Genomic DNA, 54652 nt, shown 5'->3' with positions numbered 1-54652 from the left:
TCCTTTGTTTTTTTTTTTTTTTATCTTTTCTTCTTATCTTCTTATCCCTTCTTCTCCTTTTACTTTTTTTTATATATATTTTTATCTCTTTTAGAAAATTCATATATATATTTTTTTTACACACACCTATTTAATTAAATATTTTTACCTAGTATTTATATATATATATATATATATATATATATATATTTGATTAAATATTTTTACCTAGTATTTATATATATATATATATATATGTATTTGATTAAATATTTTTACCTAGTATTTATATATATATATATATATATATATATATATATATTTACACACACCTATTTAATTGGATATAGAATTTTAGTATAGTGTTATTGTTCCAAATCTACCTAATTTAAACAAAATCATCTTAGCAAAATCAACATTTTATATGACTAAATTTGAACAAAATAATAACAATAATTAAACATTTTGGCTGTACAATAAAAACAAGCAGAAACAACCCAAATATGAGAATCTATTAAATTAAATTTGAAACTAATAATGTTTGTACTTAAATAAACAAGGCTTAAATACATTTTTCGTCCTCATTTTCGTAGTGTTTGTTGCAGATGATCCTCATTTTGACAGAATATTTAGAATGATCCTCATTTTTACCGAATGTTTAAAATGGTCCTCATTCTTGCAATTCGTGTTTTATTTAGTCCTTTTCTGTGATGCCGTTTAAATCAGTAACGGAGCAATGTACAGGTGGCACTGTTTGTATTACGTCGTATTGAGGTGTGTTACGTGTACTGTACATATGTGGTAATTTCGAAACCATGCAGAACATCACAACAATCCAAGCACAAACAAACCCCAAAATAGAATTACGAAAACCCTAACCCACGAGCAAACACAACCCAGAAAACCCTAAACCCACTTACCTCGTTGATGATGATTAACTGGAAATTTGAAATGAAGAGCGCAACTGCAATCCAACGATGAAATGACAAGTATTAGTTGCTTCTTCTGCAAATCTGAGCTCAAGAAAGACGAAGATGAAGAAATCACATCCAACGATGAAGAGCGCGACTGCAATCCAACTCAAGCCCTAATTGCAAAATTTCCCCCAAATTGAAAAGTTAACGTTAATTAGTCATCGGTACAGTACACATAACACACCCCAATGCCAACATAATACAAAACAGTGCCACCTGTACAGTACTCCGTTACTAATTTAAACGGCGTTAGAGAAACAGACCAAATAAAACACGAATTGCGAGAATGATGACCATTTTAAACCTTTGGTAAAAATGAGGACCATTTTAAACATTTTATCAAAATGAGGACCATCTGCAACAAAAACTACGAAAAATGAGGACGAAAAAGGTATTTAAGCCAATAAACAATAAACAAATATAAAAAAGTAACGCTTTAAAAATTTAATATCATTTTTTTCTTGATATTTATTGGAATTATTTAATATGTTTTGACTCAATATAATCTTTATTTATTAAAAGAGTCAATGTGATCAGGCCGACTCAAGAGTAAAACGAGTAAAATTCTCGCTTTAGGCCTCCAGCAAAATAAGACCTCAATTTTTTTTTACTACTAATATTCCAAATTTAAATTAATTATAAAATTATGTTTAAGAAAAAATGTCTCAAAATTTTTTTAGTATTAATATACCTCTGTTAAATTAATTATAAAATATTTTATTATTAATATAACTCTATTAAATTAATTATAACTTCATGTTTGAAAATAAAATTTAATTAAATTATTATTGTATGATACTTTTTATTGGTATTAAAAATGATAACTAATGAGTTAAAACTTTTTTTAGTAAATTATGATTTTATTTACGAGAAGGAGAAGGGATATCTTTATTCTTTTATAATCAATCTCTATTCTAGTTTCCTCATTTATCTATTGGTGACTTCTCTTGCCTCTCCTTACTTTCTTCTCTTCTACAAGTCATTTTTTTTTGTTTTAACATATTACATTCCTTGAATCTCCTCATCTTGAATCTCATGTTGTCTGTGTGTACCAATATTTTCATCCTCATATCTGGTTAGTATGTTTTTTATTTCTATTTGTTTTGCTGTTATTTTTATTTTTTTTTGAATTTGTATTAGAATTGGAATTGTGTTTCTTCTGTCCAGTGTTGTTTTTCGGTAATTTTCGATTTACGAATTTCAAGAGTTTTTTTTTCATATATCTTGTCAATTTACTATTAAAGAACAATATTTTTTTTTCTAATTATTTACATTAATGATTAATCTTAAAATAAATTCCGCAGGTTTGTGAAAAAATTGAGACTTAAGAAGGAGAAAGAGGTTTGAAATTTCAAGATACTACTAGTCTACTATCAAGTTGACTCCCTTGACAACCAAAACTAGATTTCATTATTTTAATTCATTTGTTTTATATATTTATCTTTAGTAGTATTTTATATATATTATAATTTTTATTTCATATAAAAATATATAGATATGTCAACTAGAAAAATTGAATCAGGCTTTTCAGAAATCCAAAAAAAAAGAGAAGATTTGAGACATAAATTGCATCACAAAAAGGAGATATATATAAATTTATAAAAATATATAAGAAAAATGAATTAGAAAATACAAGTGGGTACTCTTTGAATGAACAAGATAATAACCATATAAATATAGGTGAAAACAACAATAGAGAAAGAGGAATATTTAGTGATGAAGATAATATTAGCAATTTCACTCTCAGTTATTTCGACCGAGAGGAGTTTCTCATAACTAAAGATAATAAAAAACTTATTTAAGATCAACAATGTCTCAAGAAAAATTAAATGAATTTGTTCTATTATCTATTAAAAAAGAATGTTAAATGAAATTAATTTTGATAATTTAATAAATAATTTTGCATCGAAAAAAGTTCAAAAAATAAATTTTAAATAAAATGCCTCAATTTTTTAAGTTTGCTTGAGGTCTTCCAAACTCTTGAGTCGTCCTTGAATGTGATTCATTTAGTTAAATTTATACTTACACCATTTAGAGAATGACAACATAAAAGTGTAAATTACATTTCATTTGATATTGTTCAGTATGCTAAACTATCCAATGTGATACCCATATTTGACTACCACGTGTCATCTATAATGTCACATTGTTTAGAAAGTGACAACATTAAATGACATGTGTCATTATCCAATGTGATTGGACTATACAATGTGACCCCAACCTTTCATTGAAACCTATCATTTATATTATCACATTGTCACTTTTTAGATGGTGTCAGCACCAATCTAACAACAATAGAGAACACATCAACTCTTTCTACCGTCAAACAACAAGAATTAAGGAACTACAATGAAAAAATTGACAAATATTAAGACCAAATGAATTGCTAAACTGAATTTAAATGAGTAAGTAGGATTAAGTAATAAGAAATATGAGTGGTTAAAGAGTGAAAATTTTAACTTTACGATCGATGAACTCTAATGAAGAGAGCCACATGGAGGTTAATAAGAGAGACTCATAATGAAGAAAAAATGTTTCATGAGAGCAACAATGACAACTAAAAAGGAGAGAGGGACTAAGGGGGTGATGCTAAATGAAGAGATAAACGATTATGATAGGTATAAGACAAAAGGAAATACTTAAAAAATAATAAGAAATACAATATATCCTTATTTTATATTGTATTTGAATAAGACAATTTAAAATAATAACTAACTTATTTGGTGAAATTAAAAAATATTTAAAGTAAATTGAGTTGTTTGGATGTGAAAATTAAAAGAAAAATAAATTTAAGAATTTTAACAAGGTATTCTAAAAACCTAAAACAATTGAATTTTAAATTCAGTTCGAGAGAAAGAAAATTGAAATTTCACGACTAGATTGGATCTATAAGCAAAAATTTAGTCCATTTCATTAAAACAAATTTAAATTTAAATTTAGATTTATTTTAACTAGATCAAATAGATTTGAATTTTTTTTCAAATTAATTAAAACTAAATTGAATCCACTTTGTTAATAAGATTATATTGACTTAGATGAATATAATATACTTAACTATTACATCAATTAAATGTCCTAACAATCTTAATTAAATAAATATTCATCTTAGAACAATTTTGAACCACGGTATAAACACATGTAAAATTTCAACAATTAACTTAAAAAATAAGTAAAGATAAATTATTCACAAGAAAATTTTGATAAACTAAGATTAGATAAAATTACTCTGTTATATGCCAAGATTTTCATAACTGTTTTCAATATTTAAAAATTAATTAAAAGAAAAAAAAAGTTTTTAAGGAATGATAATCTCCATAAAATAAAACTAAACTAATTGATTTTTCTGTAAAAACTTTATATTTTAATAATAAAATATTCAAATTCAATTTATAAAAAGCTATGTTATCTTAATTATTTATAAGCTTGTCAATAATTACTCAAATAAGTAAAAAAGAAAAATAATCAATAACAGAAAGAATAAAATTAAATAAAAATAACAGAAAGTTTAACTTTTTTATATTTATATTATTAATTAACAAAATATATGATAGATATGACTTTCCAAACATTTATAAGAAGAATCATTAAACATACAAAAAACAGTTAAAATTCTGATAAAGCATATGGTATTTACTGTCATGACAGACAGTAATTTGAATAGTGTGTTTATATGTATGTGGAATAAAATTATAAAATTATTAAGGTAACTCTTTCTCTGTATTAAAAAATTGTAACCGTCCAATTCAGTTACCAAATTTTTTTAATATGTAGGAAAAGTATTTTTTGTTAAAAGGAAAGAAAAAGCTTAGCCATTAGCCCCTTCAGTCTCGTCACCGTTCACCACTCAGTGCTCTGTTATTCCTATTTTCTTTCCGTTTCTCTCGGTGTTCCAAACCGAACAGACATGGATCCATTCGGCCCGAACCGTCTCCCGAACCGAAAGCCCTCCGCCACAGAGCGCTACCTTGGCGTTCCATCTCACGCGCCGCCGCCCTCCCCGTTCGTCGCCACCAACGTTGAGCTCCAAGAGGATGACGTAGTTTTCTTCAACGGCGACTACCACACGGATTTAAACCACTACCAGGCCTCCACTCCTTCCTCTTCCACGTCCTCCTCTGTCTCCGCCACACCCAACCACCACCACCTCCATCACCACCACAACCACAGCCACCACTCTCATGGCATACTCGCCGCACTTCCCGAGAACGAAACCTCCCGCAGCCTCCGAAACGTTTCGCAGCACTTCCACAAGGCCTCAATCTCCTCCATATCCTCCGCTTCCTCTTCTTCCTCTTCCTCGCGCGTCATTCCCGCCATCCCGCGGCCTCCACCTCCGGCGCAACCATCCTCCTTCAAGTTTCACCAGTCCGCGCCGGTGAACGTCCCGATCTTGCCGGTGAAGGCACGGCGGAGGCAGTGTGAGTTTGATGATGACGAGGAGGAGGATGAAGATGAGGAGATGGTGCCGCCGCACGAAATCGTGGCAAGGAACTCAGCGCAATCCCCGATTCTTGCTTATTCGGTTATGGAAGGGATAGGGAGAACGCTGAAAGGGAGGGACCTGCGTCAGGTTCGAAATGCTGTTTGGCGCCAAACAGGTTTCCTCGGTTGATTCATTCAATTCAAATTGTTCGATTAGTGTTTAATTTTAACTTATTGATTGAATTCTATTCTACTGAATCTGGATTTGTCCTGAACTAGTGAATCTCTTTATCTATCGCAACTCCTAGGTTCCTCACTTCCTCTTTTCGTTTCGCTTTGTTTGCCTGAGAAAATGTGAATCATGCGCTTACCTACAGAATGAAAAAATAATTAATTAACGATGGTGAAGTATATAGAGAAAATGAATTTTAGTTTGTCTAAGAACGAGAGTGTGTAACCCCGGACCATCTATTCTCTCATGGAACTGTTGAAGCTCTGGTGTCATGCTGTGATCTGACTATTTCAAAAGTTGTAAGTAATTATGTTAAGATTAGGGAATAATTTTATATTCACATCTACTTTCTAGAATGAGTTATATTGACATCTACTTTCTAGAATGAGTTATGTAAAATTGGGCATTTAGATGTTGTGGAATGCTGATGATTTAAGGAGGTTATGCAAATGTAGTAATGGACTATGTAATCTCTGACATACTATGACTTCTTGGATGATTTAATGCATCTATCTTCCTAGGGTTGAGTGTGGTTTATTTCTCTGCTTTAAACATGTGACCATGGAATTGGAAGCTCCAACTGGACCCTAAATCTAATGAATATTGTTGGTACATTCAAGCTGTCATGCTCAGATTTGGTCTAGCTCCCCTTTTCAGGGTTAATGGTAAATGGATAACTTCTCCTTTAACCTGTAGTTCCATTGAATTTCAATGTTTGGTCATCTAGTAAAAAACAGATTGGTCAGGGCATTGATTACCCAACGTTGCTTTGCCCCCACAGTGAACAGTGAGATATATGTATCTGGCAAATTCGGATATGGTGGTTCTGTTTGGTCTTGTTTATTGGGGACCTGATTTATTTCAGTGTTGATGACACTGATTTGTATTATCGGCAATAATTTACAGACTAAAAACAGGTAGGGGTGGAAATATTGTTACTCTGGTTACGTAGGTTAGCAACTATGAAGAAAACTTAATCTGTGCTTATGAATGAAAGAATGGAATGGAAATAGGGATGACAATCAAACCCAAATTTGATGAGTATTAATATAAGTTTCTTGCAATGGATCTGATCCTGTATAGATATTTACCAAGACTTTTTTCGTGTATGGATACAACATTATAGGTGTTATAGTACTTAAACTTGCGAAAACCTGCATAATGTATTTATGATTAGAAGATGAAAGATTTTTATGTATTTTGGAATATTTTATAAGTAGAAATGAATTATCATTGAATATATTTGAATGAAGAGAATGTACTTCAATTTATATTTTCTTTTATTGGCTTATTATTATTATTAATGTATTATTATAGTAACATTTGTTCTTTGCTAGTTGGTTGAACAAATGCATTATGTTATTTTGAAATACCATATTCAAGTTTAACTGTGATATGTAGATGGTTTCGGGTCTGAGTATATGAATACTTAAGGTTACAGATACAATAGCAATGTCGATATGGGAACATTCTCTTAAGTACCAATCTATTCTCGTCCTTAAATAGACGAGAAAAGATGAGGGATGGTTTAGAGCTTTTGGACATACATTTTAACTTCTATATCTGTGTTTCTCTCTCTCCCTCTCTCTCTATTCCTATCTCACTTAAACGTAAAAGGATAACCTAAAGTCAGACAAATGTGATAATAAGAGTCTTGTTTTTGTGGCCATTATATGAAATTCTGTTTGAAGATGTTCTTAATACCTTCTATCTTCTTTAGTATGCTTCAATGTGATTTCAGTGCGATAAAGTGGGAAACAGAAAGATTGGTCATTTGCAATGAGCTTATTATAATATTAGTAGCTTTATAATTATAATATGCTTCTAAAAGTGGACACAAAAATTCTTCTGAAAGAGAACCCGCTGGCGAAGGAAATGGCCTGGGTGAAGAGAGTTTTCAGCATCTGGTTTCTCATAGTCCTCAAAATTATGAAACAGAAAAAAGCGATGGTGTGGGCAAAGTAGGATGACAATTTTGAACAACTGTTGCGCGAATATAGTGTCTGCAAGTGTCTAATTAATTAGAAGCTCAAAATAATATCAAAACAATTTTAACATAGGTTTTAATATAAATTTATCATTATTTTAATATGTCATGAATGTGGATTGGTTGCTGTCATAGATGTGTTCCCCTAAGAGTTGTTCTTTGATCTTGTGAAAAGGAGGTCTAAAAACAAGAGAAAAAGCTGTTTTTTTTTTCTTCGTACGTTTTAATTCCTGACTAGATTATAGAGAAATTTATAATTGAGTGAAACTGTTTTGTTATTTCTTATAGATATTATTAGATTTTGCTATTTTTTATAGATATAGGAAATTGTATGTTTCAAAACCATTTTCTGGAGATTAATTATAAATATGATAAATAATCATTTGAAGACAATAAGTATTGATATGTTTAGTTTTTAGTATAATGAAACAATTACATATAAAAATTATAAAAATTTAATTTTGTTTGGATTCTTTTAATGGTTGGGATAATTAAAACAATGTTTTTTAGCATTTTTTTATCAGTAGCAATGCTTGATATTTAGTAATTGTAATGTGATTAACTGTGAAGGAGAATTTAATTCTTTATTTTTTATTTTATAAATTTAAAATTTTTAGTGGCTAGTTCAATGGTAATTGGTTATTAATATTATTTTCTTATTAATAATGACAAGTGTTAATTATTAGAAAAAGTAAATATATATTTAATTATGGGTTTAATTATTGATTTAGTTTTCTAATTTGTTAGTATTGTTTATTTTGATTTTTTTATTATTTTTTGGTTCAATTTAATCTTTAATTTTTTAAAAAAGTTTAATTTGATCATTTATATTGAGTTGACATTTTTTTATTTTTAAAAAAATTAATTTAAAAAAATAATTATCTCATGTTTAGTTATAACTGTATCATGTATCATTATATTATTGGTTGTTTTCGATTAATCATTTTATTCAAAGTTTTTTATTCAATTTAGTTTCTCTATTTTTAAAAATTATTTAATTTTATCCTTTTTTCAGTTGAGATCAAATTAATAATTAAACTTAATTACAACTTATATATATATTTATGTTAAAATATTTTTTTATAATATCAAATCACTCATAAATACTTATATTATTTTATTTTTTATATTTTTTTCACTTGTAATTTTTTATACTTAAATTTTTTTACTAATGTAAAAAATAAAATAATTTGAATATTGAGATAGAATAACTTGATATATAAATTATAAAAATTAAGTTTAACATGTATATATAAATTGTAAATAGATTTAATTAAAATTTTCGCCTTTTAAGAAACAAAAGTGGAACATTTTGAAAAATATGGATACTAAGTTGAATACAGCACAAAATTGAAAAAGCTATTATGTTGACACATGGTTTGAACATGACTAAAACGTGAATATTTCTTTTTTTAATTAAAAAAATTAAAATTTTTTTGAATAAACATGTTACATGACGGTTTATATTTTTTTAAATATATACAAAAATGACAGTTGATATGAATGGACACAATATTTATATAAACTTAAATTTAACCGAATTTTTTTTAAAAAAATTAGAGAACGAAATTAAATTAAAAAATAATAGAAGAGGATCAAAATATGTAAAAAACAAATTATAAGACCAAATCCCTGATTATAAAACTAACAAATTTAAAGTTATTGTATTGATACTTTAGTTTTTTTACTGTTTTGAAAATAAAATAAATCAATAATTATTATATTAAATTTATTATTTATCCTTATAAATATAGTTTTAGAGTTAGTGGTAGGTTTAAAATTTAGTGTGGTGGTTAAATATAATGTGTGCCGACAAAATCACTTTTATAATTGACTCATGTCATGATCCATTGGTAAAAAGATTTTATTAGTGTCTTTTGGGAGAAGCTCAACATCTACAACTCTTTTGTGTCGTGTTCTCACAGGTGAAATTTAATCATTTATAATTTTATACTTGTCACAAATTAAAAAGGTATGAAGTAAACTAACCATATAGATTAATAAACTAAATTTGTAGAAGAGAATAAAGAAACTGAAATAATTTTTTAAACTAATAAAATTGGTTTATGTATGACATAGAAATCGATTTTTTTAGAGAATAATAGAAGAGAAAATTTTCTGATTATTTTATAAGTTAGTTTTAGTTTATGAAGATAGTTAATTTTGTTTTCCTTCTTGTTTTTCTCTTTTAGAATTATTTTTTAGAAATTGAATCTAACAGAAAGAGTTGCTTTTTTCAAAATTCAAGAAATTAAATTTCGAATTCATGTTAAAATAAATATTTACGTTTAATTAGAATGACTACAGAGAGATCCGTTTAAAATCTTTTTGCAAGTTTTGTTTTAATAGAAGAATCTTGTTCACATTTTAATAATTTTTTTACACTGAACTTTTTTTTTTTAAATTTAAAATATTTTTTTATTCTTATGGTATAGGATCATAAGATTTATTTTCTAAAATTTTGTCATGTCAATATGATCTAAATAAGATATAATCTTTAAACTTAAAATGCGTCATGCATTGGAGATATTTCATGGTACAAGTGCAATTTGAAAGAAATTTGCAGAAAAAAAGAGTATATAATAAGTGCATTTTAGGATTTTTATTCCACTTTACATTTACTTCTTCTTCTTTTTTATTTCTTTCATCCAGATTAGTCATTTATATTATTTCTCCAAGATTCTTTTCATTTAAATTGTAGGTTACACATTAAATATAAAAGTAATAATACATATTTTTATTTAAATAAATACAAAAAATTAAAACTAATATAGATATTAAATTTTAGCTTACTAAAATAAATGGTATAATAAAAAATCGGAAATGAAAATGTTAAATAGAAACTGAAATTATTAGTTAGCCGGTTTTTGATAAAAGGAAAATGGAAAGAAAGTTAATTTGTTTTCTCATGTTTTAGATGAGTATAGAATGAAAAGAAGAAATATACACAAGTAAAATAAATACCCGATTAACGAATGTTGAATAAATTTAAAAGTACTTTGTCATAGAGAGAAACAAAAACTGATGAAAATGCCTTATGGGGAAAAATCCAGAAAAAAGAACCTGGCCATTATTCCGTAATTGAAAAAAATGAAATTTTTTATAAGATATTTGGATGAAATAATTTAAGATAATGACCTATTTATTTCGTGAATTGAAATTTTTTTAAAGTCAAATAATTGTTTGGATAAAAAAATTAAAGAAAATTCAAATTCAAAATTTTAAGAAAATATTTTAAATAAAAATAATTATAAAATTTAAAATTCACACAAAAGAAATTAAAAATTCTATAATTAACTATTCTTTTTGTAACGTCCCATTTAATTTATAAACGCAATTAAAGGAGACACCACACATAAGATAGTATAACAACGCAGTCCTGGGGTTCTCAACATCACCCCTACAAAACTAGGCACACCACGATGCCAACAAGCAGGATAACGGTTCATCTAAAAGTTTACAATCTAATAACCACGAATACCGGGGCCACAACCCTAAAGAAAGCATGAAGGAAAGAAGTATGAGATCCAGCCCAGATGGCTAAGTAGCGGAATCGCCATTCCCTTGTTGACCACGAGAACCTCGCCCATCTGCTCCCATCAACCAAGTTGATGATCATCGCAAGAAAGAACATCCACATACAACACAACCATGCAACAAAACGGGTAAGCTAGAGCCAACAACATATGCATCATACAGTCAAATATATGCTCATCATCTCACATCGATATAACAACCAAACATGTTATGACTCTTCATTCAATACACTACGACTCGACTCGACTCATCCGGATACGTATAACTTAGTCGGATTCAGCGGATGCTTGCACTTGTGGTGGATACCTCTGCTCAACCCCGAGCTGCTCGATCCTGAGCCATGTAATACAAGTGTTATGATGAATCAAATTTCCCTCACCACAAAGTTAGCCCTTAATGGATTTCAGGCCTCCTGCTACTCTCACCACAGGAATCAGTCCGTCCGCTCTAGGTGAGACTAACTGGCTCCTTAGAGTGTCAGGATACAACCTTACCTTGAATCCTTACCTAGTTATACAGATGGGGCACCACCATGGACACCCACTAAGAGGGACCATGGGATTACGTCTCGACCACTGAAGCGCAACCCTGAAAGTCTCACCTAGAGACCCCAAGGAATTATGCACTGACACAGATCGACCTCATTCACATAACCAAAATAATAATTACCACGCATAGATATACATCACTCGTACCAACCTTTGAAGCCAATGCTTTTCGTGATCCAGGCCCAACTCATTCCAACACCTCATAGTTTATCCATGTAAGTAAGATCCAACTCATCATGTTATCATGCCACTTTAATATTATCCGTCTCATTTAATTCACATGCCAATTCTCATACCAACCCATCATCTAAAATTCATGAATCATGCCAAATATACTTCATGCTCCATTATATACATATCACTCATCATACAGTCATACTCAACCAAAACGGATCATTCAGGAACCAATAGACATCCAAACACAGCACTGTCTCGCCCAACACCTCGCTCAGGCTGAGGGGTCTCGCTCAGGCGAGACAGTCTCGCTCAGGCGAGTTTCCCCTCCGCCTAGGCAAGGGCACAAGATCAGGGGCATGAGCAACGCGGGATCTCGCTTAGGCGAGACCCCTCTCGCCTGGGCGAGTTGCCTGCTCGCTCAAAATTTTGAGCGGGTCGCATGGGCGACCTCTCGCGTAAAAGGAGTTTGGGCGAATCCCTGATTGTCTCGCCTAGGCGAGACTGGCTCGCTTGGGCGAGATTAACAGGTCTCGCCACTGTTTCGCCTGCAACAACCATGTTTTTCGAACCAACCAAGCATACAAGGCATCCTCACACATCAAATCGAAGCATTCATTCATAAAATCAGTAACTAACTCAAGAACGACCAAAACAACATCAAAAACTGGAACCCTAACTTCCCGTACCTGGAAATGGGTTCGTACAGGACGTTCGACGCGTAACCAAGGAGCACAGCAGCTCTAGTACGCACTAAGGAGCTGAAAACAGAAGGTACACGGAACCAGGGCAGATTAGTACCAAACCCTAACTGCAAAAATACAAGGGAAAGCAAAAAAAGGAACTCCGATGATCTAGAGGGGTACTTACGTGGAGTAGAAACTGACTCGGAGCTAGCTCGAGAGACTTGGGGAGGAACCCTAGCAGAGCTCTAGTGCGAAAGGAGAAGGTGACGGCTGCTGAGTTTCTGCAATAGTGAGAGTGAGTGTGGAATTAGGGCAGACCTAAGGACTTATACGTTGGGCCGGCCTTAGACCCACTTACAAGGGCAGCCCACCAACTTTAGGGCAGAAATAAAATGGGGGCCTTACACTTTTTATACACACTGGTGTACACATAGATGTGTATTTTTTAAATATTTGTATTGTGTTATAAATTAATAATATATGTAAATTGATTAAGATAATATATAATAGAAAAATAATTATTAAAAATATAGTAAAAGAATAAAAAAGAAAAAGAAAAGAAGGAAAACCTGACAGTTTTATACCAATGTCTCAAACTATCAAACTATCGGTTACTCTTATAAAATCAGTTAAAGTTTATATTTTAAAAAATAATTAATAATTATATTATAAAGATAAAATAATAATAAAAAGTGTGTATATAAAAATGAGGTATTATCTTTATATGTAAGTATATATAAGAGAAATATAATAAAAATAGTAAGAAGTAAGTAATTAACTAAATGTCAGCAATGTTAGTAGTAGAAACTACAAATATAATAATAAAAAAAAAATACATGTGACAATCTTATACAAATATTTTAAAATATAGGTTACTTCTAAAAAATTAGTTAACAATTATATATCTTAAAAAATTAAGTTAATAATTATATTATAAAAGATAAAATGAGAATAAAAATTATGTACACAAAAAAAATAATTTCTTCATATATATAAGTATAGATTATCTAAAAAATTATTTAAACCATTATATAAAGATATTTCTCTCACATATTTTTTTTTCTTTCACTTTTATCCTTTAAATAACAATTTTTTAAAACTAAAATATTTTTTTTACTAATTTTATCTTTTAAGTAACCATTTTTTAAAATTTAATGATTTGATAATTGATATTTTTTTTTTAAATTTAATCATTTTTAAAGCTAGAATAATTGTTTGCAGTAAAATTGTGTAAATTATTTATAATTATTTTTATAATTATAATAAATAATAATTTTATTATGAAAAGAATGAACACATCTACGTAGATTATTTAAATATATAGATTAAACTAATATTTTTTTGTAAATTTTACTTTTAGTACAGTTTTTAAATGAAATTTTATCTTAAAAAGAAATTTAATTATCTTATTTAAATAAAAAATATATAAAACAATGTAATTATTCTATCTAAATAAAATAATTATAAATAATTAAAACACTTGAGGAAGCTTCATTTCATATAGAAAATGAAACTTTTAAGGCTTTTTTTCAACCGATCTCACCCAAAATTTTAGAATAAAAATGTTAACCTAAATTTACTGATACATATAAGAACACAAAACTGTTTATTATATAAGTGTTGGAACTTGGAAAACACAATCAAAATCATGTATCATTATGATATTCACACTATTTTGGTATGTCCTACATTTGGTCTATAAAAAGTGAATTAGATTGGTTTATCCATACAAAAGATGCTAAGTTAATTTTTTTTTTCTCGTCTCGAGAATGTTTAGTTTATTAGTTTATGGGTTAGTTCGTGACCTGCATATAAATTTAATAATTTTATTTGTATTTAATTAAATTAGTAGAAATAATTATTTTTATAAGCTTGTTTATTAAAATAAGTAATATTTATATTTTTATAATTTTAATTTTAAGTAAAAGTTTATTAAAAATAGAAATGATTTTAAACCAGATTGAAGTAAAGAAAGAAACGTAAATGAGAGAGTTCTTATTAGATTTGAATGAGTAAGAGAATAAATGATGAGCAAGTTGCTTAACATAAATATAGATGATGTGTTGTGTTGATGCTCCTGGATTTTAAAAGGTTAAGTCTATGAAAGCTAAATGCGGACTAGCCAATCGGCCATAGGTTATGCGAGACGAGCCTAAACAGGCCAACAGAATAAAATACTCAGCCTACCCCACACTTCTTCTTGCAGCCCCCATGACCTATCGTGCATTGTCATCCCTATATCATTATGGATCATGTGCTAAATACCATGACATCTTTAATATTTTTTTGCCTTAATTACTCATTTTGTCAAATTTTATGTTGAAAAGTTGTAAATAGGTCTCACTTTTGTTTTTGTTTCAATTGAAGTCCTAATTTTTGAAACAAATGACTGGTCATTTCAATTACTACCTTACCAACAAACCAATAACGTTAAAGACATGTCACATGTTAGTTAGTAGATGTTGGAAGTCTCACATTGACTAAAAATAAGGTCAATTCACAATATATAAGTGGGTGAAATCCTCATTTTACAAGCCGGTTTTGTGGGATTGAGTTAGGCTTAGAACCCACTTCTAACACGGTATTAGAGTCAAGTTAGAGCCTATCCTAATGACATTTCTTGGACTCGATTCAATCAACTTTTAAATTTTTTAAAATGGAGTAATGTTGACACTCTCTAGATTAAGACCAAATTTATTATTTAAATAAATGTTATGGTGATATTTATCTTCAAATTGATTTTTTTATTAAATACTTCTAAAATCATTTTTAAATCACCTCTAACAATATTATTAGATTTTATTTAAATAAATTACTTATAAAAAATATGCATGAATAATATAATAGTTCTAAATACTTATCTTTTATGAAAAGTAAAAATAATTTAAAAAATCAATTTTTGTTATTAATTAAAAAGATACAAATATTCAATAATTTAAATAATTAATATGTTAAAAAGTAAATTTTAATAAAAATATTATTATAAGATCTATACAAATTTTATTCTAATTTGAAAAAGATAACGGGATAACATTATTTTATTTAAAAGAAATTAGAATTAAATTGAATAAAAAATATATATATATTAAATTTAATTTGAATATAAAATAATAACACTTAACACGTGATATTAATATTAACACATGACGTTATCATTGTCTCTTAATATATGGGCAAATGTTTTTTGAAAAAAAGTAAAAAAGAAAAACTGCAAACAGACACCACATAACATATTTTTAACATTGATACGATACTAAATATCTAATTAAATAAATTTTTAAAAAATTAAAACTTAACTGAAATAAAAACATAGATAAATTCTACTTACAATTTTTCAACAAAAGTTGGAAAAAAAGGAAATAAAAAGTCATAATTGTATTTAGGATTTGCAGTGAGAAACTTGCATTTTCTTTAAGTATCCACGAGTACCAAGTACTTGTATGAAGTAAATTGAAAGAGAGGTTCCAAATTTTTAGGATGATCATGATATCCACGTCACCCCTCCTTCAACCCATATATTTATATCAAATCTTACTTCATTATTGCCCATTTAACATTTAAAGGTAAGGAAGACTAATGCAGACAGGTAAGATTATGCTTCCTGCATTATTGTTTCCTCTGCATAATTCACTTATTTTTACCCATTAATGCACCGCATTTCGTTTAGATAAGGATATTTTTATCTACTTTTAATCTATTATTTAAATTATTTTTTTTATTTTTTAATAATATGATATTTATAATAATATATAAAGAGATTCTCTCTTTTGTGTTCACATTTCAAAATACTAATTTTATCCTTTAAAATATAATTATTTATTATATTTTTGAAAATTGACCGTTACTTTTAGAAGCTTCTTGAAAAAATCATTTATTTTTGCTCTTTTTTTTTCTCTATTTATCAACAGTTATTTTCCCTTTTTATATATATATTTTACTTTATTTTTAATAAATATAAGGTTAAATTACTCTTTTAGTCCTTCTATTTGTCATGAAATTTCAGTTTGGTCCTCAAGTTTTTCGTTGTCTTAATTTGGTCTTCATTTTCTTAAAAATGACTTAATTTAGTCATCACAGTTAACTTTGACCAGACGGTGTTAGAGTCAACGTCACGTGTCAATTTCTGTTTTCTTTAAATTTTTTTAATATTTTGTAATATTTTTTTTAATTTTGACATGTGTCACTTCATAGTTGTACCACGTGTCAAAAAAAATTAAAAATTTAAAAAAATTAAAAAATTTAAAAAAACCAGAAATTGACATGTGACGTTGACTTTAACGTTGTTTGGTCAAACTAACGGTGACGACCAAATTGAGTTATTTTTAAAAAAATGAAGACCAAATTGAGACAACGAAAATAAAGGGACCAAAAGAGTAATTTAACCTAAATATAATTTTATTTTATATATTAATTTAAAAACATTACATTATCATCACCTATTAATATAATATCACGCATCTTTAAAAAATAGGTACACATAATTGTTGTGTGTTTGTGTGTATGCTAATAATAATATAAGAGTGATTAGAATGATGAGTTAAAAAATAATAATTTATATTAATTCTCCAACACTTAGCTCCATGAGATGACAATACATTGTTTAACACCAACCTGTGTTTTTGTAATGAGTTAAACTTTCCCAGCACTTAGATAGCATTTAAATGTTAGGTGTTCCTAAATAATTATTCTTTCTACCTTATAAATATTCCAAAGGCTTCACCACCTAACCCTATCACAATCTTCTTCTCATAACACTTACCACACTTCACTTCCAAAAACATTTCCTTTTATCGCGGGCACAGCCATGGAGCATCATATGGTCCCTCTTCCGTTCCTTAAGGCTTTCAATTGAATTAGTGTCATCTTCAATAAGTGAAGTTGTAAAGATCACTTAATGGTAAAATTAGAAGAGATAAGTGTGTGCTCCGACTAGTTGCAAATCTGACGATGGAATTGATATTTTTTGTTTGGGTTAAATATGTTGTTGTCCTTTAATTTTCGGTGAAAATTGAAATTAGTTATTCTGTGAAACTTTGATTTAATTTAGTCCTCAAACTTTATAAATGTATGGATTTAGTCCTTTTAACCAAATTTTGTTAAGTTTATTTGACGTTTCAAACGCACTTTACGATCAAATTGTTAACATTAAAACGAAAATGTGTCAAATAGGATAAACAATTCAAATACTATTATGAGATGTACTTGAAAAGTCAGATAAACCTAACAAAATTTGATTAAAATGACTAAATCCAAATGTTTCTAAAGATAAAAAACTAAATTGGTCAAAATGTTTAAAGATTGACTAATTCTAAAATTCACTTAAACTTGAGAGACTAAAATATATTTAAACCTATTTATCTTAGAAAATGCCTATCACAGTTTTATTTTGAAAAGACATATCAAAAGTGAAAAAAGAAAAAATATTTAAATTTACTTAGATCTAAACAATGTGATACTTTATTAAATGTATTAATAACAGTAATGCATTCAACTCTCTGTGCTAGCAACTTCTAACAATTACCATTACCGATAAAAAAATAGAAAAAAAATCTTCATCAATCGGGTTCAACAAGAAAAGAATACCTTCCTTTATTACATACTATAAAAACATTTAATATATTTATTAACATTTGCGTTGGAATCACTGCCACTTCCCTTCTTAGAATGAGAATGGTTACCTGGATTTTGTGTCAACCAAGCCTCGGAACCAACTTAAATCGGGCCCTGCACTGAGAGGTAATTTTCTTTTTTTATTATTTCTTAATTTAGACAATCATCCAAAAAGTATGTAAAGTTTGGTTTTTCCTATTCATTTTCTGAATGTTCTTCCCAAACCGTTATAGGGAATTTCCATTCTGTGGGGTGACACTATCATTGCATATATCTCCATTAAAAACATTGGAAAGGAACTCATATTCATCCAACACAATTTAAAGTCACGTGTACTCATTGTTCAAACTTTACACTATGGATCAAAATGGAAGAAGAATGATACGGAAAGAATGAGAGAGGGGAGTTCCATTTTTATACTGTGAAAATGAATATTTCTTAATTGTTAAGAAGATGTATGTCTACTTCAATCTCATAAAATTTTACACTTCTAAATTATTTACAATGAAAATATGTAGGAGAAAAGTCAATTTTAGTTGGGTTCACCACATAAAACGAATATTGTGGAGTGCTAATATACCATCTCCACACGTAAAAACCTCTCAGACCCAAAATCTGATTTTTTGTGTGGACCTTTTATTATTTTTTTGTTTTTTCGAATAAACTATGATGACAACTCCAAACTCTCTTTGTTTCAAACTTTATTTTGATTTGTTGTCTCACGAGTTTGGTTGCAATAGATAACACGTCCAATAGTCTCATATCAATTAGAAATTTGTGTTTCATTACCTTTTGATCTTTAAAAGACATCTAAGAGAATAAAAGAAGAAAAAAATATTTAAACTATCTTTGACCTCGACTCTCAAACAATACAAAATTATTAAACATAATAAGAATAATTTTATATATTATATTAAAAAAAAGATTTTAAACCTAATTTAATTCTATAAAATTAATTTATAAGATGGACATACATTTAATCTTCGGATACTAAACATAATTTTTATAAAGGTAAAATAATGTTAAAGTCCCATTAAAGTTTTTATTTGTATTGTCTTAATTATTGTTATTTTATTATGATTAAAGAAATGGTATAATGTTTAATTGAAGAGACCCGTATCCAAAAGTAATAAGTTAAGGAGATATTTGCAGTGGAAGCATAAATGCGAAAATAGTAAAATTAATATGGGTGAAGAAAATTGTTGAGTGAAGCTCATCCACAGATGCAAAGTAGCATTAAAGTGAATTTAATGGCATGTCAGAAGTAGGAGTAAAGGTGAACACAAAGGTGATGATGAGTTAAAGCTTAGTGTTTTTATTTTGTTTAAAATATTTGCATTCATTTTCAAAAATCTTTGTCATTGGTTCTTATATATCTACTTTCCACTGCATCACCTAGCTTCTTTATTATTCCCATCTAATTCATCTCACCTATTCTTCACATTCAAACCAAACTTGAAAACTCTTTCTGACTTCCATGTTGAAAATCTTTGACGCTCTTTCCTCTTACTTTCTTTTCTTTCCAGTTCCAATAATTTCTTCTGAACCCAAAATTAAATAAAATATGAGTTAAATAATAGGAGAGTTCATTCATTCAAAATCAAATAAATTTATAGTATATAATAGATATAAATCTTATTTTTAAGTAAATGTTGTAAAGTTAAACTTAAAATTTATTTTTCAAGATGATATTAAAACTATCTAAAACAAATTTAAACGAGATTTTTTATTTATTAATATATATATATATATTATCATTCATCACTTGTTATGAGATAAATATAAATATTTAGTTCTATATTTAAAATATTATATTTTGATTCGTAAAATATATTAAAATTGGGTTATGTATTTTTCGTCTTTAATCTTTGACACAAAATTAAAATTCATTCATGTATAAAATGTTGGTACATTTTGATTCTCAAGATTTCAAAATAAATTATTATAATTCTCACGTTAAACTTTTTTTATATTCAAATGTATTTTATATTAGTATTTGAGTTATTTACATTCTTTAACACATTTTCGTTTTAATGTTTATTAAAAAATGTGGTTGACACATAAAAAAATTAATGTAATTAAGTTAAAAAGACTATATTCATTCATTTTTTAAAGCTTGACGATTAAAAAATATCAAAATTTCGGACATTAACGGATTTCAATTTCACGTCAAAGTTTAAAGATGAAAAACATAGTTAACCTTAAAATTTTAACTTTAATTAGAAAATAAATTATTTTTTATGATATATAAACAAATATAAAAATTATCATTCAAGGTGATTAAACTTATAAATTTCGTCTTAATCCCAATAATCAGCTATTTTGTTTTCTTTATTTTCAAGGTTTATCTTACGGTTGACAAAACACTGTAACCCAGAAATTTCTACACTGCATGAATTTTCAACACAACTAAGCTAAGTGAGTATGTGGTACATGCTAGCTGTTTAAAACTGTCATTGACTTTGTTGCAGACACTTTATTCATTCATGCCACATAGCAAAGTGTTTTTCAACACAACAAGTTTTGTGGAAAAAAATGTCACTATTTTTATTTGTTTAATTTTACCTATTTTCTTTCATGAATGATGATCAACGTATTTGTTGTCCTCAAGAATTAGTCAAAAACATATCAAATAAGATAATTTTGACAACAAATTACATAACCATTATATTCAAAAATTTACTTTAAAACTAAAATAGTGAGAACAAAAGTATTTAACTTAATCATATAAATCTTAAAACTCACCTACATATAAATATTTTGTATATTCATTTCTCTCCTTCAAAGCATAATTTTTAAGCAACTTCATTATAGTTGTTTAAACTATCTTACATCATTTGCTCCAATTCTAATTTCTCTAAGAATATAATTTTTTACCTTGAAAATTGTAATCAAATTGGAATTTTCTTTTAACCAATCAATGGATAGATTATTACGATAATAAATATTTCGACATGTACAACTTAAAATTTTACACATTACTCATCAAAACCCTCTTTAAAAGCATTTTCCAAATTTCATTGTTAATGTGTTGTTTGTTGTTTCATTCATTATTATAAATTAGGTTTTAGGATTTTGGAGGATCAACCATAATCCCTATTCATTTTAAATTAATTGATGAATCAACAAATGCATGGGGATTTTTATACTGTTCTTATTTGTTTCCTTACGTTAATTAGTACTATATGATTACTTGGTGCTAAAATAAACTCATACGTGATTGATTTAAAACTTCCTTAAAAGAATGATTTGTGAGTTGATTCAATAGTGTGGATTCTCTATTAATTTTTTGGTCTGATATTTATTCGTTGTGTCTTCAAAATATATTGATGGACATTAATTTTAAAATTTTAAAATATATTAAATTTATTTTTAAAAAATAAAAATAATATATTTTTAATGTTCAACAGAGAACAACACAAAAAAATACTCAGCAAAAAATTTGAATTTGTTGGATCTGATTGGGTCGTCTTAAAATGAAATTTTGGTATATTAGAACAACTAAAAAAAAAATTAATATTTTTAAAATTTTCAAACTCACGAAATTAATCCACACATTGAACCAAATTAGGTAAATTAACCCGTGTAAACTCACAATTATAAATTGGCCAATACTTTACCTGGTACAAGCTGCAGGGACTAAATTAATGTGAACAACTAGTGTTCCGTGACTCTATACCTACCTTTAACATCCCTAACGGTTAACAATATTTTTATATCAAAATTTGAAAAAAAATGCCTTTTTTATAATTTTTAATATGTTTTGATATGGTTTTTAGTAAAAGAAATCATGTTTTCAATTCTTTAATTAATTTTCTACAAATGATAATAAAAATAATTAATCTTAATTAAAAGCATGACATTTGTGACCTCTCACTAACATTAATAATTACTTTTATTCATAAATAAAAACATGAACATTTAATAGAACAAAACATCTTTTTTTCTTATATATAGGTAACTCTGTTAAGAGATTTAGTTATGGAGTGAGAATTCAATCTTTCTACCTTTAAGACAGTGCTTTTCAGAGTAATCTAACTACACGTGAGTAATGATATCCTTTAAATATATTTTAGTGCCTTAATTTTAATAAAAATTTAAAATTAGCTTTTTTTTTCTTAAAAAGGTATAATATTTTTAATTTATTCGTGTTTAATTTTTTAACGTTCTAACTCAAATATTTAAGTTAAGATATTTTTTAATGCATAAAAAAATATTATTGAATTAAAAGACTATATTTATTTAATTTCATATTTAAATTTAAGAATAAAAATGTATTTAACTTTTTTCTTTTTCATCTTTTTTTTCCTTTCATCTCGTATAATCAATGAACTTGTCAATTTTTTTTTTTCTATAAACAAATATTAAATGTTGATACATCAATTTTTCTAATATTAATAAATAATTTTTATAGGAATATTATATATATGTAGGTTGGTTTCCAATGCACACTATAGCTACTATAGTTGTTGTCATATGTTGATAACCTCTACCAAAGGTATCTTAACTACACTCTGTTGACACCAACTACTAATATCAGCCAAGGACCCCTCACATTTAATGTCCTCACTTCATTGTTTCTTGTATTTATAAGCTCCAAACTTACCACTTTCTCTTCACTTTTCCTTTCCCTTTTTTCCTTATATTTTGTCACCTTCTTCTTCCTTCCATATCATGGCCACTCTTCAAGTTATCACAGTTCTTCTCCTTGTGTTTGCCCTAGCTCAAATTCAACCCTCAACATCTCAAACGCTACAGGGCAAAGTCTCATGCGTTGACTGCACTCTTAACTATCCCTTATCTGGTTTGCCAACTTTCTTCCATTTTCTACTTCCTTTAGTTATATCTAAACCAATGTTCATTATATCCATTACTCTGTTTCTTAGCCAAATAGCACGTGCATGTTTTGTTTATCTTTTTTGTTTTACTGCCATAACCTAAAATCTCATGCATATTACACACACTCTCTAATGATAAGAAGGCTCGTTTCGACTAGAGATAAGACAATTTCATAATATACAATGAAGTGCAAACCTCAACTTACGAATCGATTTTATGGATTTGAGTTAGGCTTAAAGTCCACTTCTAAAAATATGATATCAGAACCAAAACTGTCTGGTTTGACTTTTTGTACGTGTGTTTTAGGCATCTCGTATTCTTTCTTGTTGTTGCAGATGTTAAGGTTTCAGTGAAGTGTGATGGTGTGAGAAAACTGGTTGTGGCGACTACAGAAAATGATGGCTCCTTCAAAGCTAACCTTCCTTCAGACAAAAAGAATTGCTTTGCAAAAGTCCTGGGTGGACCGGTTCAGCTTTATGCCTCAGGGAAGGAGCAGATATCCCAGATTATTAAGGGCAAAGAGTATAACAGGTACACCATCTCCACCCCTCTGAGTTTCAGAACATCGTGCCCCCAAAGAACAAACTGCAAGAGTGGGAAACAGGTTGGTTCATCCAAAACTGTGGATCTTCCTCTTCCTCCGGAGTGGGGTTTGGCACCAAGTAGCTACTATGTTCCTTTCTTCCCTATCATTGGAATACCTTGATCATCATGTCATTTAAGGTCACTTTATTGTAACATATGATTATAGATGTCGTATCATATGTAGTGTGAAAGATATAATGCCACAGATAGTTGTGGTATATATATATATGCAGTGTATGATATAGTTTGTGAGGAAAGTTAATTTCCTGGTTTGAAAGCTCATAAATACTGTATTAATTGCTTTTGTCAACTTATGTTACCTTTTTATATATGTATTTTGCAAATCATGAAACTGTTTTCAGTTTTTCTTTTTCTTTTTTTCATCTTTTTAGTGCTTATAAATATATGTCAAACTATAACATTATTAGTTCTTTGTAATTTTTCTTCACTGCTATCTGTTAAGGAAAGTGATGTTGGTGTCTAAATCTGTTACGGTTTATTGATGGGATTATATATTTTTCTCATGGGAAAATGATAATTTGAAAAATATTTGTTCGATAAACTTTTGACAAACAACCAATTTTGATAAAAAAAAAATCTAAAATTTTATTACTTTAATTTTGTAACTTCTATATAAAAATAAAAATTACTCTATTTAGTAATTTTATCAATCAAATGTTTGTTAAAAAAATATTTTTCGTTTTTTTATATAGGGTTATAGTTATTGAGAGACTATAGTTATATATATATATATATATATATATATATATATATATATATATATGATATTGATTTTACACGTATATATGATGACCTTTTTTTATATCACCGATTAATTTATATATTTTTTTGTTAAGTATGTTTTTAGTACCTAAACTTTGATCCAATCTTGGAATTCATCGCTGTATGAAATTTTAATACATTTTGGTCCCTAAATTTTAAAAATAAATAAATATAGTTCTTTTAACCCCCAATTACTTTAATTCTTTTGTTGACATATTGAAGGCATTTCCAAGTAGATGTTAAAGTGAAAATGTGTCAAATGGTGTAAATAATTCTAATACTACCACGAAATACGTTCGAAACGTCAACAATTTAATATAATTGAGTTTAAAGAATTATATTTATTCATTTTTAAAATATGATAACTAAACTGTATCAAAATTTTAGACAAAAACTAATTCTAACTTCACATCAAAATTTAGGAACTAAAATCATGTTTAATTCTATATTTTTTTATATGAAAATCATAATCATTAACCTGGTGAGAGACTATAATTTTATATATATCAGTCACTCTATTTAATGAATTTATATAATATTTACGATCACTTTTAACTTAAAAACCTTAAAATAATATAGCGTCTTATATATTTAATCTCTTATGTTTAACTTTATCTTCGTTACTTAAATTATTCCGAGGACATTTATGTACGAAATATCCAAGGAAGTGATAATGATAATGAAAGGAGTCAAAAGTTATTATCTTTTCCAAAAAATGAAAATATGAATTTATGACCTGCATTAATTTCTACTTCTTCTGTTCTGGTTTCTGACACAGCCAGCAAGGCCCGACTATAACATAAAAATGGAATTATGTGTGAGATGTGTAAATGGGACCACCAACAATAATTAAATTTCAAAATTGAAGAAACTTTCACTAATGAAATATTATTACGTAAATAAATTGTATATTTTGTTTAAACTCTTAGAAGATTATGTTTATTTATTTATTCAAATTATCAAACTTATTTATGTTAATCTAGTTTAAAATTTTACATTTACATTCACACTCTTACATTTTTAAGCAAACTTTGATGTTGTTATTTCCTCAGTCATATTTCTTACCACCAGAGCATGAAATTGGAATGCTTAATTATCAAATTTTAAAATCTTCAATTCAATTACATATATTTTGAATATGTTTTCTTAATTTTTTTAATTCCAGATGCCGAATATTTGACCTTCAGTTTATATTCATTACGAGGGTACCGTAGGTGCAGATTGCATTTCATAAGAACGCATTAATTGGTCCAACTAAAATATTAAATGATATTTTATGTGAAGTTTTTTTTTGGATAGAAAACAAATATATGATTAAAAAAGAAAGTTACCAAAATAATGATAGGTCAAAATTTTGAATATTGACGAAATTAATGAATGTTTCACTCTCATATAATACCGTAACTTAATATAAAGAGTTTGTGAAATTCTTGAGAGAAGAAAGATTGAGTTGGAACGATATGAACCTTTTACATTTAATTTGAAAGTTCTTGATTAAATAAAATGATTTATTTGTAAGTAAAATAATTATTTCAACAAAGATCTTTTATTTAACAAAATATAATATATAAAAATTAGGGTTAAGTATGTTTTTAGTCCCTGAACTTTAATCCAAATTTAGAATTCATTCTTGTCCGAAACTTTAATATATTTTGGTCTTAAACTTTAAAAATTAATAAATATAGTCATTTTAACTCAGTTACGTTAACTTTTTTTTTGAGGTGTTAAACATATTTCTCAATAGATATTGAACCAGGAATGTATAAAACAGTATAAAAAAATTTCAATATTAATATGAAAAGCGTTCTACACCTCAAAAAAAATTAACATAATTGAGTTAAAATGACTATATTCATTTATTTCTGAAGTTTAAGGACCAAAATGTATTAAAGTTTCAGACAGGGACGAATTTCATTTTTGGGTCAAAATTCGGAACTAAAAACATACTTAACCCTAAAAATTAATTAAGACTTGATAATTATTAACTGTATATTTTATATATTACATAGTAAATGTAAGAATTAAAAATATGGCATTAATTCTTGTCCATTCTAATTTTTTTAAGTTTCGATATTATTTTTTTCATCAACTTAAAAAAATTTAAATTATCATATAATAAATTTATCTATGTTTTTTCATCCAACACGGTCCAAATTCGTTAAAAAAGAATTGGTGGGTATACTTTGCTGTCCCTTTGCCTACTCTTGAGTGAGGAAAATTTGACTAAAGAAATATAGAAACTAATGGTCAAATCTTTAATATTTGTTTATACAAAAACACTTATTTGAAAGGTGTAAAATTTGTCTATTTCCACATACTACGTACTTTAATCATTTTCCGACGTTACATCATTAATTACTAAGTCATAGATACGTTACTAGGTTATGTATTAGGCAAAAGGAAACGCGGAATCAAATAGTAGAAGAGTTTGTGTGTGTTTTGTTCAAACAAAAACACACAACAAAAGCTTTATTAATTACTACATTTTAGTTTGGTTAAGTTTGAAATAATCAGTTTTAAGGAATTGATTTGCGTATGAAATTATAAAACGATTTATGAAAGGAATCACTTACATTAGAAGTTATTTTTGAGGATTTTCGAAAGTTTTTTAAATATACTTTTAAAGAAAGTCGCAATTGAAGTAAGAACTTGTAACTATTGAAGTCAAACTTATCACAGTTAACTTTATAATGCGACTTGTTTCTTGATTAACATAATTATTATTATTATTATTATAACATAAAAAATATGAGTATAATGATGGGTAAAAGGGATGAATTTTATTTATTTTTACTAGATATCAAAAAAGTTTTCTATTTTTTTAAAAGTATTTCTTACGAAACAATGAAAAAGAATGTATTTTTAATTTCATTTTTACTCATTGTTGATGAGGAGCATGAAAATAACTTATTATAAAAGTCCAAGTCAAAACGTGGGGTATTTGGACACACAATGATTATAATTAAATAATGCATTATGTTTTTATTATTTTCTTGTTATTTCATTTTTTCTTGTTGTTAGATATCTCTAATTGTCTATTTGTTTGTGCTAAAGAAAATTCACTTTTTATTTCTAATATTTTTTCATTATAAATATTTGTAAAATATATTTTTATTTATTGTCTATAAAAATAATATTGTTTATGTAAACTTTAATTATTAAATCATTTGTGTCCATTAGAAATATCTTTTGGTTCCTGATTTGGTCTTGTTTTTTTACGCGTTCAATTTAGTTTCTGTTTTATTAAATTATTTTCAATTTCATCCTTTTGGTTGATGTCGTTTAAATTGATAACGACAAAGTGTACATGCTAACACTGTCTACATTACGTGACCTGTTTTAATTATCATTGTTTGTATTTTGTTCAAATAAGTCCTTATTTTAGTTAAATTTGTTTATTTTAGTCTCACCCTCTATTTCATTACCCTCAACCTCCACTTTATCATGACCCTCATCATGACTTTCATCATCCTCACTCTTTATTTATGACCATTCACCACTGCATCCTTTACCATTGCCACCACCACCATTATCGTCATAACCACAACCACAACCACACTAAAATCATCATCACCACTAAACTAAATTCACAACCACAACCACCACCACCACATTAAAACAATAACCACCACCACAACCACCCTACAACCACCCCCTACAATCATCACCATTTCACTACAATCACCACCACCACTAGCACCACACTAAAATCACATTCACCGCCTTACATTAAACCCACCAACAACAACACTCACGGTGGTAGGAGTTTCAGTGTGATGGTGATGAATATGTATTTAGTGTGGTAGTGGTGGTGGTGGTGATTTTAGTGTGGTGGTAATGATTGTAGGGTGGTAGTGATTGTTTTAGTTTGTTGTTGGTGGTGGTGGCAGCGACGCGATGGTGGTGGTCGTGGTGAAGAGTCATGAAATAAAGAGTGAGTGTGATGAAGGAGTTCATGGTGATGGTCATAATGAAGTGGAGGTTAAGAGTAATGAAGTGGAGGTCGAGACTAAATCGAACAAATTTAATTAAATTAGAGACTTGTTTGAATAAAACACAAACAATCATAATTAAAACAATCTATGTAATGTGAACAGTGTTAGTCTGTACACTCTGTCATTATCAATTTAAATGACGTCAACAAAAATGACAACATTAAACATAATTTAACAAAATAGAGACCAAATTGAACGCAAAAAAATAGGGGACCAAATTGAAACAAAACAATGACCACAATAGTATTTAAACCTTATAGATAAGCTCAAAATATGGTAATTGATGTAAGCTTCTTATGTTATATTTAAATTCCATTTTATTAATAACAATAAATTATGTCAATATACATGTTCAATTCATTTACTGTATGTTAGCATGTATATTGGTGGATAGGTATGTCAATGGGACGGGTAGGGTATGTGTAGTAGCTTTCTCGTCCCCTACCCACTAGATAAATATCACTCATCCTTATATTCATGCGAGTATTTGTTATGCGAGTATCTGTATATTTTCTTTAATATCAATGGATATTCACAAGTACCCACGAGTATTTACAACAAAAATTAAAATATTTAACAACATATTTTAACTATTCAAACAAGATACAATACATAACATTTATAAATTCCAAACAAAGTTCAAATAACTCCTTTAAATAGTGTTTAATGGCGGTTTACAAAGAAATTAATTATTTTTTAAATCAATTGATTAAAAACAATCGGTTCAAAATCAATGTGTTTTTTTAATTTTTTTAATTTAAATTAGAGTATAACGAATACAAGTATCTATAGGTACGAATATTATGATAAAAAATTCTTGTACCTGCTATATATGGATATCTGCGAGTACAAATTTTTTTGACATCCTTGAAGCCTGATATCCTAACATTGTTTCATTATAATGGATATAATTTAATATATCAATTGTATTAGATTGAGTAAATTGATTAAAATATTAAAAACAGTTTACTCAAATTTATAATTTTAAAATATTACTTCTATAAATTATATTATAATTTTAGAAAAAATAGAGTTTATAATTTAATATTTACAAAATTGAATAATTTAATATTTAAAAAATCACTCTATTAATAGAATAATAAATTAAATTAAATAATAAACTGTCTTTTGAATCAATCACCATATTCAAGGCATTGTCCATCGCATTCTTGAGTCAATCACCACATCTGAAAATATTGTCTCTTTTGAAAGTTGAAATTCTGTCACGAGTTTTCTTCTCCACATACGAGATCAAAGTTTCAATCTCAAACTCGTATTTATTTAGTCAATTACCGCATCTAAAATATTATCTTCTTTTAGAGATTAAAATTTCATCACAATTTTATCATGCGTATATCAGTAATTGAATGAGAAAAATATATTTAAATGTCTTTGTGCAATGAATATCATAATAATTATGCTTTATGAATATTGACTGTGTAAATAGAAAAAATAGTGAGAAAATGAAAACTATGTGGAAGACCCTTGAAATTCTTTTCCATAGATTGGGTCTTCGGTACCTTGATGACATGTGGAATTACGTATATTCTCGCATGTGCCTACGTATACAATAATAGAGAAATGCATACATAATTATTATTATTTTTCATTGTTAATATGATTTTTCAGCACTATATGAGCTTTTGTGCATTATTCTGAGATTTTCCAGATTCATTCACATAGTATTAAGTTTCATGATTTTATGAGCAATTAGAATTTCTTTCTAAATTTAATTAATTTATGTTTAGTCCTATTAATATTTGAGATTTTTTTTTTATAATGAAGTAAATTAGTTTTTAGGTAAAATTATTTAAAGTAAAATAATGTTGAATAAATATATTTCACCCCGAATTCAAAAATAGAACACCTAGTGCTAATAAAAAAGTCAACACACGTGAAGTCGAATTAATACACATGTCAACTGAGTTAGCATTCAATGTTTTTAATTCTTACATTATTAGTTATATGACAAAAAAGGAGAGGAAACTTCACACAGATATTTTTTATTTGATTAAAAAGAAAAAAAAAGATTCTTAAAGGAAACATTATGAAATTATCTCATTATTTTGTCTTCTTTAAAAATTTTGATAGAAAATGAAAAGTAATAATTTTAGTTTCTCATAAAAAACAATAGTTTGTGATAATTTTGTAATTAAAAAAACAAAAAATATCTTTGGTAGACTAGTATTATAATTAGATCAATTATTCCCTGGAAAAAGGTGTTGGTTGGATTGACCGGTTACAATTTGATATATTGAATTCCACTAATAAATAAATAAATATATATATTAAGATTAAATATGTTTTTTTTTTTTAATTTTTTTATTTTAAAAATAAAATTTGTAAATTTAATTTTTTTAACTAATTTTTTTTAATTTATTTGACATTTCAAATACGCTTCAAAATAATTTTTGTAGTTAACACTAAAGTTGAAATATGTGTCAATTAGTATAAATAATTTAAATGTTATTACGAGACTAGAATATTAAATAAACTTAAAAAAAATTTAAATTTGGTTAATAGTACTAAATCTAACATTTTTAAAATTAAATAATTAAATTAGGTCAATGTTATAAAAAGAGACTAATTCTAATTTTTACTTTAAAACTAAAAAATCAAAAATATATTTAACCTTATAATATATATATATATATATATATATATATATATATATATATATAATTTTTACTTTAAATAATATATCAAAATTAAATTTTTCACACAAAGTACTTAAAGGATTATATTTTTACATAACATTTTTGTCAAAAATTAATTTTACTTATCATACTAAACTATTAATATTATTAGTATATTTTTGTCTAGACTAAAAATAGTTAATAATATAGTGCAAATGTTAATATTGACAATCAACAGAGATCATTTTACAATTATAAAAAAAAAAGAAGAAGAGTATAATACCAAATGAATAAATAAATTACATTAAAATTAATTTTTAGCAGAAACTTCAGATGACAAAAGTATATTTAAACCTTACTTATAATTAAAGGTCTTACAAATAATTGAAAGTTTGCTGTTTTTCAATAGGAGGTGATGATAAATGTGTCTGGTGCGTCACCCGAGATTTGCTATGTTTATTTAAAAATGAATTATTTTTATACACGAAAACACAAATGTTAATTTTTAGGGTTAAATATATATTTGATCCCTATTTTTGTCAAAATTATTCAATTTGGTCCCTATTTTTGTTGTTTGTTCAATTTGATAATCATTTTTGTAAAATCGTATTCAATCGAGTCCTTTTGACAAACGGTGTTAAAATTGTTAATGGCACAGTGACACGGTGTAACTTTTTGGGTTAAGTGTCAAATTTTGGAATATATGATGGCACACATTGGCACAGTTAAAAAGAAATTGGAGAAAAAAGTTTGAATTACGTAAAAAGATAAAACATGGTAAAGTAAAAAAAATTAAAAAGTTTAAATTGAGGGTTTACTGTAGCAAGAGTTCGAGAGGAAATTGGGCATTCGAGAGTTAGAGAGTTCGTTGAGTGAAAAATTGAAATTGGGCATTCGAGAGGTCGAGAGATAGGAAAAAATTAAGGTTGGTGAGAAAGGGGAAAATTAGGGTTCTTGGGTGGTGGAGTTTCTTGTTCATCAATTAGGGTTCGCGAAGAGGGGAATTTGCGCTTGAAGAGTGATTTGCGATTGAATCTTCGAGATTGCGTTGGAACCACGAATATGAGACCCACCGCAACTTGGTTGCCCCCAACTATTACAGCAAGAGGAGGAAGACGAATGGTGACAAGACATACCTCTCAAACACGAATTCTGAATCACCAAGTAGATTGTGCACAAGTTTCTTGTTGGGCACAATTTTGCTTGAAACCTATCAAACCCTAATTTCTTCCCCAAATCAATTTCACTAACTTTTAAACCTACAACGGCCGTAAAATTTCACTATGTCAACGTCACTGCCAAAAATTTGACACGTAACTCAAACAGTTTCACTGTGTCACTGTCTCGTTAACAATTTTAACACTGTTTGCCAAAAGGACTCGATTGAATGCGATTTTCCAAAAATAAGGACCAAATTGAACAAACAACGAAAATAAGGATCAAATTAAATAATTTTGACAAAAATAGGGACCAAATGTATATTTAAGCCTAATTTTTATAAAACTTTGAGTTAAGATAATAAAATATATATAATTAATTTTTAAGATAATTATAAAAATAAAATATGTATAGAAAAAAGTTTTTTTTTTAAATAAGTGTTAAAAGGTAAATTATTTATAAATAAATATTTTTAAAATAATAATTAAAGGTAAAACTAAAATATTGAAATGAGAATACAAAATATTATATCTTCTTTATATATTGTTATAAATAAGAGAAACTTTGTGTACAATTTTTTTATTATACTACTTTTATTTTAATGAGCTTTATCACTTTTTGTTAGTTTTAATTTTTAAAATTTATTTAAATAAAAATATCAATACTATTTGTATATTTAATATATAATTAATAATTTGAACGAAAGGAATATAAAAGAAATAATATAAATTGCATATTTATATCAAAGAGGAAGAAAGATAACTATATTATGAAATAATAATTCGTCATGTAATTTTAAGTGGATTTTTACTATTTTTTTTCTTTTTTATGGTTTGTATAATAGTTTTAAGATTTTAAATTTTAAAATACAATTAAGATTAAAATAAAAAATGAAATATCTACATAGTTTATTAATTGTTATAACGTTATTTTAATAAGTAAAAACATTCACGATAATGATAACATTATAAAAAGGGTGTGCAGAAAAAACAACAGTTATAAATTTGTATTGTAATAGATGACCATTTTTAAGTTTAATAATATTTTCAACAAGTTTTTTTTCTCATAATTTTTCCGCTGAATTATTTTCAATTTTTTTTTATATTTTATATTTTTTTAATAGTTTTTTTATTTTATTTTTTATAATTTATGATGTAAATGTCGTTCTGTTATGTAGAGAATGCTGCGTGACTTAATAATCCCAAAGTATCCTATGAAAGAAAAGACTCACAATATAATAAATCTCAAAATAATCTTATTTTTCTAATCATACTTTTAGAATTAATTGAAAATTAAATCTTTATAAGTGTTAGTTTAAAAATATATATATATATATATATATATATATATATATATATATATATATATATATATATATATATATATATATATATATAACATGCTATATTTGATTTTGTTTATGAATTAATTTATATATAAAAATTATAACTTTTAAAGAAAACAAATTCATTTGATGTTTTCCTAAAGAAGTTTATAGAAAATGTGTCAATGAACCACTATGGAGATAACTTTAGCTAACTAGCAAGTAGAATATTCAAAGTATAAACTGAATGTTAAATTATTTTAGATGCTAACTAGTAGCGTTCAAAATTTGAGTTCGAAAGAAAAATTGGAAAATGCATAATTCTTTTTTTTTTCTTTCAACTAATAAAACATAATAGAAAATTTGAATTTGATCGGAATAAAATTTAAGTTAATAATAATAATGTTAAAATACTTTTTGTCTCAATTTTCGTCAAATTTTATCAAATCAGTCATAATTTTGTTTTTTGTGTTCAAATATGTCATAATTTTTGTCAATTTTGTTCAATTCTTCCTTGCTAACACGGTTTAAATCATTAACGATCATGAACAATGATTATCACATGTCACTTCGTACTTCTTTTTTTTATTTTTTTTAAAATGTCCACGTGTCAATCCAATAACATGCTACGTGTCAAAGTCAATATTTGATATTTAATTTGATCTCTATATTTGTGATTTTTGTTCAATTTAGTCCCAATTTTTGTTAACATAAACCAATTTTGTCTCTCCAAATTGAAATCAAATTTATTTTTTATATTAAAATTCACATTTTTAAATAAATCTTTTTATCTAATATATTAAAATTTACATCATTATAATTTTTATATAAAAATTAAATTTGGTCTTATCTTAGACAGTGACAAAATTGGTTAATTTTAACCAAAATTGGAACTAAATTGAATAAAAATAATAAATATAGGGACCAAATTGAATATAAAACATTGATTCTGACACTTGGCACGCGGCTGAATTGAGACGTGGACATTTAAAAAAAAAATATTAAATCATATTAGCAAAAAATGACCTAATTGAACAAAATTGATGAAAATGAGGACCTATTTGAGCACAAAAATAACATTAGGATTTGATTTAACAATACTGGACGAAAATTATGACAAAAAATTTATTTTAACCTAATAATAATAAATTATTATTATTATTACGTTTTATTTTAAATTTTTTATAACTAAGATAATCATTGAATTTTATCAAATAATTCTTTTTTTAATTTATTAAATCCAACAAATCGTTTGTTACCTTTCATCAATTTTTTCTTATTTTTTTTTCATTTCTCATTATTTTTTCTTTAATTCAAATAACCATATCCTATCTTAAATTCACTCCAAAAATTTTAAAAAATAAACATTGTCTAAACATTGCAATTAAGGATGATAATGAGACAGGACATGTAGAGTGGACTGTCTCGTTCTTATTCTTAGAGTAAATATTCTCACTCTCATCTTAAATCCTCAAATCTTAAAAAATAAACACAATTTAAGAGTTGTAGTTAAAGATGCCAATGAGATAGGACAAGACGCAATGAGTGTGACCATCTCATTCTTATTCACAAAGTAAATATTCTCAATCTCATCTTAAATTCATTCTCCAAATCTTAAAAAACAAACATAATTTAAGAGTTGTAGCTAAGAATAACAATGAGACAATATGCCATGAGTTTGTCTATCTCGTTCTTATTCTTAAAGTAAATATTCTTTCTCACTAGGTATGTAATTTTTATCTTATTCTCAAATTTATTGGAGAACTGGTATATCTATTTCTGTGTTAATATTCGTACCTTTATTGTTTCAAATATTAATTAATTTTTTAAAATTATCTATTAAATTAAAAATATATTTTATTAATTTAAAACAAAATGACGATAAGAACTAAGACAAATATTAAATGACAAAACGGATATGTATTTTTATATTTAATTTAAAAAATTAAACATTACATATTCATACTCATTTAATACGCACTAGAAAGATTCTAAATTTTAGACTACATTATCATCAAAGCTGGAATGTTGATCTCTACTTTGGTTTTCAACCCAGTTTATTTTACGTGGAAAGTGACATTACCAAGAGTTGGATTCTATGTTATTTGATTAAGAAAGAGAAGTCACTAGCACCGTACTAATCAGTGTTAATATTTGCTTTAGATGACTTGTTTTTTGGTCCCTCATAGTACTACTTAGTCATGGAATAAAAAACATAGACGATAATATATTTGTATTAAACTCAAAATAAAGAAAATAAAAATAAATAAAATTTGACTCTAGAAAATTAATTTAAAAACTTTTATTCTTTAACTAATGATAAATTTACTTTCCATTTTTTTTAATTTTAATTATAAAATTATCATGTTAATTCCAAATAAGTATTTTTAACATTCTTACATGAACATTGAACAAAACAGTTAAACATATCGGAAATATTTTAATTGAATGACAAAGTAAACCAAAAAAAAAAAATTCATATATAAGCAGACAACATATTTATGTGAAAATAGAGATTGTTATGTTTTCAACTATGATGCACCGATACTTCAATGGGACACGTATCGTGTTCGATACTTTAAGATACTTTGTCAATATTTGTCAATAAAGTATATTATTTATAAAGTCATACTATATTACAAGAAAATATTTGAATAATGACCAATTTTAGTAGCAAAAAATAATTAGTCATTATATAGTGACCAAATTGACAACTAAAATAGTTTCAAAAAATTATAATTGGTCTTTAAATTGATATTCAGAATAGTTTCAATTATGAATTGATTCTAAATTGGTCACTAACATTAGCTACTAGGTTTTGACTACCAAAATAATTGGTCTCTAATTAGGAAATTTGGATTCACACAATAACAATCATATAATTATTATATTTTTTAAGAATTATTGTACATTTTTCAATATTCATATATCACGTATCTATCACGAATCATATCTTATTATTTTGAAAATAAACGTATCGATGTATCGAATACATGTCGTATCCGATACACGTATCGTATCTATGCATCATATGTTTTCAACAATGAAGATTCATATTTATATTGCAAGAAATTAAAAAAAGTAGACATAATTATAAAAATAAAAATAAATATTTTTTACAATTTTATTATAGATAATTTTTTTATTACGAAAATTTATTTCATTTTAAAAAATATCAAATCTAAAAAATATTAAACAAAAAATTTAAAAATAATTTCTTAAAACATGTACTTAATAACACAATTCAAAAAGAAATATGCACATTAAAATAATCAATGTCTTTATATAATAGTATAGATAAGGGGTAAAATGTTTATTTTCATAATAAAATAAGATATAAAAACAATAAGAATAATAATAATAATAATTATTATTATTATTATTACGCTTTACTTATATAATTGGATTTCATGTGTAATAAAAAATAATACTACTTTGGTAGACTTCAATATAAACAATTCTTTTATCAGATATACTAGACTTAAATAAAATTTTCTTAGCACCCTTTATTTAACCGCAATGTTATTCTAAGTGATTAGTGTAATTTACGTGGTAAAGTTTCAATCAGTGAACTTTAAAAAAAAAATACTGAGACTAAAGAAATTAAATAATAAGTGACTATTATTTTAAAACAGATGTTTTCTTTTAAAACGATTATTATACAATAAAAACAATTATTTTGCCAAATAAAACGGGGATAAAAACCACATTATTTTGTGGAGAGGAGAAGAAAACATGACATATCTGACTTGTTCCACCAGTGAGATTTCCCAGCACACAAATGTCCATTGACATGTTGACAAAAAAAAAAAAAATCTCTGCAAAATTAGGCTTCAAGAGAATTAATTAGGTTTGCTTACACAAAAACCCTAGCTGACTTAAACATAAAATGATTGCATTTGCATACACCTAAAGAAGCAAACTTTTTTTTTTTTCCTTCTTATGGTTTTGGAGAGAGGAGGACTTGTTCAAAATGAGATTTTATTGGATATATAGGTATGTAGCCATCATAAGGTACCCAACATGGATAACATAGACGATTTCTCCTTCATTCCCATAACCGCGTCAAAGTTTCCATCAAAACTTCCCAAATTTTCTAATTTTACACGGTGAATCTCTCTGCCCCACCACCCTATCTTTTTCTCTTTCAACCCCCTTCACGTTTATACATATATATATTCACTCATCCCATTATGCAGAAAAGTAAAACAGACATAAAAACAGCTACTTTCATATTACAAACATCATGGAAGACCATCATCCACCTGGGTTTCGCTTCTTCCCAACAGAAGAAGAGCTTGTTGGCTTCTACCTACGAAATAAGCTCGATGGTTCAATAAATGCTGCCGCCGCCGCCATTGATAGAGTTATACCAGTTGTTGATATCAATTCCCTGGAACCATGGAACCTCCCAAGTATGTGACACATATTAAAATAAATAAACAAATTTTATGTATTCTCGTAACCTCTCTTTTAGTCCTGAGTTTTTGTTCATATGATTCATTAATTTTTTGTTGTTTGCAGCACTTGCTGGGGAGCTATGTCGTGGGGATACAGAGCAATGGTTTTTCTTTTCACCTGGGCAAGAGAGAGAAGCGAGAGGAGGGAGACCAAGCAGAACCACATCGTGTGGGTACTGGAAAGCCACTGGTTCACCTGGCTATGTTTATTCTTCTGATAACAGAGTCATTGGGGTGAAGAAATCCATGGTGTTCTACAAAGGAAAAGCTCCTATGGGAAGAAAAACCAAATGGAAGATGAATGAGTACAGAGCCATCTCAGTCCCTCACCAATCCAACCCTGTCACCCCTCAGGTACACACAATTGCAAATTCTTCGTGTCTCTGTTTTCCGACATCACATTCACATGTTTAATTATGATGTTCGGTGTGTAGTTGAGATGCGAATTCAGCTTATATCGGGTGTACATCGTATCTGGAAGCTTTCGAGCATTTGATCGACGTCCATCGGAGAGTGGAGGAACAGAGTCACGTGTTCATCAGAGTTCTTCATCTCAGGTTTCTCACTTGCTGGAACTTTCTCAGCTTTCTCAGCTCCCAGAAGGTGGAGGAGATTCAAGTAGCACGAACTGGAACGAGGAACAGCTTCAAGAACCGTCGTGGGAATTGGATTGGGAACACTTCAATTGGGTCTGATTCAAATGACTCAAGAACTCAATGACTTGACATCGACCAAATCATAGATAATGAAACTAAACTCTACCATATTTGTTTAGAACAGACAATAATCGTATCATGTTAAAGAAGAAGTTCTGTTATTTAACCCCATTTTGTTTGCAGACATAGCTTCTACTTAGACGACACTTCCCACTATTTTTATCCAATTTCAACATCAAGTCCATCTCTTTTCCACACCCACTACTAGCCTTTGTAAATTATTCTTCTCATTATTATAACAATTAATTAAACATCAACTCCTCAGTTCATATATTGTTCCCACTTTTCGTTTCCCCAGCTAAACACTCACTCAGTGATTTTGGTTTTGTCGTGAAACTTTTATTTGTTTTTTTTTTTTTTAAATTTTGTTGACCAAAAAATAAAAGTAAAAAGTTTACTCCAACCAAGCACCAACAAGCAGTTAAAAGAATGATTATACTATGAATTACTGAAATTTACATAATTTTACATGATTATAAAATAATTTAATATTTATGAGACAAAAATATTAGTTTATTGGTACTAATCCTTTTACATACTGAAAATGACATTTCCCCAACCAGGTAACAGCACGTGCGTTGAGTGCACAACAAACCACCGTGTACGGTTGAGTTTGTGTATGGTCAACCTGAATCCTGATGTTACGACTCCAGATACTTTAATTTTGTTTAGTGTTACTAATTTTTAAGAAAATAGAAGTTTCTCTTGGAAAAACTATATCTTAATGATAGTTTTTATTTTATAAATAATAGTTTCTATAATTTAGTATTATACCTGTAATAAATTTACTTATTTTTAAATATTAATTAGAAAATACGTTTTAAATTATAATTGAATCAAAATTTAAATTAGTACCAGGATAATAAATCCATCCAAACTAATGGTTCCTCAACCGTACTACTTACTTCACTGAACAATCCCCAACCACGACCATATCCAATTCAACATTTTAACCTTACCTGAAAATAATAATAATAATTACTGTAAATATTTTAACGTCCAGATACATTCATACATTTAATGGTTTACGTATATATTATAAATTATGAATTTACTAATTAAAAAATATATGTACGTAAGTAAACGAAATTAAATTGTTTTAGGTACATTCAAAAGTGTTTTCTAGTGTTATATCCTCGTATCCCACTTACAAATACAATAAATATAAGAAATATAAGCTAAGAAAAAGATAATTATATGTTAAATATGATTTTTTTTTCTAATTAACTTTAGAATTTTGTTTCTTTTGTCTCTCATTTAATTTAGGGAACTAGGATTATGAAGAGAAAACATTGTACTCATAGTATGCATGGAAAACCAATATATTAGAAGTCATTTTCATTTAACAATAATAAGATTTGTAACCCAATAGTAATATTTAAGTATTTGATATCTATTTGACTTTGAATTTTGGGTGTTGTGTGTTATTAATTGAAAATTTCACATTATTGTTTTTGACATGCACGCTTAAATATGTTTTTAGTTTTTTAATTTTTTGTGATAATTGAATTTTCTTTTTAAACTTAAAATCAATTTAGTCTTTATATTTAGAAATACGTTGATTTAATCATTTTAACAAGATTTTATTAAATTTATTTAACGTTTCAAATGTATTTCATGATATTAGTATTTGAATTATTTACACTATATTTGCCTTCAATGTTAGTTTAGAAACGTATTTGAAATTTTAAATAAATTTAATAAAATTCGGTTAAAATAACTAAATTTACACATTTTTAGAGTTGAATGACTAAATTGAGTTAAAATTTAAAAAAAAGAAACTAATTCACTAAAATATAAAGCCAAAACCATATTTAATATTAATATGTATGCAATAGTTAGTCATTACTTGTGGGAATAAGTTATACCCTAAAGTTATGTTACTTGTTTATACTTATTACAATAAATTAGTATCAAAGTTATCAAATTTTTTTATTACGAATGACAATTATTGGATTTGTTATTCAATAGTTTAATAGGAACATCAACTTGAGAATGTGAGAGGTCCATATATTGATTGTGTTAACTTAACAAAATTTGAAAGTAACACTTTTTAGCAAACAAAAGAAAGTAGCACTTCAAATTTGAAGGTAGGATTGATTATATTTACATTGATCAGAGGACAACACAGTGCATGTTACAAGGAAAATTTAGTATCTTTTATATATATATATATATATATATATATATATATATATATATATATATTTATATATTTATATATATATATATATATATATATATATATATATAATATGCTCATAAAATAAGAAAAATCAAACATATGTAGGTATAATAAAAATAATTATGAGTTTGGTGTTCATGGAATGACAATTTCTCCACTTGTCCGATGAATCATGTAATAATAAAATGTGTTGTGTATAATTAAGAAGACGATGAGTTTGATGTTCATGAAATAATAACTTCTTCAAACAATACTTATATTTTGAGAATAAAATATGGTAACAAAATGTAACAATTATATTTTTATCAAACAAGTTATTATTTATTTAATGTTAAAGTGGAAAAAATAATATGTAAATTAAAAGAGAAAGATAGTTAAATAAATGTTATAGATAATAAATTATAAATTTAGAATTAAAATTAGGGAAAGGTAACGCGCTCACCAAAAGAGAAAATATTTCCTTTATTTATTTTATTTTTATTTTTATATTATGTTAGATTATATAGATAATATAACAGTAATAATAATTAAAAACCATTTACATTTACTTTTTTGTTCTTTGTTTTTTATAAATATATATTTTACTTATAAAATTAGGTTGTGAATGTTTATTCGGTGTAAAAAGAAAAACATTTTCCATAATTAAGTAATAGTAATAGGTACGAATTTCCATTATGAAATTGTAAATGATCTGTTTTGTTAACAATGTTGCTGTGGTAACCAATTAGAAGATCTAGCTAGAGAGAAAGGGAGGAGCAGCAGAGAACGATCTCCCTGTTCTTCTGGATAGCTCTTCGCCGATGGCGATATTCTACGCCTTGGTGGCCAGAGGCACGGTAGTGCTGGCGGAGTTCAGCGCCGTCACCGGTAACACCGGCGCTGTCGCTCGCCGCATCCTTGAGAAGCTTCCGGCGGAGTCCGACTCCAGGCTCTGCTTCTCTCAGGATCGCTACATCTTTCACATACTCCGATCCGACGGCATCACCTACGTCTGTATGGCCAACGACACCTTCGGAAGTGAGTTCTTCTTCTTAATCGTAGTCTTAATTTCATCGTTGTACGATCCGATTCACTTTCTGTTAGAACGTAGGATCTACCTAAGAGACGTGGCGTGTGCTAGATGCTAGTTTGAACTCTTTGTGAGTGAGATGCGTTGTTTTGCTTGGACGAAAATTTCCCCATGACCTATTTTTTTAAAGTCAAAGAAAGCAGAACCGGAATTGAGAACGTGTAGAGAGAAGGAAGAAGTTAAAAACCCTAGGGTTTGACCGGAGAGGAAATAGGCAGGGTTGGCCTTGATATCTTTAATTGTATTGTAGACAATTGTTCTTTAGAACAGAAATTGTTTGGATTTCACTGCTTTTTTGTATAGAAATATTGTGAAATTATTGAAAATCACCAGCGTTGGTCTAGTAATTTGAACAACGTTGTAATTAAAGACTGCAAGCTTGTTTCTTTGTTGGTTCTTCATTGACTTGGAAATTCAACTGTTTTGCTTATTGTTTTTTGTTGAGAGTTGTCTGTAGCTTCTACTGAATATTGAGAACTAACATACTCTTAGTTTGAGTTCCACTGTTGTTCAAGATTTCCTTATACTGACATGTCTGTAACGTGTCGGTTGACAACTAACAATACACCACTTTTAATGCCTCTGAAAGACGCTTTGTAACTGTAGGATTTAGAAATCATGTGAATTTCTTAATGTGATTCAAAACAGACCATCTAATCCCTACTTTTAATAAACGCCATGATGTCAATAAACGCCATGTTGTCAAATATCTTGCCACCCAGACATGATTTAGACTGTTTTTTATGGCCAAGGAACTGAAGAAAGAAATTGAAGAAAATGAGCGAGATTGCATTACTTTAGCTTGTTAAATTAGAGGAAGTCCCGTTGCTGGATAACCATATATACACAAATAGAGAACTCCAAAGGAGTGCAGATTGAACCTTAGCCCAAGTGCCATCTCACGTACTAGTCTTTTACTGCAGCAAATGAACTTTTTCGAAAACCAAGGGCTACCCTTTGTGTTAAGTTTCGTAGTTTGTGTCCTTTTAGCTTCCTCCTGCTTGACAATTCCTAATTTGTATGTACGAATGCGCTCTTAGATCACTAAGAAAATTCAGGCTTTAATAATAGTGCTTCTATGGCAATCCTGATAGGGTCTGTTTTTCAAGTGTTAATAATAGGATATCATCCTCAATGCTTTATTACGTTTTAGAGTACTCTATGTTTTATTGATCTTGAAACTAACCATTAGTCTTTCTGCATGAAAAATTTTACTGCCAATGCCTAAATGGATAGATTTAATGCTATCTCATAAAGGAAGAGGTGGGGTGGGGTTCAATTATGACCCTTTTAACGACATATAACATTCTTCTTTAATGCTATATTGACTTTTGAACTAGAAGACGTTCTCAACAATTCTCCTCTCTTTATCAACTAAGTCCAAATTGTCAGATTTATTCTGAACAAGGAAATGATCAATGATTTCTAAATCTATTGGCAAGCTGTAATGATATGCTTATAATTGATAGAAAAACATATATATAATCGTTTTAAAGGCATATTTGATAATTGGTATAGACTATTTTTGGGGAAATAGTCACATCCTTTTGAAAGCTCTGTGATGAAGCTGACAAAAATAAGTGATTATTCCTCCAAAGAAGCTGAACAAACCACACACTTTAACCTTTTAAGCCTACAATTGATAAATTTACGCCTCTATTTGAGGCTCCACATATCTAAAAACGTTTGTGAGAGAAAATAGATTTTGGTACTGTTTTTCAAAATTCACTACAGACAGTTCCTCAATCTAATCATTACTAGTCAAAGATGCCGATTCCTTTTTATTGTCAACACTGACTTAGGGGATTAATATATAATCTGTGTCAACAATAACTATCACTCAATATTAACCAAACTGTATACTACGATAATGTTACATCTTTGTTTTCAAGTGCTTACTATGATATGACTCATTTTCTCTGTATCCAGGGAGAGTTCCTTTCTCATACTTGGAAGATATCCAAATGAGGTTTATGAAGAACTACAGTAGAGTCGCTAATTATGCACCAGCTTATGCTATGAATGATGAGTTTTCAAGGGTTTTGCATCAGCAAATGGAATTCTTTTCCAGTAATCAGAGTGCCGATACCCTCAATCGTGTGAGGGGTGAAGTTGGTGAGGCAAGTACATTACAAAAAAAAAAAAAATTTGTCCCTCCCTATTTTTGTGTTTCTCCTTTATCCTCTCCCTTTTATTTATATTGCAGTGTAAAAGGGGAGAAATAAAGTTTTAGAATGTGATAGGGGAAGGTGTACTCTGTTTATATGCATCTATACTTTTTGTTGATAATTTTCCCTTTTTCCTAGCTATGGAATGTAAGTGACAGATAGTTTTATCCAACATATGATCTGGTTATGTAACAAGTTACCAATAACTACGGATGTGGTTTGTCGGAGGGACCAAAGAAAAACACAAATATCATATATTTGTTTGTGCCCCACCTTTTTTACTCAACAAAAAATAAACTCCATGACGAGTTATTATATTTGGGATTTATCTTTATAGCAAAGTTGGTTCGCCAAACAGAGGTGGTATTCCTCTTGACTTGGAATGCTCCGGTGCATTTATAAGGTGCTTAAGGAGTGATAGGAAAAAACGCTTATTGGAAAAGTTATCTACCTTTTTCCCTGAAATTGTAGTGTATTAATTGATTTACAAGTATGTTTGAAGAGCATTTGGATTTAGAATGTATATATGCTGTACTTTTATTTATTCTATTGATGTTTCACATTATGTGTCTTGTCTGTTAAGCCCCTTAGTTTCTCATAGTTGGTGATATTCGAACTTTCAATCTATATTACAGATACGCACTATCATGGTGGACAACATTGAAAAAATATTGGAGAGAGGTGACCGGATTGAGCTTCTTGTTGATAAGACAGCAACAATGCAAGACAGTGCATTTCACTTTAGGAAACAGTCGAAGCGCCTTCGAAGAGCTCTTTGGATGAAAAATTTTAAACTACTGTGAGTAAAATTTCTTTCATACGTTACACACAAGAAAATACATTTTGGAAAGTATACATTTTGTATCTGGGATTCAAAAAATTATTTGGATTTAAAGTCATGGGGCTGGGTTTTTTGACTGTATGTTTTTTGGTCTTTGACAGGGCCTTATTGACATTCTTGATTGTTGTTGTTCTTTATTTAATAATCGCGGCTTGTTGTGGAGGCATCTCTTTACCGTCCTGCAGATCCTAATTGTCACCCTGTCAGTTTATTTATTTTCTGAGCTCTGCAAGCATCATAATCGTTCCTGTCAATATGTACATTGGAGGACATTTTAGTATTCCAGAGTCTACGAGCTGAGAGGATAAATTTGATAAAGGACTCAAACGGTTACCTGTATTTTCCTTCTATGTCGTTCCTGGTTCTGTATTATACAAGTTCATACTGCGGCCTGATAAGGTTATCTATGATTATGAAACATCCTTCTGTAAATGTGAATTTTTATTATATTTCATGATCCAAGTTCAATTTCTTTTTTTACGGATTAAATTTAAGTTGAGAATGATTATTTCCCCCATTTAGTTGTGGAAGGTTATAGATTTTCACTGCAATGCTCTGATTTATTACGATAAGATAATCCATTGCCAAAATGATACACACACGGTGTGTATGTGTGTGTAAACTTATGGGTGACGAATGTTGATAAAAGAAATTAAAGCTACTGGAAAGAAGTAAAAATATAGTTGGCAGAAGCAGTCTTCTAGCTTCAGAATAGGCAACAAACTAAAGCATCTGTTGTGATAATTGCTCGGTAAGGTACTGGGATTTGTTTGGCCATATCAAGAATGTCGTCAAATCCATTATGTAGAATGCACTACATTTTGGCTAGGCTACTGGCAGGACGAAACTACAACAGAGACTATTGATGGTGCGACAAAATTGAGTTAGATTCAAAAAATAATGTGTGCCAAATCAAGCATCAGGAAATTCTCTGCGATGATTTGGATGGTCGAAAAAGATGTACAACTTTTGGTGCGAAACGTTTGTCAGGACTTTACCTTTTTAAGTACTATAAACCAATATGACTATCAGAAGTTGTTCATGATATTTTTCCGAAAGTAGTTGATCATCCTTTTATTTGGAAAAGACAGTCTTCATGGATTGCAGGCACTCCCATTTGGGAATTAAGCATTTCCTGGCTAGTTTACAATTCTAGTCTTCCTATATTCTTGTATACATGGCATTCAATTCCAACCAAATATTTCTAAGTGAAACCATTGTTAGACGTCAATATTTATCTTGCATGTAGTTTAAATAGAAAGGAGGATGACTTCGAGTAGGTTTGATATTGTAAAAAATCATTACAAAGTGAACAATCTTTCTCTAAAATATATGTTGGATGATGGCTAGATGGGAGGTTAGGAAATACACCTATGACCATATTTTGTTTAACTGCTGCTCTAGCCTTTGAGAAATTAATTCAGTTGAATGTGAAATAACATGAACCCTGATTCTCAGCCTCTGGCTATTGAGCTATGTTTTACATTATAACAATGATACATCAAGCCTCATTCACTTTAGACATCTATACCCGTTATTATTTCTCTCCATCATTCTCATCCTGTCACATGTTTTGTTTTTCTTTTCTCTTGGTGTAAATTTCTTTTCAAGTTAAATATATTTCTAAATTTTAAGCTATATGATGTAAAATTAGATTTTCTTTTTATTTCAATTTTTTTATAGTTTGATTCCTAACCACGTTAAAGATTTGTTAAACGCGTGAAAATATCAATGTTACATCAGTAAATTTTTAATGCCGTCTAGTCACAGATTACATTCATTTATTTTACTGTTTAGATGAAACTGTATCAAAATTTGAGAAAAAAAAATTAATTTGACATCATAATTTAAAAAAAAAGAACATTTTTATAATGTTTATGTATAATTTCTGTGACTCAGGTTTCCCTTTGATGACAGATGAGGTGAGAACAAAAATATAAATATGATAGATAGATAAGATAATGAGATATGAAGTAAAAGAAAAATGATGAATGTAGTTTAGGTACCTAAATTGTTCCTGTTACAACTAAAAGTAATAAAAGGTGTACCCGTGGCATAGCACAATGTGGCCACCCCTTCCGGGCCTCCCCTCGACAAAAACACCTGTTCACTTCCCGCTTTTTCAGCTACATCAGATGCACTATCTCTTCTATCTATGCATATCCAGTGTTCAATCTTTAGGAATAATAACATCTTCTTTAACCACGACATAAAGCCTCAAACGAAAGAGTGACATAACTTCGTTAACCAAAACTAACAAACAGTCGAAAAAATTTGGAGATGGAATAATGGGAACAAAAGTATCAATAATTTATTTCCATGCATCGGAGACGGGCCTAATGGGGTGGTCAAGCTCCATCAATCAAGACACTGTATAAATAATGAGTGTAGTTTGTACACATTATGCAAGATTCTTGAGTTGATCGAGTCGATAAAAATGAGAAACTGTGGTAACAAACAGTAATGCAGAAGAATCCATTGGTGCCGAGCACAACCATACAGAAGGTCACGGTGGGTTTCAGAGGTGGGTGGTGAAAATGTCGAGGATATTCATGCTTTGGTGGTAGCGTATGAGCTGGTCAGGTTGGTGGAAAACAAGGTACTGCCGGAGGGGCCTTATGCAGTGCCGGATTCTGGTGAGCGACTCCCGGAGCTGGTGCTGATGGATCCTCCGAAGCTCCACGAGATGGTGGTTGTTAAGATGAAGAACGTGGCCGTTGTTGTTGTGGTGGTGGTGTGTAGGAGTGCGGCGAGGACGGTGACTGAGCAGGGTAGGGAGTAGTCTGTGGCGGGTTATGTAATCTTGGAGCTGATCAATGTGGCGGAAGAGCCGCTCCACCTGGTTGCGGCTCTGGGGATGTGGGTGGTAGCGGTGGAGGTGGGTCAGCCAGGTTGACTGGCGGAGATGGCGGAGCAGCAGCGTGATGCGGTGGAGAGGATAAAACGGTGGGCACCCTGAGGCCATAATAAGTAACCAGGGTGGATATGGGATGGTGAGAGATATAGAAGATGAGATGTGGGCATTTAGTGGTGTGAAAGAAAGCATAAATGCAGGAAAAGTAGGAAAAACAAAAGGAGGGTTTGCAGGGTTTGATGGCAGCTTAAGTTGCGGCATGGTGGGTGAAACTAATAATATCTTTCAACGTTTAGGGCTGCGTATATTAATTGGTGAGTTCTACTTTGGTGGCTGATTCATGCAGTGGCGGCTGCAACATGTGTGTGAAAAGTAAGTCTGAAGTATAAAGCATGTGGATTTTCCTCCTGAGTCTCTCATAACCTTCTTTCACACTCACATTCTTCTTCGCTGTAAATTCAACATCTCTGTGGAATCAGTTCACGATTCGGCATGCATCACACACACGCCTGATTCTCGGACGTTAGTCGAATGATATATAGGAAACCCATGCCTCGGTTTACAATGTAATAACATTTATACTTTAAATGTTAACTTCTTTGTTTTGAAAAAATTGTTGTCAAATTTTGAGAGTATTTAAAATTTTTATATTTTTTAATTTAGGTTTTTAGTTATTATTTTTGTGATTTTACTGATTTGTCTTTATATATTAAAAAAATGTGATATGCCACGTAGTTAATATAAAATAATAACCAATTTTTGTTATTTATATCGTTATTGCTGATGTAAATAACGAGGACGATCCTAATTAATAAATATTATATTATTAATTTTAGGGTTAAATATGTTTTTGGTCCCTTAATTTTCAGTGAATTTTGGAATTAGTCCATTTTGAAACTTTGGACCAATTTAGTCCTCCATCTTTTGAAATGCGTGGATTTAGTCCTTTTAATCAAATTTTGTTAAGTTTATTTGACATTTCAAGCGCGTTTCATAATAGTATTTGACTTAACATTAAAGCAAAAATGTGTCAAACAGTATAAACAACTCAAATACAATCCTGAAATGCGTACGAAACATCCAATAAACCAACCAAAATTTTATTAAAAGGACTAAATCCACGTCTTTCGAAAGATCAAGGACTAAATTGGTCAAAAGTTTCAAAATGGACTAATTCCAAAATTTACTAAAAGTTAAGGGACCAAAAACATATTTAACCCTTAATTTTATCATTACTTACTAAAGAATATAGCGTACAAATGTTATTTAATGATATTTATAAATATTTGAGTTTTAATATGGACCTTAACTCAATGCTAAGGTTATATATACTAAGGTGTATAATTATATATATATATATATATTATTTACGTTACTTAATTCATTATTGACATGATAGCCACAACTCGAATATGTCTGATGAACAATATATTTTCAAAATGCATAAAATACATTTTTGGAAAAGATTTTTCGAAATAAGATTTCTGAAATAAACCTTCCGAATGCATATAATGTCTTCCAAATAATGTGTTTCAGAACAAACTTTTTAAGCATATAAAATACGTTCTGAAAAGAATTTTTTAGAACCAGGTTTTTACTGGAACGATGTCTTCCCTGTTCTTTTTTTTTTCTACAGCGGCGGTGACGGTGGAAGCTATTAATAGCGGAGTGGTGTGGTGTAGTAGTAGAGAATGCGGAAATCTTTTCTGATTATTGTAAGTGCAGTTAGTAATTGTTGGGTGCATAAAGCAATGGCTATGAAGCAATAGCCTGCAAACAAAAGAAAGCACTGGGCTTGCAGCCCACCTACTTTTACCTTTCGGTTCACGGGCCTTCACGTTTTGGTTTCGGTTTTTGCCGGGAATGCGTTTTTGTAGGCAAAATCTGCAAACTTCAAAGTTACGACTCTGGCACTGCAGGAATCGGAATTTTTGGTTCGCTTTCTCGAGAAAATTCGTGCTCCGTATTCTTGAACTGAAACTGTGTTCATATTTTGCCGTGTGCGTTTGAAGTCGAGTCGATGAGACGAATTCAGCTTCCGGAGCCGCCGAGCCCTACTGCCCGGAGAGGAACTCCAGACATATTCGAGTCTGGAGTTCACACGTTCGTGCGACGCGCCGTCGTAATCGGCAACGGCTTCGCCGCATCGGAGAATCAGAGCATCGGATTGGTTCGTGCCCTTGGCCTCGCCGATAAGCACGTCTTATATGTAAGAATGCATAACCTTTGATTTTCTTTTTGTTTCTCAGCAACTATTTCTTCGCGGTCCTAGCATGACAACTAAGTATAATTATTTGTCTAGTTTTGAATTTTGCGTTTGACTTGATCGAGAAGTGGCGTGACTGGGGATAACGGTATAACTTTTAGAAAAGTTAGTACCGAAGTTATTGGCTGAAAAACTGCGGCTTTAGTTGTTGTGATCCCTCAAAGTTAAAATTACCAATTCAGTCTCTGATGCCTGCAATTGTTCATTACAGCGAGATTAGTGTTGTGTTGATGACTACTGATAGGGAATAATTGACTAATGGAGGGCAGAATTGGTGGTTTAGGTTACTCTTCTTAATATTGGATGTACAAACTATTCAGGCGTAGAGGAGATAGAATTGTGTAGTTTGAAGATGTGTTGTGGATGAAGTTTCAATGTAGAAATATAAAATGTTGTTAGAGCGTTTTACTTGATTCGCTCAGTAACCCTATGTATTGCATACTGAATTCGTTGCATCATGTGCCTTGTAACATGTTGATTTTAAAGAAGGTATTGTAATAATAATTCAAGCAAATGGATGAATCGCAAACCTGTACAAAGAACATATCTGAACGTACCCATTCTGCATGTTTGTTATCTGTGTTTAAAAGGGAAAGCAAATTATTGAAGTGAAAACAACATCTATATATGGATTTATCTATAAGTAATATTGGGTAATTGGCGTAGTTTAGAAACACGCTAAATTGAGAAAGAAGGGCTATATTTATGAGCTTAATGTTAAGCCTATTGTTAATAATTTTTAGGCATCTAATTTATCTTCTTAACAAAGCATTGGCATTATGTTTTGTCAAGTCATGTTCAAATTGAAAGCACCTCCTAACAGCTGAATGAGTTCACTTATCTTTTTATGACTGGTTTTTGGCAGCGTGTTACCAGACCAAAAGGGGGAATTAATGAGTGGCTTCAATGGCTTCCAGTCTCGCTCCATAAAAAAATAGATTATATAGTAAGAATGATTCAAGGTTATTCTCAGCTTACGTTGAAATCTCAGGAAAAGAAGGTTATGCCTTTACCTTCAGAAAATGGTGTCAGTGCAGGCTTGTTAGCTGTCTTGGAAGCTGATGCAAAGCAGATAGTTAATTTTGCTCGTGAAACTTATGAGAAGTAACTGCCTATTCTTTTGTCTGTAGACTAGTGTTATTGATGTGTGTTATGTTATTTATAGATTGTCAAATAACTGTGTTGTTCATTTCTGGATGGAGACTGATTCAAATGTCTGAGTAACCTTGCCATTAATAATCTTACTTGTTCGGAGCAGTGTACTTCCTTTGAACATTAGAAATATATACCTAATATGATGTGTGATATGAATTATTTGGCAGTGTTTCTCGTAAGTTGTAATAATTATTTTTGTGCAACTAAGACATCTACTAGATTTACAAGATTTCCAGTGCATTAATGTTAAGACATGCTTTTGTCTTCCCGTTGTGGTGCTCAGGATAAAACGTAATCTTGTGACTTGTTATTTAACTTCCTGTGCAAATCTCAGTATTCTGATTTTGATATTGATGTAATACGAGTCTCTCAATTCATGTTTTTTGACTTTCTCGTAGCATTCTTTAGCACTTTCTTGTATCATCATCTGCAACTGATTCTTCAGCCATTTACAAAAAATGACATGATTGATATTTTATCCAGGGAGGGACCATTGTTGGTTGTTGCATGTGGAAGAGACACCATTTCTACTGCAAGTTCCATAAAACGCTTAGCATCTGAGAATGTTTTTGTCGTTCAGGTTTGCAGACTTCATGTATATTAATCTTTAATTTAATTTTGTAAGATGTCTTGTAAATTATGCAAGCTTTTAGTTTGTACATTAAAATTTGGAAGAACAACTTATAACGTGACCATGTTTTAATGAAGGTAATCAATATTATTTCAGTGGCATCAATGCTAAATAAGTGCATGTCTGGGCAAGGATGTATTAGGCATGACCGCTATAGTTTGGTTGGTTTTGCAATAATGAAGTGAGATAAAACTAGGTTCAATGGTTTAAATTAACGAAGAATGGAATTAAGCTGGTGATTGATGAAAGAGGGAATTGTGAATGCAATAGTTTTATGATTTCTTTCCCTTATGAACTCTTATTCAGTCTACTTTATTTTCTTTACTTTATGTATCACATTCAAGGTTTTAAAATTATAGTTGTGGGCTTGTTTGTGGGAGCATTCTGTCATTTCAGGTTGATTTTAGTCGCGATGTAGTTTGTAACTTCAAAGTGATGATTTCTACAACCACACTTGCATGATTACATCATCCATGTAGTTAACAATTTAAAACCTTGTTATGTTGCTTCCAAATGTGGGCTTTATATTGTATATATGTTAGTGTCTATCACCTGGTCAAAATTTCGTTGCCTATGGTGCATTGTTATTTATCATTCTTGTATTTTGCTTTGATGTTCCTTACTGTGTAAGATGTAAAAGCATATGCTCTGATTTCTTATCTTGGTCTGTCTGATTGTATTTGTCTCATGACCAGATACAACATCCAAGGTCACTTTTGAATAGGTTTGACATGGTAATTACACCTAAGCATGATTATTATCCTTTGACTCCAGAAGGACAAAAACAAATTCCTCGGTTTCTTCGAAGTTGGATAACTCCACGTGATCCTCCAGATAGTCATGTGGTATGCATATTGTACTTATGTTAGACAGTAAATAGCTTTTTACTTTGATGTTGGTTGGTTACTGTCAATTTCTGAATGAGGATTCTTATGTGGAATTGTATGTTCAGGTTCTTACTATGGGGGCGTTACATCAAGTAGATTTCAGTTCAATACGTAGTGCTGCTGCTACTTGGCATGACGAGTTTTCACATGTTCCGAGGCCCTTGCTTGTGGTTAACATCGGAGGACCAACAAGTAATTTCTATTGTAAATTTGATTATTTGAAATGTCATCAAGACCTAGAGAGGAAGGATTTTCTGTGTGGCTAAAAATTTGGGGGTATTGACTGATGTCCACAATTGATTTAGGGAACTGTCGATATGGTGTAGACCTTGCCAAGCAGTTAGCAGTTTCTTTGGTCAGTGTTCTAGCTAGTTGTGGCAGTGTTAGGATATCCTTTTCGGAGAGGACACCAGAGAAGGTAAAGTCCTTCATTCCTCGTAACTTCTTAGAATAATAACACCCACCAACTTGTCCATCTCTTCATACTACTTCTCTCTTCGGTGTTTAAACAGGTGTCCAATATCATAGTAAAAGAACTTGGGAATAACCCAAAAGTTTATATTTGTGATGGGCAAGGTAAATATATGTTCCAGTTTCAATTCCAACATTTAAAATTTGGTTCAACAGATAAACTTAGACAGTAACACAACTTTCAGGACCTGACCTGCACATGGGCCATTTAGCTTGGGCAGACTCATTTGTTGTCACTGCAGATTCCGTTAGCATGATAAGTGAAGCTTGCAGCACTGGGTATGCATGTATAAGTATTTCTATTATTAGAATAGTAATGTTTCTATTTAATTGCTCTTGTTAAAAGTATTTAATGTTACCAAATTATTTTGTTCTATCCCCAGGAAGCCTGTTTATGTAATGGGCGTTGAGCGATGCAGATGGAAGTTCAATGAATTTCACAAATCTTTGAAAGAGATGGGAGTTGTTCGTCCTTTTACAGGTTCCGAGGATGTAAGTTATAATAGTGATTTTTGTATCAAACATAAGGGTTGAAGATTATTGTGGAAAGATTTCTTGTCTGGAATCACTCTTGTTGTCAAAGGTGTTTATTTTGTAATGGGTATATATTTTACTTAAATTTCAGATATCAGAAAGTTGGAGTTATCCACCCCTTTCCGATACTGCTGATGCCGCCAAAAAGGTTCATGAAGCGCTTGCTGCCCGAGGGTGGAAATTGAAGGTATAGAAATGCAGTTGGAAGTTGACAATATACTTTTTGAGGAATTTTTTTTGTCTAATGGGTTAACCATTTTGTTTGATTGGACGATATTGTTGTTACATAATATTTTATTCATACCATGAACAGGAAATACATATGGTATGCATGTAATCATTATCACCATAGCAATTTTGAATGTGTCATGTAAAGTAAACACATGTTTTTCCATTTTAAAGAATGAGGCAAATAAAAAATGCATTTAAAGAAGTCCCTCTACCCGTTCTCTTTATTTTAATTGGTGTTATTCAGGCAAGATAATCTATAATCTGAGGTTTGGTTCACTCTAAAATGGGAAATTACTTAATTATATAGTTACTAAACTAGCTTGAAAACACCCAAGTTGTTCACAAAATTTAATGTCCAGGTTCATGCAAATGACCTAAGTTATTGGTAAATTGAGACGAACTCGCCTTATCGTGGTGCTTTTGAAACCTTTAGAGGGAGGCTTTAACAGCATTGGTTGGACTAACAAATCCTGGTTCAATTGATTCAACCAGGTAATTGGTTGACATACAAAGCTAAGATTTGTGGGTTCTAACAACACAGTAGGCAACAGACAATCACTGAGATATATATTGCTGTGTTAACACCTAAACCTAAAGGTTGAAGTGTACGAACATGATGTCGTTATCAAAACTTTTGCGGACATTGAGCAGTAAAACGAGGAGAACCAAATCTTTTACTTTATTTTTATTGTGAGTTCGTCCCAACAACTACTTC

The 54652-nt window shown here is 29.1% G+C and overlaps 5 protein-coding genes and 1 long non-coding RNA gene across 6 annotated transcripts; 5 read left to right on the top strand and 1 right to left on the bottom strand.

Annotated features, from left to right (window-relative positions):
- Positions 1-4857: 4857 nt before the first annotated feature.
- LOC114170392 (SKI family transcriptional corepressor 2-like) lies at positions 4858-5565 on the top strand. Its single transcript, XM_028055869.1, has one exon. The coding sequence runs from the start codon at positions 4858-4860 to the stop codon at positions 5563-5565; it is 708 nt and encodes a 235-aa protein (XP_027911670.1).
- A 5421-nt stretch (positions 5566-10986) lies between these two features.
- Positions 10987-12816, bottom strand: LOC114168536. The gene is made up of 3 exons (XR_003600688.1): positions 12724-12816; positions 12543-12614; positions 10987-11184 (listed from the first exon to the last, which is right to left on the bottom strand). It is a non-coding gene; the product is annotated as an uncharacterized LOC114168536 (long non-coding RNA).
- A 9931-nt stretch (positions 12817-22747) lies between these two features.
- LOC114168963 lies at positions 22748-23925 on the top strand. The gene is made up of 2 exons (XM_028053967.1): positions 22748-22953; positions 23324-23925. The coding sequence occupies exons 1-2, from the start codon at positions 22824-22826 to the stop codon at positions 23692-23694; spliced, it is 501 nt and encodes a 166-aa protein (XP_027909768.1). The 5' UTR covers positions 22748-22823; the 3' UTR covers positions 23695-23925.
- A 13620-nt stretch (positions 23926-37545) lies between these two features.
- LOC114169023 (NAC domain-containing protein 90-like) lies at positions 37546-38914 on the top strand. The gene is made up of 3 exons (XM_028054032.1): positions 37546-37884; positions 37994-38283; positions 38364-38914. The coding sequence occupies exons 1-3, from the start codon at positions 37716-37718 to the stop codon at positions 38622-38624; spliced, it is 720 nt and encodes a 239-aa protein (XP_027909833.1). The 5' UTR covers positions 37546-37715; the 3' UTR covers positions 38625-38914.
- A 2600-nt stretch (positions 38915-41514) lies between these two features.
- LOC114168132 (vesicle-associated membrane protein 714) lies at positions 41515-45397 on the top strand. The gene is made up of 4 exons (XM_028052863.1): positions 41515-41847; positions 43829-44019; positions 44703-44866; positions 45010-45397. The coding sequence occupies exons 1-4, from the start codon at positions 41631-41633 to the stop codon at positions 45098-45100; spliced, it is 663 nt and encodes a 220-aa protein (XP_027908664.1). The 5' UTR covers positions 41515-41630; the 3' UTR covers positions 45101-45397.
- Positions 45398-49628: 4231 nt separating this feature from the next.
- Positions 49629-54139, top strand: LOC114168496 (mitochondrial fission protein ELM1-like). Its single transcript, XM_028053336.1, has 10 exons — positions 49629-49971; positions 50894-51132; positions 51667-51763; positions 52510-52659; positions 52767-52893; positions 53007-53119; positions 53214-53277; positions 53358-53451; positions 53556-53664; positions 53798-54139. The coding sequence occupies exons 1-10, from the start codon at positions 49783-49785 to the stop codon at positions 53897-53899; spliced, it is 1284 nt and encodes a 427-aa protein (XP_027909137.1). The 5' UTR covers positions 49629-49782; the 3' UTR covers positions 53900-54139.
- The last annotated feature ends 513 nt before the right edge of the window (positions 54140-54652 follow it).

The sequence above is a fragment of the Vigna unguiculata genome, chromosome 11 (genome assembly GCF_004118075.2).
Source record: "Vigna unguiculata cultivar IT97K-499-35 chromosome 11, ASM411807v1, whole genome shotgun sequence".
Classification (NCBI taxonomy): Eukaryota; Viridiplantae; Streptophyta; class Magnoliopsida; order Fabales; family Fabaceae; genus Vigna; species Vigna unguiculata.
Note: the sequence above shows the minus strand (reverse complement) of the source record. Positions and strands in the feature narration are given on the sequence as shown.

Excerpts from the sequence above, each read along its gene's own strand:
- LOC114170392 (XM_028055869.1), top strand. The coding sequence starts at position 4,858 with ATGGATCCATTCGGCCCGAACCGTCTCCCGAACCGAAAGCCCTCCGCC.
- LOC114168963 (XM_028053967.1), top strand. The coding sequence starts at position 22,824 with ATGGCCACTCTTCAAGTTATCACAGTTCTTCTCCTTGTGTTTGCCCTA. Across the intron at positions 22,954-23,323 it reads TCTTAACTATCCCTTATCTG|ATGTTAAGGTTTCAGTGAAG; the intron begins GTTTGCCAACTT and ends TTGTTGTTGCAG.
- LOC114169023 (XM_028054032.1), top strand. The coding sequence starts at position 37,716 with ATGGAAGACCATCATCCACCTGGGTTTCGCTTCTTCCCAACAGAAGAA. Across the intron at positions 37,885-37,993 it reads GGAACCATGGAACCTCCCAA|CACTTGCTGGGGAGCTATGT; the intron begins GTATGTGACACA and ends TGTTGTTTGCAG. Across the intron at positions 38,284-38,363 it reads CCAACCCTGTCACCCCTCAG|TTGAGATGCGAATTCAGCTT; the intron begins GTACACACAATT and ends TTCGGTGTGTAG.
- LOC114168132 (XM_028052863.1), top strand. The coding sequence starts at position 41,631 with ATGGCGATATTCTACGCCTTGGTGGCCAGAGGCACGGTAGTGCTGGCG. Across the intron at positions 41,848-43,828 it reads GGCCAACGACACCTTCGGAA|GGAGAGTTCCTTTCTCATAC; the intron begins GTGAGTTCTTCT and ends CTCTGTATCCAG. Across the intron at positions 44,020-44,702 it reads TGAGGGGTGAAGTTGGTGAG|ATACGCACTATCATGGTGGA; the intron begins GCAAGTACATTA and ends TCTATATTACAG.
- LOC114168496 (XM_028053336.1), top strand. The coding sequence starts at position 49,783 with ATGAGACGAATTCAGCTTCCGGAGCCGCCGAGCCCTACTGCCCGGAGA. Across the intron at positions 49,972-50,893 it reads CCGATAAGCACGTCTTATAT|CGTGTTACCAGACCAAAAGG; the intron begins GTAAGAATGCAT and ends GGTTTTTGGCAG. Across the intron at positions 52,894-53,006 it reads TAACATCGGAGGACCAACAA|GGAACTGTCGATATGGTGTA; the intron begins GTAATTTCTATT and ends CAATTGATTTAG.